The 67,152-nt window shown below is 46.3% G+C and overlaps 2 protein-coding genes across 4 annotated transcripts; one reads left to right on the top strand and one right to left on the bottom strand.

Annotated features, from left to right (window-relative positions):
* Positions 1 to 6,750: 6,750 nt before the first annotated feature.
* Positions 6,751 to 19,553, top strand: GGCX (gamma-glutamyl carboxylase). Of its 2 annotated transcripts, XM_025405648.1 has the most exons (15): positions 6,751 to 6,899; positions 7,301 to 7,471; positions 9,238 to 9,396; positions 9,716 to 9,881; positions 12,377 to 12,455; positions 13,037 to 13,143; positions 14,287 to 14,450; positions 15,110 to 15,375; positions 15,526 to 15,657; positions 16,030 to 16,181; positions 16,616 to 16,785; positions 16,987 to 17,117; positions 17,518 to 17,665; positions 17,844 to 18,039; positions 18,469 to 19,537. In XM_025405648.1, the coding sequence occupies exons 1-15, from the start codon at positions 6,857 to 6,859 to the stop codon at positions 18,659 to 18,661; spliced, it is 2,277 nt and encodes a 758-aa protein (XP_025261433.1). In that variant the 5' UTR covers positions 6,751 to 6,856; the 3' UTR covers positions 18,662 to 19,537. The 2 variants fall into 2 exon arrangements, with proteins under 2 accessions (XP_025261433.1, XP_025261434.1); XM_025405649.1 differs by lacking the exon at positions 7,301 to 7,471 and having other exon boundaries at positions 6,753 to 6,899; positions 18,469 to 19,553.
* A 3,759-nt stretch (positions 19,554 to 23,312) lies between these two features.
* On the bottom strand, positions 23,313 to 31,464 carry MAT2A (methionine adenosyltransferase 2A). 2 transcript variants are annotated; one of them, XM_025405650.1, is made up of 10 exons: positions 29,550 to 31,464; positions 27,732 to 27,809; positions 27,515 to 27,637; positions 27,155 to 27,267; positions 26,928 to 27,071; positions 26,534 to 26,752; positions 26,160 to 26,342; positions 25,558 to 25,691; positions 24,865 to 24,920; positions 23,313 to 23,838 (listed from the first exon to the last, which is right to left on the bottom strand). In XM_025405650.1, the coding sequence occupies exons 1-10, from the start codon at positions 29,638 to 29,640 to the stop codon at positions 23,738 to 23,740; spliced, it is 1,242 nt and encodes a 413-aa protein (XP_025261435.1). In that variant the 5' UTR covers positions 29,641 to 31,464; the 3' UTR covers positions 23,313 to 23,737. The 2 variants fall into 2 exon arrangements, with proteins under 2 accessions (XP_025261435.1, XP_025261436.1); XM_025405651.1 differs by having other exon boundaries at positions 23,313 to 24,920; positions 29,550 to 29,948.
* Between the last annotated feature and the right edge of the window lie 35,688 nt (positions 31,465 to 67,152).

Genomic DNA, 67,152 nt, shown 5'->3' with positions numbered 1-67,152 from the left:
ACATAGCAGACCATAAATGCTGAACTTAATGGAAGCATTAATACTGAGTAGTCCTAGAAGAGTTGATACAAATTTCCTAAGCCAAACTGAATTCGTTTGGGCCAGTATTTGATAGTGGATTAAGAAATCCATCTCAGACTGGGAGCAACGGCTCATGCCTATAATCCCAGCACTTTGGGAGGCCAAGGTGGGAGGATCACTTGTGTTCAAGAGTTTGAGACCAGCTTGGGCAACATAGTGAGACATTGTCTCTCCAAAATATAAGAAATTAGCCGGGTATGGGGGTGCACGCCTAGTCCCAGCTCCTCAGGAGGCTGAGGCAAGGCGATCACTTGAACCCAGGATGTCGTGTGCAGTGAGCTGTGATCATGCCACTCAGCCTGGGTGACAGAGTGAGAACCTGTCTCAAAAAAAAAAAAAAAAAAGCCAGGTGTGGTGGCAGGTGCCTGTAGTCTCAGCTACTTGGGAGGTTGGGGCAGGAGGATCACTAGAGCCCAGGAGTTCTGGGCTATAGTGTGCTATGCCCATCGGGTATCTGCACTAAGCTCAACATTATTATGGTGACCTCCCGGGAGCAAGGAACCACCAGGTTGCCTAAGGAGGGGTGAACCGACCCATGTGGGAAACAGAGCAGGTCAAAACTCCCATGATGATCAGTAGTGGGATTGCACCTGTGAATAGCCACTGTACTCCAGCCTGGGCAACATAGTGAGACCCTGTCTCTAGAAAGAAAGATGGGTCCAGGCATGGTGGCTCACGCCTGTAATCCCAACACTTTGGGCAGCCAAGGCGGGTGGATCACTTGAAGTCAGCAGTTTGAGACCAGCCTGGTCAATATGGTGAAACCCCATCTCTACTAAAAATACAAAAATTAGCCAGGCGTGGTGGCAGGCATCTGTAATCCCAGCTACTCAGGAGGCTGAGGCAGGAGAATCGCTTGAACCCGGGAGGCAGAGGTTGCAGTGAGCTCAGATCGTGCCGCTGCACTCCAGCCTGGGCAACAGAGTGAGACTTGGTCTCAAAAAAAAAACAAAAACAAAAACAAAAAACAGTGACTTGAGCTGCCTTGCCTGTTAGGATAACCTAGAAGTGAGCTATATCCTCAACAGCAGGAACACAGTTTGCCTGGTGATTCCTCCTGCTATAAATCCATCTGGTACCAATAGCCCCTTTTATGTGTCTACCTCTACCATTCTTTTCCTTTAGGACAATAGTACTCGGTGTGTGGCCTAGGAACTCCTGGGAGCTTCGAAGACAAAATTACTGAGGTATTTGCCTTTTTAACGGCTGCCATTTGTACTGATGATGCAAAAGCAATGGTGGGTAAAAGTGCTGGCAACTAAGCAGAAATGAAGACGATGGCATCAAATTGTAGTAGTAGCCATTGTATTCCTCAATGCCATGCACTTGCAATTTTTAAAAGTGCCACTTTCTATTAAGAATGTCCTTGATGAAGCCAGGCATAGTGGCTCACACCTGTAATCCCAGCACTTTGGGAGGCTGAGGCAGGTGGATCGCCTGAGATCAGGAGTTCCAGACCAGCCTGGCCAACATGGTAAAACCTTGTCTCTACTAAAAATACAAAGATTAGCTGGGCGTGGTGGGTGCGTGCCTGTAATCCCAGCTACTTGGGAGGCTGAGGCAGGAGAATCGCTTGAACCAGGGTCAGAGGTTGCAGTGAGCCAAGATCATGCCACTGCTCTCCAGCCTGGTGACATAGTAAGAATCAGTCTCAAAAAAAAAAAAAAAAAAAAAAAAAAAAGAAAATCCTTGATGAAGTAGTACAAATTATTAATTGTATTAAATCTTGACCCTACAGTACATGTCTTTTTAATATTTTGTGTGAAGAAATGGGAAATATGCATATAGCACTTCTGCATACAATAGTTGTCTCATGGTTTGTCAAGAAAAAGCATTCGTGCAATTAAACTAACCTTTGGCCTGGTGCAGTGGCTCACGCCCATAATCCAAACACTTTGGGAGGCCAGGGCAGGAGGATTGCTTGAGATCAGGAGTTTGAGACCAGCCTGGGCAACATGGAGAAACCAGATTTGTACAAAAAATTAACTAGGGGTGGACACCACACCCAGCCAGTTTTTTGTACTTTTTTGTAGAGATGGGGTTTCACCATGTCATCCAGGCTGGTCTCAAACTCCTGACCTCAAGCGATCCTCCCACCTTGGCCTCCCAAAGTTTTGGGATTATGGGTGTGAGCCACTGTGCCCAGCCCCTCTGCCTATTTTTATTTGGGTTGTCTTTTTCATTGTTGAGTTGCAGGAGTTCTTTACATATTCTGGATACTAGACCCTCATTAGACATGATTTAAAAATATTTCTCTCATTGTTTTCACTTTCAAGTATCCCTTTGATGCACACACCCAAAAAAGCAGACAGTGTCCAATTGCATTCTTTGATGAAGAAGAATACAAGCAGTAAGTCAATTACAGCCTATTTTTTTCTTTTCCTTCTTTCTCTTTCCCTCTCTCTCTCTTTCTTTCTTTGAGACAGGGTCTTGCTCCATTGTCCAGGCTGGAGTGCAGTGGCACAGTGGCAGCTCACTGTGGCCTCAACCTCCCGAGCTCAAGCAGTTCTCCCACCTCAGCCTCCCAAGTAGCTGGGACTCCAGGCATGCACCACTGCACCTGGCTACTTTTTGTATTTTTTGTAATTTTTTGTAGAGATGGGGTGTCACCATGTTGCACAGGCTGGTCTCGAACTCCTGAGCTCAAGTAATCCTCCCTCCTCAGCCTCCCAAAGTGCTGGGATTACAGGTGTGAGCCACTGTGCCTAGCCTATGGTTGTTTTTAAATTAACAGACTAGGCCGGGTGAGGTGGCTCACACCTGTAATCCTAGCACTTTGGGAGGCTGAGGTGGGCGGATCAGGGCGAGGTGGCTCACACCTGTAATTCCAGCACTTTGGGAGGCTGAGGTGGGTGGATCACGAGGTCAAGAGCTCAAGACCGTCCTGGCCAACATGGTGAAACCCTGTCTTTACTAAAAATACAAAAATTAGATGGGCGTGGTGTTGTGCACCTGTAGTCCCAGCTACTCAGGAAGCTGGAGAATCACTTGAATGTGGGAAGCGGAGGTTGCAGTGAGCCAAGATTGTGCCACTGCACTCCAGCCTGGTGACAGAGCGAGACTCCATCTCAAAATAAATAAATTAATTAATTAATTAAGTAATCAACTGACAGACTATTTTGGAGGGACAATTTTAGGCTTACAGAAAAATTGAGCAGAAAGTACAGAGAATTCCAGGCTGGGAGCAATGGCTCACGCCTTTAATCCCAGCACTTTCGGAGGCCAAAGAGGAAGGATCACTTGAGTTCAGGAGTTTGAGACCAGGCTGGGCAACATGGTGAAACCCCATCTCTACAAAAAATAAAAAAAATTAACCAGGCACAGTGATGCACGCCTGTAATCCATCTACTTGGGAGGCTGAGGTGGGAGGATCACTTGAGCCCAGAAGGTCAAGGCTGCAGTGAGTCAAGATTGCGACACTGCCCTTCCAGCCTAGGCAACAGAGGGAGACTGTCTCAAAACAAAACAAAACAAAACAAAAAAGAAGAAGAAAGTACAGAGAGTTCCCATATCTCCCTTCAGGCTCCCATTTCTCCTATTATTAACCTTTTGCATTAGTGTGGTATATTTGTTACAACTGATGAGCCAGTATTGGTATACTATTAACATAGTCCAGCCAGGCGCAGTGACTCATGCCTGTAATCCCAGCACTTTGGGAGGCCGAGGCGGGTGGATCACCTGAAGTCAGGAGTTCAAGACCAGCCTGGCCAACATAGTGAAAACCCGTCTTCACTAAAAATACAAAAAATTAGCTGGGCGTGAAGGTGGGTGCCTGTAATCCCAGCTACTCAGGAGGCTGAGGCAGGAGAATCGCTTTAAACTGGGAGGCAGAGGTTGCAGTGAGCCGAGACATTGCACTCCAGCCTGGGCAACAAGAGGGAAACTCTGTCTCAAAAAAGAAAAAAAAATAGTCCATATTGATACATTATAATTAACAAAGTCCGTAAGTTACATTAGGCTTTACTCTTTGCATTGTACATTCTATGGGTTTCCACACATGTGACATGTATCCACCATGACACCATTACAACATCATACAAAATAGTTTCACTTCTGTAAAACTCCCCTGTGCTCCACCTACCATTCCTTCCTCCCCCCAACTCCACCTCCCTGGCAGTCACTGATCTTTTTATTGTCTCCATAGTTTAGCCTTTTCAGAATATCATACAGTTGGGGCCAAACGCAGTGCCTCATGCCTGTAATCCCAGCACTTTGACAGGCTGAAGCACGAGGATTGCTTGAGACCAGGAGTTTAAGACCATCTTGGGCAACATAGCAAGCCTTGACTCAAAAAAATACATATATATGTTATATATATGTATATGACATATACATGTATATATGTATATATCATATACATACCTATATACATATACATACATATACATATATATATCATATACATATGTATGTATGTCATATAGATGGAATCATAGTTTGTAGTCTTTCCACATTGATTTTTTTTTTTTTTTTTTTGAGACGGAGTCTCGCTGTTTCGCCCAGGCCGGACCGCAGTGGCACAATCTCAGCTCACTGCAAGCTCCGCCTCCCGGGTTCACGCCATTCTCCTGCCTCAGGCTCCTGAGTAGCTGGGACTACAGGCGCCTGCCACCGCGCCCTGCTAATTTTTTTATATTTTCAGTAGAGACGGGGTTTCACCGTATTAGCCAGGATGGTCTCGATCTCCTGACCTCGTGATCCGTCCGCCTCAGCCCCCCAAAGTGCTGGGATTACAGGCGTGAGCCACCGCGCCCGGCCCCACATTGATTTCTTTCACTTAGCAATATGAATTTAAGGTTCCTCCATGTTTTTTAATGGCTTGATAGCTTTTTTTTTTTTTCCTTGAGATGGATCCCGTTATGTTGCCCTGGCTGGTCTCAAACTCCTGAACTGAGTGGTTGTCTTGCCTCAGCCTCCAGGAAAGCTGGGAATAGCTGAGACTACAGAAACATGGCATTTTTTTTCCTTTGTAGTACAAGCTAGAAAGCTTTTTTTTTTTTTTTTATTTGAGACAGAGTATTGCCCTTTCACCCTGGCTGGAGTATAGTGGCGCAATCTGGGCTCACTGCAACCTCTGTCTCCCGGGTTCACGCATTCTCCTGCCTCAGCCTCTAGAGTAGCTGGGACTACAGGCACCTGCCACCACGTCCGGCTAATTTTTTGTATTTTTAGTAGAGACGGGGTTTCACCGTGTTACCCAGGATGGTCTCGATCTCCCGACCTCGTGATCCACCCGCCTCGTCCTCCCAAAGTGCTGGGATTACAGGCGTGAGCCACCGCGCCCAGCCAAAAAAATTTCTAATATGGCAAATATTAAAAGATATAATCCACGTAAACAAAGCTTTTAGGATCTTCTATAATTTGTAACACTGTAAATGGTTCCCAAGACCCAACAGTTTGAGAACTACTTCTCTGGGATGCCTTCTTCTTTTCCTGATGGCTAATCCCAGTGGAGAGATTTAGGTATTACAATTCTGTTCCAGACTCGCCTGAGAACCTTCTCTGATGGGCCACACTCTACTTACTGCCCTTGCTCTGTATCCCCTCTTCGGTTATGTTGTTCCTGTTTCCCCGGCTGCTTTTTATTTTCCTTCTTTCTTTTCTTCCCGCCTTTTCTTTCCTTTCTCTTTCTTTTTCGCTTTTTGTTTGTTTTTTGAGACGGAGTCTCACTCTGTCGCCCAGGCTGGAATGCAGTGGTGCAATCTTGGCTCACTGCAACCTCCGCCTCCTGGGTTCAAGTGATTCTCCTGCTTCAGCCTCCCGAGTAGCTGGGATTACAGGCGCGCGCCACCATGCCCGGATAACTTTCATATTTTTAGTAGAGATGGGGTTTCACCATGTTGGCCAGGCTGGTCTCGAACTCCTGACCTCATGATCTGCCCGCTTCGGCCTCTCAAACTGCTGGGATTACAGGCGTGAGCTGCTGCACCTGTGTTTTTTTTTTTTGTTTTTTTTGTTTTTTTTTTTAGACAGGGTCTCACTCTGTCGCCCAGGCTGGAGTGCAGTGGTGCGATCACAGCTCGCTGCAGCTTCGAACTCCTGGGCTCAAGCGAACCTCCCACCTCAGCCTCCCGAGTAGCTGAAACCACAGGAGCGCGCGACACACACAAACTTTTTTTTCAGTGGTTTTTCTGTTTATGTTGTTGCCTTTTTGTTGTTGTTGTTGTTCTTTATCGATCCTCCCGCCTTGGCCTTCCAAACTGCTGGGATTACAAGCGTGGGCAGTGCCCGGCCCCTACTGCTTTGAAACCTCGGTTCTTTGCAGGTCCTGGAAAATAAAGTGAAGGGGTCTTGCAATAGCTCAAAACCCGGGCAGCCCTTCCAGGTGCATCCTCAATTGGGCGTCAATCTCTGACAAAAAGTTTGCCCTTTGCGCCCGATCCCTCACAACAGAGAGCACTGCACGGACGGAGCGACGGAGAGGACTAATGGTGTCGGGGAGGACCCAAGGAAGTTGGGGAACTCAGACTCTTTTCAGTGTTTAAAAAGAAGATGCCCCTCGGAAGGCATAAGATGCCAGTCTAGCAGTGCGCCTGGAGCCCAACGGCACTGGGGGTATCTTTGCCCCGCCCCAAGGCTCCTCGTTCCACCCCCTGCCGCCAAGCAAGGAATCCGGCGCCGCCGGTCGGGGGTAGTATTTACGACAGTGCTGGCGCTTTGCGGCCGGCCGCACAGCTGCTGACGCGTCGGGAGGCGGAGCCTAGGGCAGCAAATTTTCCTGGCGGCTTCTGTTCAGAAGCGGCTGCTGTGACCCACCTTCCTCCTCCGCGGAGCAATGGCGGTGTCTGCCCGGTCCGCGCGGACTTCGCCCAGCTTAGGTAGGCTTAGGACCCCGGCCTCCGGCGGAGAGTTCCGAGGAGCACTGGTCTTATAGCGGCGGGGGAGGGAGGACGCCCAGTGTCTCCTGGTGAGGCGGGGGCCTGCGTGGGGAAGGGGGCGTGGCGTGCTGTGAGACATTTGCAGCCTGCGGCTTCTGGACGATGATGATATTCGGGAACACTTTGCTGTTAGGGGGCTGTAGTCTGAGGGGTTTTGGGACACTGGGGTATCTTGGAGAAGGGGCTGCACTGCAGGGATGTTTCCTATAGTCAGATCATTGAGGCAACCTTATTGAGCCAACCCGGGTGGGCGGAAGCTCTGGGCCGTTGGTGCTGTGATTTCTGTGATTTGAGGTGGAGCCCACCACCGCACACACGTTTTCTCCAATTATTGGTTGCAGATAAAGTACAGAAAGACAAGGCTGAACTGATCTCAGGGCCCAGGCAGGGCAGCCGAATGGGGAAACTCTTGGGTTTTCAGTGGACAGATTTGTCCAGCTGGCGGAGGCTGGTGACCTTGCTGAATCGACCAACGGACCCTGCAAGCCTGGCTGTCTTTCGTTTTCTTTTTGGTGAGTCTAGTTTATGGGTGGGAACAGTTTGGTTGGGAGTGGGAGAATGACAATCGTCAATTTTTTGGTTGCAAGTAGACTTAGCTCCCTTTTCCTCAGAGCTGAAGATATTGGTATAAAAGAAGAGGTCTTCTCGAAGTTTAGGATTAAACCTACTTTGCCTCCTCCAGTTAGGATTTACTTGGTGGTCAGAAATGCTTTTTTTCCTTATTTCTTTTTCTTAGACGGACTTTCGTTCTTGTTGCCCATTCTGGAGTGCAATGGTGCGATCTTGGCTCACTGTAACCTCCGCCACCCGGGTTCAAGCGATTCTCCTGCCTCAGCCTCCCAAGTAGCTGGGATTACAGGCGCCCACCACACCCGGCTAATTTTTTATTTTATTTTATTTTTGTATTTTTAGTAGAGACGGGGTTTCACCATGTTGGCCAGGCTGGTCTCAAACTCCTGACCTCAGGTGATCCACCCGCATCAGCCTCCCAAAGTGCTGGGATTAAAGGCATGAGCCACCGAGCCCAGCTAGAAATGCTTTGATCTGAGGCTATATGATATTTAGAGGCCAGGCAGCAGTGACCCATTTTGCTTGTGGCATGAGGTTGCCCAGAGGACTCAGAGAAACAGAGCAGGGGGTCACCGGGGCCATACATTTTGGCTGTGACTCTCTAATCGAGAGCTTCTTAACTGAGGCGGCAGCGTGGTGTGCTTGGAATGGTTTACAGATGTGCGGAGATATTAGTCCCCTTAGCCCAGTAGTTCTCAACTGGAGGCAGTTTTGCTCTTTGGGAGACGTTTGGCAATGTTTAGAGACATTTTTAGTTGTCACAACTTGGGGGAGGAAGAATAGGTGACTGCTGGCATCTGTATAGAGGTTAGGGATGCTCCTAAATGTCCTGTAGTGCTTTGGATAATCCTTCTCAATAAATAATTAACCAGCACAAAATGTGACTAGTCCTGAGGTTGAGAAACCCTGCCTTATCTCAAGCTGGCTTCCTGATCTGAGTAGCCCCTTCTGTTTATTCCCAGGGTGTTGACGAAATGCAACAGTTTTCGGGGTGTGCCAGGAAGCAGAAAAGGTTGAGAAGAACTCCCAGAGCTCTTTTCTTTTCTTTTCTTTTCTTTCTTTTTTTTTGAGATGGAGTTTCGATCTTGTTGCCCAGGCTGGAGTGCAATGGTGTGATCTTGGCTCACTGTAACCTCCGCCACCCAGGTTCAAGTGATTCTCCTGCTTCAGCCTCCTGAGTAGCTGGGATTACAGGCATGTGGCACCACGCCTGGCTGATTTTTTTGTATTTTTAGTAGAGACGGGGTTTCTCCATGTTGGTCAGGCTGGTCTCAAATTCCCAACCTCAAGTGATGTGCCCACCTCGGCCTCCTAAAGTGCTGGGATTACAGGCGTGAGCCACCATGCCCCGCCTCCCAGAGCACTTTCTGAAGCTCAGTAGGTTGGATCTTCATAGCTGTCAAGACCCTAACAGTTTTTATAGCATTTTGTGCATTTCCCTAATTTAATCCTCTCTGTAGTCCTGTGACATATTCCCCTTCTCACAAATGGGGAATTGGTTAACTGAGCTGCAGGGGCTGTTCTAGATGGCACAACTGATACAGTATTGTGCAGAGTAGGCACTCAATAATTAATACTGAATAAATGGCAGAGCCAAGGTTAGAAAAGAAGTCTGACCCTGGAGCTGCACACTCTCAACTGTGTTCCACTGTATTCTACTGCTTCCTTAGCTGAGGCCCAATGACCAACTCTCCTATTGCCTTCTTAGGGTTCTTGATGGTGCTAGACATTCCCCAGGAGCGGGGGCTCAGCTCCCTGGACCGAAAATACCTTGATGGGCTGGATGTGTGCCGCTTCCCCTTGCTGGATGCCCTACGCCCACTCCCACTTGACTGGATGTATCTTGTCTACACCATCATGTTTCTGGGTGAGGGGAACTGTGGGAGAGATGGAAATATTGACTGGCCTGCCAGAAACACAGAAATAGAAGCATGCTGGTGAATGGTCAAAGTCTTTGGCACCTTATTTCACTTCTGCTGTGATCAATTTCATGCTGTTGACCTGTGTGTCACCTGAGCTGTTGTCCCATAATTCTTTTTAAAATATTAAAATAGCATCTAATTTTCGTTTAGTTTTACCTGATTATACAATGCTTGATTTTTCTTAATTCCAACCATATCCTGGCCCAGGGAAACTGGGCCTGTGGTGATCTCTTGACCTCTTAATCCTCTCCCTACAAATCCCAGGGGCACTGGGCATGATGCTGGGCCTGTGCTACCGGATAAGCTGTGTGTTATTCCTGCTGCCATACTGGTATGTGTTTCTCCTGGACAAGACATCATGGAACAACCACTCCTATCTGTATGGGTTGTTGGCCTTTCAGCTGACGTTCATGGATGCAAACCACTACTGGTATGAGTCTGGGGAGACAAAGGGGAGGGGTTGGCTGGGTCAGGATGGTTATCAGAGATAGGGGCCCAGTGAGGTTCTAGAATTTGCCCCTGTCAGGATATTTTCAGTCATGCTTTGCAAAATATGGTTCCAAGGTCACTTTGATCTGGGTGGATTTGGGAGGGGAAAGGGCCAACTAGTTGGAGCACTTGGGATGACAAAAAGCAAAATGTCTCCATCCCACCCCTTCATTCTTTCCATATCTCCCCAGGTGCCTTGATTTATTCACCTCTTGTAACCCTCTTAGAGAGAAAAAGAGAATACTAAAGCCAGACATAGCTGTTTTCAGATACTTTAAAGGTGGTTATGTAGAAGAGGGAGCAGACTTTCTCTGTGTAAGCCCAGAAGGGCAGAGTTAGAGCCAAAAGTAGAAGTTGCTGTGAGGCAGAGTTCACGTCAGGAGAAGAGGGCCCACCAGGGCTGCTCAGCATTGCTGTTCTGGGAGGAGGTAACCCTTCCCCATTTCTGGCTTAGGTGACTGTCTCCCAGGGGAGTTGGAGAAGGGATTTGGAGATGAGGTGGCAGGGCAGATGACCTTAAGGATTCTTTATATGTTGAATGAGAAGCAATAAAATAGGTGTCAATAAAATGAGTTTGGGGAAAAAAATCTCAAACATTGAATTCATTACCAGTCATTAAGTTTTATTTATTTTTCTTTTTATTTATTTATTTTTAAATAGAGATGGGGTCTCGCTTTGTTGCCCAGGCTGGTCTTGAACTTCTGGGCTCAAGCAGTCCTCCCACCTCGACCTCCCAAAGTGCTGGGATTACAGGCATGAGCCACTGCGCCTGGCCTATTTGTTAATACACACATACAAATACCCCTGTGGTAAAATTTGAAACTCATTCAGAATGGCCAGCTCTGATCTTAGAGAATTGAGATAGTTTTGATAGAATATCTCTGAAAAGTTCTGTTGTGGGGGTATTTGTTGAAATGGCGTCTCACTGTGTCACCCAGGCTAGAGTGCAGTGGCGTGCTCATAGCTCACTGCAGCCTCAACCTTCTTGGGTTCAGGTGATCCTTCCATCTCAGCCTCCAGAGTAGCTGGAACAACAGGTGTGTGCCACCACACTCAGCTAATTTTTTTTTTTTTTTTTTGAAACAGAGTCTCACTTTGTCACCCAGGCTGGAGTGCAGTGGCACCATCTTGGCTCACTGCAAGCTCCGCCTCCTGGGTTTACGCCATTCTCCTGCCTCAGCCTCCGAGTAGCTGGGACTACAGGCACGCACCACCACGCCCGGCTAATTTTTTGTATTTTTAGTGGAGTCGGGGTTTCACCATGTTAGCCAGGATGGTCTCGATCTCCTGACCTCGTGATCCGCCCGCCTCGGCCTCCCAAAGTGCTGGGATTACAGGCGTGAGCCACCGCGCCCGGCCACACTCAGCTAATTTTTAAAATTTTTTGTAGAGACAGGATCTCACTATGTTGCTCAGGCTAGTCAGAATTTCCATTTTTATGACTTTATGCATTTTGAAAAAATCACATATCATTTATTCAGGGTTTTCCACATGGCAGGCACTATACTAAATATTTAGAATTTTTCCTCATTGAAACCCTATAAGATCGATGGTGCTATTCACATTTTGTTTTTTGGAGTCAGGGTCTTGCTCTGTCCCTGAGGCCAGAGTGCAGTGGTGCAGTCATAGCTCACTGCAACCTCAAACTCCTGGGCTCTAGCGATTCTCTCACTTTAGCTTCCCAAAATGTTGGTATTATAGGCATGAGCTACTGAGCCTGGCCTGTTCCCATTTTAAAGATAAAGAAGCTGAGTATTGGACAGTGAAGAATTTGCCTAAGGTCAGCTAGTGGTTAAGAAACGGCAGTAAGTCCAGGCGTTCTTGACTGCAGAGTCCAGTGCTCTTGACCACAGTGTAAGCTGCCTCTTTCCCAGCTTCTACTTCTTGAAAACATGCTTTGCTTCTGCTTCCCCAGAGTACATGTGGTGTTAGTAGCCTGGGTTTATCAGTTCTCTTCCAGAATACAAGCTTTTAGCAGGGACCCTCTTATACTGGATCCTGGCATCCAGGTCTATGAAACGTTAATTTATATTGTGTGTTACTCTGCTGTTGAGTGTTTTGATTTTTTTTTAAAGATAATACAATGCATATTTATTTACACACACATAGCTTTTCAAACACTCCGAATTCCTTCCCTTTTTCAGTAATTTTCTAGTATTGTAGTCCTTTTTTCCTGATTTGATCCATTACAACAAACTCAACTGTGAGCCAACAAGAAATACTGAATTTTTGCTGTTATAACTTAGTAGCAATATTTCTTCTATGACTTGTATAATCACATTAGAATTTGCTCATATAATTCTAAAAGGTCTCAGAATAACCAGGGAGGATATGGGAGATGTGCCCAGGATAGATAGGATTATCGTGTATAAAAGGAAAGATGGGATGGTAGCTGGATTAAGCAGCACCCCCCTATGTTTACCTCCCTCGGTATAGGTCCGTGGACGGTCTATTGAATGCCCGTAGGAGGAATGCCCACGTGCCCCTCTGGAACTATGCAGTGCTGCGTGGCCAGGTACAGCATTTTAGGACAGAGGGAGGAGCTCCTTGACAGCCATGTGGTCAGCATGGCCATCCCACTGCCAGACTACAGTCTCCGCTGCCTCCCTGGATCTTCTGTTTTTACCCTTTGCTGGAAAACTAGGCTGGCTTCTCATTTTTTCCAATCCCTTAATCTCTGAATTCTCTCATTTGTCAAGGAAAGACTAGAGCTTTGTCCCTGCTAGATTGGAATCTTCATGACAAAGAGAAAGGATTCAGTCTGTGCTTTATGACTTCTTCCTTGGTGCCTGATACTGTCGCTGGCATTGGTTGGATGTCAATAAATGCTGGTTGGATGAGTGAATTTCTGAGATGAATGAATAGAAGACGGGGTCTATTCTTCCTTGGGCCCTGGACTCAGATCAGTATTTGTTTTATTCATTTAAAAAATATGTAAGTAGATTATTTGGGTCAAGGACTATAATATTTGGGTCAAAGACTGTAACTCAGGAGCATGGATTAAAGTTGTCCTAACTATATGCTCCTTATTTTATTCTTGCCTATCTGTAGAAAAGACTCTTTTGGCTTGAACTTTGTGTTACATTTTATTTTCAGATTTTCATTGTGTACTTCATTGCGGGTGTGAAAAAGCTGGATGCAGACTGGGTTGAAGGCTATTCCATGGAATATTTGTCCCGGCACTGGCTCTTCAGTCCCTTCAAGTGAGTGGCAGTCAGGGTGGAGGCCTCTTGGAGGCATGGGGACAGAGCCGGTGACTCATCTCTCTCAGTAATGGTACCTGTTCCTACTTTGCCTGAATTTGCCACATGCCTTCCTTTGTCCACTCATCTCCCTAGTCAGTGGAAGCAGAGTCAGTGGTATCAAAAGACTAAGCCCTAGCTGCTCTTGGGAGATATATGGTATAGATGAGCAAGAAAGGAAAAGAAATTTAAAAAGGAAAGGAAAGAGCCAGAACTGGCTGACTTGGTGAGTGAGCCAGTGCCCTCAGCAACTGCCTTGGATGGTGTCTGTGTCCTTGCCTCCCATCAGAGCCCTGCAGCTGATGTACTGAGAAGATGGGCACTCACTGTGTAGGCTCTGACAAAACCATTATTACCACTTCCACAAAACAAAGGGTCACCTCTCTAATTTCTATCTTCTTCCCATTTCTTCTTTCCTCTTGTTTTACTTTATTCTCTTTCTTCTTCCCTGTTATTTTCCAGTTCCTGGAGTTTGACTTCATTATTTTGTTAGCCAAGCATTTACCTTTTAACGTTTCCTCTCACTCATGACCTCCGTGGGGAACCTGCCTTCCACAACACACACACATCTCAGTCAAATTTTGTCCTAGGAGATCTGCCCTTGCTTATTACAAAGGATATGTTAGAAAACATTGAACACCTAAAGCTGTGAAAATGTAGAGGGGGCTGGGCATGGTAGCTCATTCCTGTAATCCCGGCACTTTGGGATGCTGGGGTGGAAGGATTGCTTGAGCCCAGGAGTTCAAGACCAGCCTGAGCAACATAAGACCCTGTCTCTACAAAAAAAATTAAAAAAACAGGCATGGTGGCATGTGCCTGTGGTCCCAGCTACTTGGGAGGCTGAGGCAGGATTGCTTGAGCCCAGGAGTTTGAAGCTACAGTGTGCCATGATCATGCCACTGTCTTCCAGCCTAGGTGACAGAGTGAAAATTGGTTTGAACAACAACAACAAACAACCTAGAGGAGTGTCTTCATGGGTGGATTATGTACCTTAGGCATCTACCCAGCCACTGGAGTAGCCAAGGCACATTCGTGCTGTGAATGTGCTTTGACTGATGTGTTCTCCAGTGGGCTGGTGCTTGAACTTTCTCCATGTGTTTGCAGACTGTTGTTGTCCGAGGAGCTGACTAGCCTGCTGGTCGTGCACTGGGGTGGGCTGCTGCTTGACCTCTCAGCTGGTTTCCTGCTCTTTTTTGATGCCTCAAGATCCATTGGCCTCTTCTTTGTGTCCTACTTCCACTGCATGAATTCCCAGCTTTTCAGCATTGGTCAGTACCTGTAGCCTGGTAGGAAACAGGAACCATAGTTCTGCAGGAAGGGATGCTAATAGCCAGAGACATTGTTTGGGAGTGGGAGAGGGTGGTGTGAGCAGTAGCTAAATTAAACCCAGGGCAGTCACTATGAAGTAGGCATAAATGGGGATAAGAGGATTGGGACTTCTGGGCTTAGTATGTTGTACAGTAAGGAATCTCCAGGAAGAACAAATACCTTACAGTTAAGAACTACTTTCCGGCTGGGCGTGGTGGGTCACGTTTGTAATCCTAGCACTTTGGGATGCCGAGGTGGGTGGATCACCTAAGGTCAGGAGTTCGAGACCGGCCTGGCCAACATGGTGAGACCCTGTCTCTACTAAAAGTACAAAACTTAGCTGAGCATGGTGGCGCATGCCTGTAATCCCAGCTGCTTGGGAGGCTGAGGCAAGAGAATCGCTTGAACCCAGGAGGCAGAGGTTGCAGTGAGCTGAGATCATGCCACTGCACTCCAGCCTGGGCAACAGAGCAAGAATCTGTCTCAAAAAAAAAAAAAAAGAAAAAAGAACTGCTTTCCTTTTCAGTGAAACACCTGGGAGAAGTCTCCTAAGGGAACAGGGTTGAAGAGGCCCAACCAAACTCCTCCTGAAATTTATATTTTCTCCCTGCTTTCCTAGGTATGTTCTCCTACGTCATGCTGGCCAGCAGCCCTGTCTTCTGTTCCCCTGATTGGCCTCGGAAGCTGGTGTCCCACTGCCCCCAAAGGTTGCAAGAACTGTTGCCCCTCAAGGCAGCCCCTCAGCCCAGCGTTTCCTGTGTGTATAAGAGGAGCCAGGGCAAAGGTGGCCAGAAACCAGGGCTGCGCCATCAGCTGGGAGCTGCCTTTACTCTGCTCTACCTCCTGGAGCAGCTATTCCTGCCCTATTCTCATTTTCTCACCCAGGTTTGTAGGGGCTGTGGAGTGTACACTGGGCTTAGAAAGGGACGGATGACAACAGTTGGGAAAGAAAGGCTGGTTTTGCAGCCCCTTCTTGGTAGGGGATGGGGTCAGTGAGAAGCATTGAGCTGAGTCCCCTCTGCGCTGCCTTCCCAGGGCTATAACAACTGGACAAATGGGCTGTACGGCTATTCCTGGGACATGATGGTGCATTCCCGCTCCCACCAGCACGTGAAGATCACCTACCGTGATGGCCGCACTGGCGAACTGGGCTATCTTAACCCTGGGGTGAGATGTCTGATGCTGACAATTTACTGTTCTTCAGAGCCCGCTTGTGCTTTGGGGTCTGGTTTTGTCTTACACACACCATAAAGCAAAACAAATTTGAGTCTGCTTTGCTTTTTCTCAAGAGCCAGATTGAACTATCTTTTGTGTGGGTTGAGATAGGGCAATGTCATTCATTTCCTTGAACTGAGATTAGATTTAGGAAAAGTAAGCACCACTAGCCCAGCAATGAAAAATTCATTCCCAAAGGCAAGTTCCGTTTTTTTCTAGCCAGAATGGGCAGCAGGCAGGGATCTCATTGTGCCATTGGCAGTGCATGACCTGTCTTGGAAGTTGATAATGATGAGGTGGGACTAATATGGGGGTTTGGGGCAGGTATTTACACAGAGCCGGCGATGGAAGGATCATGCAGACATGCTGAAGCAATATGCCACTTGCCTGAGCCGCCTGCTTCCCAAGTATAATGTCACTGAGCCCCAGATCTACTTTGATATTTGGGTCTCCATCAATGACCGCTTCCAGCAGAGGTGGGCAAGGGGAGCAGAGAGTGGGAAAAAAATGAAGCACAGTTCTTTTTACCAAGATGAACAGCCCTTGCTTCCTGGTATTTGTCTTGCTTAAAAGGCTGTCCTTCCTCTAGTGCATGTCCCCATTGATCTGGTTGTGGGCATAGCTGGTTGCTTCCAGCAGGGGGCACCATCATCCAGGAGAAAAGTGAGTTGACTTGTTCTTTTAAACACTGTTAACACAATGCCTTCTCAGGTAGCCGCTAACCCCGATTATTCCAGTGCTCCAGATCTCTTCTGCCTTCTCTCTCTGCCCTGGACTGGCAATAACATGCTGACATAGGCCATTTCTTCTACTTCTATTCCCTGTCCTTGGGAATGATGAAAGGGACAGAACTGGAAGTTCTGGTGGGTGGGTGGCTGTGATGTCCTTAGAACATGGTTTTCTTTCTAAGGATTTTTGACCCTCGTGTGGACATCGTGCAGGCCGCTTGGTCCCCCTTTCAGCGCACATCCTGGGTGCAACCACTCTTGATGGACCTGTCTCCCTGGAGGGCCAAGTTACAGGAAATCAAGAGCAGCCTGGACAACCACACTGAGGTGGTCTTCATTGCAGATTTCCCTGGTATGGAGGAAAGTGAGGAGAGGCTTTTCTGTCTATCCTTCTGACTTCCTTGGCTAGGGACATTCCATGTGGTGGGAGGGGAGAGGGAATGTTTTTGAAACCTAAGGAGATGATGGTGGTAAAGGTGTGATGTCTCTGTTCTGGCTGGGAGTGAGTTCACTCTACCATAGGGTGGGATGATGAACTCTGTTGGTCTGGCAGGACTGCACCTGGAAAATTTTGTGAGTGAAGACCTGGGCAACACTAGCATCCAGCTGCTGCAGGGGGAAGTGACTGTGGAGCTTGTGGCAGAACAGAAGAACCAGACTCTTCGAGAGGGAGAAAAAATGCAGGTATTTTGCTGGGATTAACAACAGCAGAAAGAGCTGAGCGCAGTGGCTCACACCAGTAATCCCAGCTTCTTAGGAGGCTGAGGTGGGAAGCCAGGAATTCACAGTCAGCCTGAGCAACATAGTGAGACCCCTAACAATTTAAAAAACAATGGCAGAAAGCTTAGATGAGCAAGGTTCATTTATTATAGACTGAAAATATTTTACCATAGCAGTAATGCAGTGGATCTCAAAAAACAAGGGCCCCTTGGACTGTGAATAGCCTCATCCAGGATTCTAGAAGTCAGTTACTTTCAATTCCAAAACACAATTGAGTAGAAAGAAGCCAAGAGTCAGAGTAGGGAGGCCATAGGCTGGCTAGAGAAAAGCTGATGAAATTTATCCATTTCTTCTACCTTGTCAGTTGCCTGCTGGTGAGTACCATAAGGTGTATACGACATCACCTAGCCCTTCCTGCTACATGTACATCTATGTCAACACTACAGAGCTTGCACTGGAGCAAGACCTGGCATATCTGCAAGAATTAAAGGAAAAGGTGGAGAATGGAAGTGGTGAGTGTATGAACATTTGGACTGAGATAGCCATAGCCCCTGGTTTCAAGAAGTCAGGGTTATGAATGATGTTCTAGCCATTCAAGAGTGAACTTGAAGTCTCTAGCTGGCAGAAGGGGAGTTCTAAGGGGAGAGAGTGATCCATCTCAGTGATTCCTTTTTTCTGTCTTCCGGGCAGAAACAGGGCCTCTACCCCCAGAGCTGCAGCCTCTGTTGGAAGGGGAAGTAAAAGGGGGCCCTGAGCCAACACCTCTGGTTCAGACCTTTCTCAGACGCCAACAAAGGCTCCAGGCGATTGAACGCCGGCGAAATACTCCTTTCCACGAGCGATTCTTCCACTTCTTGTTGCGAAAGCTCTATGTCTTTCGCCGCAGGTAAGTTCACAACAGTATTTGTCATTGCCATCATATGTTGGCAAGCTTGGTAACTTTCCCCTGGGGAGGGTAACACTAGAGACTCATACAGGAAAGGACAGTTTAGCGCTAGATATCTTTTTCTGCCATTCTTCTCCTTGATTTACTGGAAGAATAAGTGGCCTATATCTGATGGCCTCCTTTCTTGTTCTGCCTTAGCTTATCTCTAGCCTCTCTGTGGGCTGTTCCTACCCTATCCTGGAATCCTCTACCAGACTGTATAAAGAGTGGAGTACCCTTCCAGCTGGGAGATAGAGGGTCACTTGGGGCGAGATTCCCATATATGCCTGTGTGGGAAGAGCGAGGACCAGGTGCCTTCTAAGGGCTTTAGCTGAAATTCTTCTGGTGAAACAGGAGTTTGAACTTGGTCTGCTTTTTCCTGTTTTTCAGCTTCCTGATGACTTGTATCTCACTTCGAAATCTGATATTAGGCCGCCCTTCCCTGGAGCAGCTGGCCCAGGAGGTGACTTACGCAAACTTGAGACCCTTTGAGCCAGTTGGAGAACCGAGTCCTTCAAACATGGATTCTTCACATCCTAATCCTCCTGAGTCAAATCCTGATCCTGTCCACTCAGAGTTCTGAAGGGGGCCAGATGTTGGGTGCAGATGTAGAAGCAGCCAGTCACAGACCCATTCTATGCAATGGACATTTATTTGAAAAAAGTTCTCAAAAGTTTTTTGCATTTTTTTTTTTTTTTGGTCTAAAGCTGTTTTTAACTCAAAGATTATAACTTAGAGGAACCAAGGAAATAAAGCAAATAAGATTTAACAATCCAAGATTGAGAGGCCAGGAGGAGGTTAGAAGCAATGTGAAACTGTCTTCCTAGAATAAGATGGTAAGAGTAAGGTTTAAAGTGGCTTTTTGGGGCCTGGGTGCCATGGCTCATGCCCATAATCCCAGCATTTTGGGAGGCTGAGGCGGGCAGATCACTTAAGGCCAGGAGTTCAAGACCAGCCTGGCCAACATGGCAAAACCCCCGTCTCTACTAAAAATACAAAAATTACCCGGATGTGGTGGCAGGTGCCTGTAATCCAACTACCCAGGAGATTGAGGCATGAGAGTCGCTTGGGCCTGGGAGGCGGAGGTTGCAGTGAGCTGAGATCAGGCCACTGCACTCCAGCCTGGGCAACAGAGCAAGACTTCATCTCAAAATAAATAAAGTGGCCCTTGGGGAAAAGCAATTTAATATACCACGATGAGTAGCTAACCATTCCCAAGTGTTTGCTATGTGCTACACACCGTGTGAGCAGTGTTACCTGCCTTACCACATTAGGCTGAGAAGTAAAATAATTTGCCCAAAGACATACAGCTAGTGAGGGATGGACTGATGGTTTGAACTTAACATCTATTTGACTTAAGGTCCCGCACCTTGCCACTTGCAATTTTCAGCATCACTGATAATCTGAAATAATGTAGCTTAAAATGTGTTTTCTTAATTAAAAGTATAATTGGATGGTGGTCAGGTTGTAAATGCACATAAATTTATCTTCCTTGCAATTTTGGTTCCTTCTTTGTTCCTATTATCTATATACACCCAGTAAGTGTTTCACTAGCAAAACTCTGACTTATGAGAGCAGTCAGAATAGCAGCATCAAAGTTAAATAAGGAAATCTAGATGATTGCTAGATTTTCTCTAAAAATAAGCTTAGTATTTGGTATTATTCTAGCCTTTAGTGAGCAGAAGGGGAGGTAAAGTAAGAATTAACCAAATTTAGTAAGGGATTAGGGAATGCTTAGACATTTTGTACATTTGGGTGTACAAAGGTAACTCAGAAAGCTCTTCAGTGAAAATTAAAAGGGTTGGCACTGAGCTAGGAAGCGAGAATGCAGGGTTATAAGAAAGGATGCTTGCTTTGGGAGCTCATGGACTTGTAGAGGGACTGGTAGTAAATTGGCAGTCTCAGTAACTTCTGTAAATAATTGCATCTCTTTTTGCAGGCTTCTCTTCTCATACTCTCCCCTACTCCTCCTTGGACAGTGTTCCCAGGGTTCTTTCCTAAGCCACTGCCTTTTCACTATACATACTTCAGATGATTGTGTCTACTCCAGGATTTCCAGTGATGCTAGGTTTCTTTCCTGTGCCCTAGACATATAGGTCTAAGTTCCACCTGGATATCCCACAGAGCTGTCAAGCTCAGTTCATCCTGAACAGAACTTACATTCACCCCCAACTCAGACGTCCTTATTCTTTATTATTGAATGGCAGCTCTATACGTTAACCAAGCTGTTATCTCTAGGTCATCAGCCTTGACTCTTCCCTTTTCCTTGCATTTCTTATAATTGCCAAGTCCCATCAATTTTACCTCCTGGATACCTCTTGAATCTATTTTTTTTAAAGACAGGGTTTCACTCTATCACTCAGGCTGGAGTTCAGTGGCACGATCTTGGCTCACTGCAGCCTCCACCTTCTGGGTTTAAGCGATTCTCCCACTTCAGCCTCCCACGTAGCTGGGACTACAGGTGCCCACCACCACGCCCAACTAATTTTTGGTATTTTTAGTAGAGACAGAGTTTCCCACATTGGCCAGGCTGGTCTCAAACTCCTGACCTATCCACCTGCCTTGGCCTCCCAAAGTGCTGGGATTACAGGTATGAGCCACCGCACCCAGCCAGATCTGTTTTCATCACTACCTATATCTGTATTTTCAACCTTTGTATTAGCATTAGTTAGGGATAGACCGGACAAGGCCGACATGTTAGTTGTCAAGCAGATTGCCTCCCTCCCCCACCACTGAGGAGGCCAAGTGGGGTTTGGTGGAAAATCCCTAATTCATTCAAGGTATTGTATAGGCAAGCAATGGCTGTGGTGCAGGGTCCCCTGATTACTTTGTAAGAATGTGTGGGAGGGATGCTGATTTTCAATCCTTTTGCAGATCTTTTCTCATAGTAACACGATAGAAGATACCTTGGCACTATGTCGTTTGCCAGCAAGTTTAGCTCTTTCCTTCTGTTTGCCAAACTCAGTGTACCTACTTGACTGGTAACAAAAGTCCCAAGAGTTATTTGGCAGAAGACACTTGGAAAAGTGTTTTCCTGAATATGGGCAAGGATGCTGCCTTCCCCAGACTGTTAGTATACCACCTCTCTGACCGATTTTTCCAAGGAAAATGTTGGGGGTAGGGTGAGGTGGAAAGAAAAAGTGGTCATGTAAATACTGGTAACAAAGTCTGTTCAGTGGGGTAGAGTTGGGTTGCAACTGTAGCCATTCTAAAAATGGGCTATTAATGTCCTTTTAGCCAAAAGACTTTAGTATACATCCTCCTCATTCTACCCTCAGGATTTGGATCTTTGCCCCTGATGGGTATCCATCCCCTTTGAAACTTTTTAGAAAGGCAGGTTATATACAGAATTTTCAACCTAAAGACATTCCCTTAAGTCATACTTCATGCTTTGATTCTTAACTATTTATAATCACCCTTATCATCCCCTGCTGTTATGCTTTCCCTCCTTCACTTCTGTTCTCTGTGGCCTAATGTTCACCCACCACCTTAACTACCTTTAGGATACTTTTCCCCTACGCTGGACAGGACACTATCCCCTTAGTCCACAAGCTCCTTGAAGGTTGGGGAATCTTTTACTTAGCAAATACTGAACATAACCTTAAAGCGGTTACTTTTGAAAACTTATGCTATCTACCAACTTAGAGGCACCTATCCATGCTCATTCCCCAAATGTAGCCAATATGGTTATCTGCAGTATATTTGGTATCTAAAAACTCCTTTAACTGCCAGACTTGTTCTGGAACATTTCAATTACATGCAAAATTCAGGTTCTCAAGTTGGAACAAGTCTAATTGATATACCTGCATAGGTTTTAACCTTGCCCTCCCCCTACTTCCCAACAGATTTCTAAGCTTTTTGAGAAGAAGCCCTGCTCTGGCCCAGGCTGGAGTGCAGTGGTGCCATCTCAGCTCACTGCAACCTCTGCCTCCTGGGTTCAAGCGATTCTCCTGCCTCAGCCTCCTGAGTAGCTGTGATTACACGCACCTGCCACCACACCCAGCTAATTTTTGTATTTTTGGTAGAGACGGGGTTTCCGTTTGCCAGTCTGACCTCAGGTGATGCACCCCCCATCAGCCTCCCAAAGCACGGGGATTACAGGCGTGAGCTACCATGCCCAGATTTCCAAGACTTTTTTTTTAGACAGTCTCACTCTCTTGCCCAGGCCGGAGTATGGTGGTGCGATTTTAGCTCACTGCAAGCCCCACCTCTCAGGTTCACGCCATTCTCGTACCTTAGCCTCCCATGAGTAGCTGGGACTACAGGTAGCCACCACCATGCCCAGCTATTTTTTTGTATTTTTAGTAGAGATGGGGTTTCACTGTTAGCCAGGATGGTCTCATGATTTGCCCACCTTGGCCTCCCAAAGTGCTGGGATTACAGGTGTGAGCCACGGTGCACAGACTCGATTTCAAGTCTCCATGCAAACAGGCATAAGCAAGCATTCCTTGGCTCTACATTTGCAGAGTAAAAAGCTGGACTACCATTCAGATGCTGCTAGAAACGTATTCCAAGCATGTAGCTCCTAGGTTCAAGGCCAGTGTGGTCTATGGATTTTCTATACAACCCACCGTAAGTGAAATTTAAGCCTTTGGAAATTTATAGCATTTTGTTTTAATTTCATCTGCATATGTATCTCTCCAAGATAAACTAGAAATAATGTTTTAGAACTTCTCAAATGGGAACATGAAACTACAACCCTTAAAAAGAAGCTCCTAATTTAAAAATGTATGCAGATTAATAGGCTTAAATTGCCAGGACTTGGACATTACCACTTCCAGGTTAATACTTTTAGTGGGTTTTATGCCTTCAATAGTTTGAAGCTCTGGAACTTAGTTGAAAACTTAAAAATGGCATTGAATGGCTACTGCAATAAGGACACAAGAATTTTGGCCTAAGTAGACTAGGACCAAATCTTGCTTAGGCCTTTAAAATGCCTACAGTGGGTCTAGGGATTGAGGTTATTTTCCTCAATTATGGCTAATTATGGATTGCAGTTGAGGGTTAGAGATACACATACAGTATTCTCAGGTCATATTCGTATGATAGCATTTTTCAAGAGCCAGTCTGTCACCCAGGCTAGAGCGCAGTGGCTTGATAATGGTTCGCTACAGCTTCCAACTTCTATGTTCAAGTGATCCTCCTACCTCAGCCTTTCGAAGTGTTGGGATTACAGGCATGTACTACCATGCCTGGCCCCAAAGCACTGTAACAGAAATGAGTAACAGACACAGTTAAGGTAGAACCTAGCATTTTATTTAGATCTTCATTAAACTGTTGGAATTGAGAACCAGACATACGTAATAAACCTCCAAAAATAGATCCTGAAAGGCACTTTCTGCTTAGGGCAAGCAGTCATGGAATAAGCATGTAAACAAGCTGGCTTCTCTGTACCACACCAGCCAAGTCAGCTTTCTCCATGGCCAGCCGCACCAGCTCTGCCCTCCCTTCTGTTAACACCAGCCAGACCCCCTGTAGGTCTAACCCAAGGTTTTTCTGTAGGACACCTTGGCCTACCTGGGAATGCTGGAAACATGTTAAAGGAATCATGGTGTTGAGAGAAAAAAAAAAAATCTTTTAAAAGCTGCCATCTGAGGTGATGGCTTCTCTGTACTTACGCCATACCCCAGAATACAATAAATAAGCAATTAGAAAACGTTCAAGTATGAAGGGATTTCCTCCTCCCCGCCAAAAGCACTGCTCTCTGAAGGAAGCTGGTTTCTCTGTAGCTACACCAGCTGTTCAAAAAGCTCATTGGACCTGGTTTTGAAAATAAAACAAAGTTAAAACCCTGGGAGGAGTTATTGTGCAGTGTGGAGTACTCAGGCTTTCTTATAAAGAAAAAAAAAAAGTTATCTGGTACCAAAGTGTGCAACCTACAGACCCTCAGGTACTGCCCTGTGACTTCTCTGTATGACATCACAAGGCTGCCAAGTGCCTGTTTTTCTAGAACTAGGAGTTGGTGAGGTTTGGCTAGTGCTGAAACCATGCATAGGATTGGTTTACTAAATTAAAACCTTATTACGTACGTCCTCCAAAAGACAGCTGAAAGTGGAGAGATTTTGATTTGGTGCTGTTAGAGGTGGCAATTAAGAGCATAAGCACCAGGGAGATGGTTTAATGGTAACTGCCTTTTTTTGATGTCAGGCTAGAGCTCCAACTGGGAACTTGCGTTACATGCAAGATTGATTGGATAGGGAACACTCCCTGACAAAAGAGCTACATAATTAGAAGTGGATCAAGTTACAGGGAGGGTAAGGGGAAGGCTTCACATTCATAATAGAGCTCAAGACATTACAAATTCATGCTGACAGGGCTGTGGCATTGCCAGACAGGCTATAAGTGGAACTACAAGTACTTTACGTGCACATTACAAGGACATTTTCAGCATCTGGTGGGAAAGTCAATGCAATTATGACTTTGGAGCGTTGGGTGATAGGGCACAAAGATTCAATTTCAAAGCATTATTTACTACAGTGTTGTTTCTAGGCAGTTACATGGATCACCTATGCTCACTAAATTCATTATAATGGTGAACAAAACACCTAGGGACAGAATAGCAAGCCCAACTTACAGTCCCCCACAAAAGCTAAAATTCATGTCATTGACTAGAGTGACTGCAAGTGATCAGGAGCTGAAAGAGGACAGGAAAATTTAGGAAGGAGGGCCCTTTCCCTCAGAGCTTGAAGGCTTCTCTGTAGCCTACGCCAACAAGTCTGGGGAAAAAAGGCTAACACTTTCAATATTTAAGCTTTTTGGGCACTTCCCATGGGAAGCTGTCCCTACCAAAGTGGCCATAGGCTGCAGTCCTCTGATAAATTGGCTTCTTCAGATCCAGATCCCTGGAATATACAAGTCCGTAACTTAATATGTAGCAATAAATTAAAATAAAGCAAAACAATCAGCAAGACTCATTTTCAAGAGCTCTGGCAAATGAGTTCTCTGGGATATGCTAGGAAAAAAATTTGTGGCAAAAGTGTTACTTCCCTGGTGTCCAAACTCCTTGCACAGTCCTTATTAGTAACTATAGTTGTTTTTCCGTCCCTGGCTCAACAAATACGAAAACTTGTCATTATTCTGAGAAATTTCAATTGTCAAAAAGCTCATCTGAGATCAAAGAATACTTACCAAGGTCCCGCTGCCCACACCCTACCATGGTTTTTACAGTGTAACAAGCCTTGAGCATCCCACTTTATCTCTATTTTCTTAACACCCTTAGGTAAGAAGAGCACAAAGCTCCCAAATACCAAATCTGGAAGATTCTCTAGAGTGGTTAGCCTAAGCCATGGAGCACCATAATTTTAAATTTCTCTAATAACTAAGTCTTCACTAAGGCAGCAGTTCAAAACTGTTCTAGGAATTAAAATATATTTCCATTTGAGGAGTCTTCCTTCACACCTTCACCTCCTCAGCTTTAAGTATACATACACATACCCACACCCTCAATACTTGACTAGCAATAGGCTTTACCATCTTTACCTGACAATGACCCCAGGGCGGAGATCGAAATTCTTCTTCACAATCTCTAATAGCTCTCTCTCACTCTTCTGAGAGGTACCATAATGGAAAATGGAGATAGATAATGGATGAGAAACTCCAATAGCATAAGAGACCTAAAAGGATTCAAATGTCATAAGAATCAGTGATTGAGAAGACTCACATACTTGTGTAATACATTGGTATAAAACAAGCAGTTAAGTAGATTACTACCAAATACCCTCCCACTTACATGACCTTTTTTTTTTTTTTTGAGACGGAGTCTTGCTCTGTCACCCAGGCTGGAGTGCGGTGGCCGGATCTCTGCTCACTGCAAGCTCCGCCTCCTGGGTTTACGCCATTCTCCTGCCTCAGCCTCCCGAGTAGCTGGGACTACAGGCGCCTGCCACCTCGCCCGGCTAGTTTTTTGTATTTTTTTAGTAGAGACGGGTTTCACCATGTTAGCCAGGATGGTCTCGATCTCCTGACCTCGTTCGTGATCAGCCCGTCTCGGCCTCCCAAAGTGCTGGGATTACAGGCTTGAGCCACCGTGCCCGGCCACTTACATGACTTTTAATCGTTGCAGTCATATAAAGAGTATATACCTGAACAAGAACCCTCCGGCACAGACCTCCTTTAACAAGGGATTTTGCCACCCAACGAGCAGCATAAGCAGCTGAACGGTCGACCTTGGTATAATCCTTTCCTGAAAAGGCACCTCCTCCATGAGCACCCCAACCGCCATAAGTGTCCACAATGATTTTCCGTCCAGTCAAACCAGCATCACCCTGAAATTACAGGATTTAAGTTACTTTATGCCTAGTGCTTTCCAAGTGGATACGGTTGCCTATTCTGAATTCACTCAGCAAATATCCTCCGATGATTCACATGTAGGTTTCAGAAAGCCTGAAAAAAATGTAGTGGCCAAAATTTTAAGTAACCATCAAAAATCTAGAAAAATGCAATGAAATGACATTACCTGAGGCCCACCAATAACAAATCTGCCACTTGGTTGTAGGTGGTAGATTGTATCCTCATCAAGGTATTTTGCAGGCACAACTGCTTTGATGACTTTCTCCTTTAGGGCATCCCTCATCTCATCAAGACAAACCTCTTCATCATGCTGAACAGATATAACAATTGTGTGGACTCTGATGGGAAGCACAGCACCTCGATCCTGCATATACTGCACAGTAACCTTGAAGGCAACACAGGTCATCAGAACAGTATACCAAACAATAACTTTGCATTTGTTTCTCTACCTGAAGTTACAATACAGCAAAACAAATGCTTTTTCAGTTAGCTATTATCAAAATTATGGATCTTCTATGCTGATGTAATGAAGACAACCAAGCTTTATGATCATCACTTACTTGAGTTTTAGAATCAGGGCGTAACCAAGGCAAAGTGCCATTACGGCGCAGTTCTGCCAGTTTGGCATTTAGCTTGTGTGCCAAGACAATGGTTAAAGGCATACACTCCTCAGTTTCATCAGTGGCATAGCCAAACATTAAACCCTAAAGAAGGAAAAGTCACCAATGTGATCGAGCTCCAGAATTTAATGTTAGAAGAGATTAAAACAGCCTCTACACCAAGATACCTGGTCTCCAGCACCAATATCTTCTTCATTTCTGTCAAGATGAACACCTTGAGCAATATCTGGTGACTGTTGCTCCAAGGCTACCAGCACATTACAAGTCTTGTAGTCGAACCCTATAAGCAAAAAACACATCTTGTTTAGGTCCTAGAAATACCTCCCGTTTACAGCAATTATCTGGAATTCTAAACACTGCTGAAGAAATCAGATAGCTAAACCATTAGACCTTTTAGAGAATGAACAGAATAGGGCTTAGTGTATAGTAAAATACAACTTGAAGTTTAGGATTAGCAAGAACTGGAGTTTCTTCAAACCTCACTAGCTATTACCTAGAAAAAAATGAGCAAAATTATTAAAACACACCTTTGGAAGAATCATCGTATCCAATGTGTTTAACAGCTTCACGAACCACTTTCTGGTAGTCAACAGCAGCTCTGGATGTAATTTCCCCAGCAAGAAGGATCATTCCAGTTTTAGCAACAGTTTCTAATAAAAAGAGACATTCAACTCAAGCATCACTTCTATAAGAATAATTTTTATGCTATCTTTCCACCAGTTGATAAACCCATTCTGAACCTACCACAAGCTACTTTGGCATCAGGATCCTGTTGAAGGTGGGCATCAAGGACAGCATCACTGATCTGGTCACAAATCTTATCTGGAAAAGAGAAATTCCTGGCTCAATTTCTTTAACTTTAAACAAAGTTATCTATATATGCAAGCTCCCTCCCTGTAACTATCTGTAAAATCTTTGGAGGTTTTAAAGAAACATGCTTAATACATCTTAATTCATTGTATATGCACTTTACCCCTAAAATTCAAAGTTTGCATTATAAATCTAACCAACCACCATAAAGGTGAACTGTTAGTAGTCCTATCTCCTTTAAAGAACAGAATTTGCCCTATATCATATTCACTTCCAAAACTGTACCAAACCCCTGTGCACCTGGGGTTCTGGTAGAACTGAGGCCACAGGCCAGTTTCCCTAATCTTAAGGAGCACCAATTATAATGAGCAACAAGAGAATTCAATTAAACAATTAAAGGAAAGGCATTTTGTGACTAAAATGGCAATTATCTGATTTTGTTATTAGGAGGCAGGAAACAAAAGCTCAACAGTGTAGAAAATCCTCAAACGTATTTTCTACAATTCTAGAAAATGCTCAAACGTATCCATGTCCAACTTCTCCCTGCTTTATCATCTACTGTTTAGGAGGAAGAAAAAAAAAAATCCCCCAACTCAAGTTCGTTTTTCTCAATTTTCTATAACCACCCAAAACAGAATCCAAACATAATGTGGAAGCCAGACTGCAGGCTTAAGACTTCAGTCTACTACTAACTGGTGTAACAGCTAACCTTCAGCACTCATCTAGATCCTGGGTTTGTCCTCTCATATCACTAAGTTACTTAACGGGATTTCATCATGGGCACAGTAAACTGACCAGACCCTAAAGCCACCAGATAGCTACTGCGGTCATTCTAAGGGCAGAAACAGCCTAATTTAGGAGCCAAATAAACATCTTTACTAGCCGATATGCTCAGGCTTAGATTTTCAGTTCCTGGAAATAGCGTTACTCCTCCTTCACGTGCCAATTGATCCCCATAATGGCGGTTAAGCGGACAAAGTCTGAAGTAAAACCCTGCCTAACGGCAGCACCGAAGAATTTAAAAGGGAACCCAAAGCAATGGCAGCTCCTAATTCATACTTCCCATCCTTTTCACAAGGGGTCCAAATAAGGACTGCCTTCTTCCACATGCGCTATATTTAGTCAGAGGCCATCACCTTGAAGGCAAGGCCATATCCGCCGAAGGGCATGTGCGTATTCTCCAGTGTGTGGTCAAGACCTAACCACTGAGGCAGTGGAGCCAGACGACGTCGCGAGGCATGGGCCCCCCACCCCTCAAACCGAGGGCCAGGAGAGCCGGGGAGGCCCACGGCTCCCCCTCGCCCAGATACCACATGCGGCAAACACGTGGTCGCCGCTGCAATGCGGGGCGCGCGCTCCCGAGGGCCGGACGCGAGCACGCGGGGCGGCTCGGGTCGCCCACTCCAGGTTTGTCAGACGGCAGGACCTGGAGGGGTTAACAGTGCCCTCCCTTCCCGGCTAGAACACGTTAGCGACCACAGCCCCCGCCCTTCTCGTTTTCTGGAACCTTCCGCATGCCGAGGCGCGCGACCGAATGGAAGGGGAGGAGTGGGAAGGGGAAAAGAGGAAAGGGAGGGGGTAGAGGAGCGGCGGCCACGCGCCAGGCCCTAGCGGCGCCACGAGAAAAGCGCGCGGTCGCCGCTCTTCCCACCACCGGGCGGACGACGACAACCCGCGCGGGACCCGCCGCCGGCCGGACCTCGGCGCTGCCTTCCGCCCCGCCCCATGCTTCCCTTCAGGTCGTCCCCTCACCTGGGTGGCCTTCCCCCACCGACTCTGAGGTGAAGAGGAACGTGCCCTCCTCGATGAACGCCTCATGGAAGCCGTTGAGCTGTCCGTTCATGTTGGTGTCGGTGAGTGGAAGTGGCGTTGCGAAGGAGCAGCGGCGAGGCGGCAGCGGCTGCGAAATGCGCAAGCTGCGAACAGCGTCCTACTCGGAGCAGGCGGGCGGCGCGGAGCGAACGAAGCGGCGGGCGGCGCGGCCCGGTATTTATAGAGCACCGCCCGCGCGCGCCCGGCTCGGGCCCCGCCTCTCGGCGCCGCGCGCCAATGCACCACTTGCGCGGGGGTCGGGGGAGGAAGGGCAGCGCGCCCCGCGGAGCCCGGGCTGAACCACACTGCGCGGCCGCGGGAGGGGCCGAAGCAACCCGGTCTTCCAGAGACCGTTTAGTTATATTGAGCCGCTAGAGCTAGGGGAAAAATGCAGACGCGAGGAGACGGGGGGTTTTGCTCTTCCTTGTTTGATGTGGGAGAAAAAGCGACTGGGGCTTGCCGGACCCGCTCCCCTGTGCTGTGACATGGCATCTCCCTTCCGACCGTTGGCCGGGATAGCTTTCCCGGAGGTCGCGTCCCCCAGCGGAGGCGGCGGGAATCGCGGAGGTTTTGTGCTTCGGCTGGGGTCTTCCTGGCCGCCCCGCCTCTAGATGCCGGGTGGCAGGGAGCCGGTGGCGGTCGGCCATGTGAAGGTGGCCATCTTGGCTGGCCAGCGAGTGCTCCTCACGGTCTTCCTTCGGCGTCCCCGCCCGGCTTGCTGCCGGCCCCGGGAAATCTGAGGAGCGCCGGCCCACCTTCTAGTCATTTCCTGGTGAATGGCTCTGCTGAAGATGGCCAGAAAGCAGATTAATGAGGGTGCTGCCATCGATTTAAACAATCGCCCTCCTCCTCGCTCCCCTGCGCTCAGCTTTCTGAGGGACCCTCGCCCTTCGCCCTTCGTGGACTTAAAGTGGAGGCAGCGCTCCAGCCTTTCTCCCCAGAGAGAAAGGAGGCCGCTCCCAAGGCCGTCCTTGCCCCGTGGCCTAACTCTGCCTTTGAAGGAGGGAAAAAAATCGATGTTTCAATCCTCTGTTCAGGAGAATATGGAACGAACATTTCTTTTTTGGTGGGTGGGGGCTATTAGTTCCCTTGAATGTGCTTAAGTACAACTCTCGACGGCGTGGAATGGGCTGTTTCATTAAGCTTTCACTTTAAAATGTCCACCTGCGTTTGTCCCAGTTTTGCCCAATAAAGGAATTATAGACAGGGAAAAAGAGCGAAACAAAAATTGAGCCAGCAAGGAGTAGGGAGTCCCGTTTGGAGGGAGCCCGCCTTGGGGGCGGGGGTCTCCGCAGCTTGTTCTGGGGCTGGGCCTCAGTGCAAGTCTGGTCAGGGGCTGGTGGCCCGGTGGCCCTGAGCGGAGCGCGTGACAAGAACGCCGGGTTTAATGAGGTTCTCAGAGAACGGCCTACGCCTAGCATGGGATGCACTTTACGCTGGGGAGGTGAAGGAGACCCCTAGTAACAGTCTCCAGCTGCCTACTGCTGGAGGCAGTAGAACGAGGTGCATTCCCTAGAACAATCTCCGCCGGTGAGGGAGGAAAGGTGGGATTTGCTAAAGGCTCAGCGGGAAACAAAGGAAGCAGTTGAGCTGTGCTGAGAACACCGACAAAGAAGGTAAAGAAAGGGCTTATCACCATACTCAGTGACCACATCCACGGTCGCTCAAAGCAGCCAGCAAGAAAAGGTTCGACCACAAAAGAGACAATAGATCATGATATTTTTATTCGTTGCTTTTTACTTTTCAAGCTAACCCTTCATGGGAAAGCAACTGTATAAGACTATTAAATTTTTTTGTTATCTTTTTTTAAGCAGAATGCCAATTAACTTACAATGAGCAATAAAATTGTCAACTGGAACAAAATGCGTGTGTAGGCTGGTCAGTGCATTATTTCCCAGCAGAAAAATCTATATGGGAAGCAAGAATATAATTAGAAGGTTATTTTATTAGGGAGTCAGAACAAGGGGTGTAAAGTCAATAAATCCTGATACCCCTGTGCTACCAACTCCACAGTGGGGCTAGGCCTGCCAAGGAGATGAGAACCAGCTGTACATAGTTGCTTACCTACTTCTCTCACTTGTGAATAGTGTGTAGGTGTAATACAGTAAGAGTAGGGGTTTGGAGTCACGACCTCTCTATGCCTCAGTATCCTCATTCTGTAAAATTGGAATATTAATAGTACATCATAGGATTGTTTCAAGGATTGAAATAGTGCAAGTAGAGTCTAGCACAGTATCTAGTACATAATTTGTTTTAATGTAAGCGGTAAAAAAATTAGCTCTATTTCCTGTGATTTACTTTTCAGTGGCTTTCAATTGTTGTTGGGATACAGACTGAAGTCTCTACCGACTCAAGGCCCCGGTGTGATTTGGCTGCTACTTCTGCAACCTGGTCTTGTGCCACACTCCCCTTTCTGTCTTCTACTTTAGATTTTTTTTTTTTTTTAGTTAGTAGCAGTTAATTTTATTAATTGCATACTATCAAAACAAAGCAGGACACATTTTCATTCATTTTATATTATTCATATTGTCCCTTCCTCCCTTCCACAAATATTTACGAGCACATCTGTGAGTCAGACCCAGGAGCAAATGCTATGACAATCCTGGTCTCTGCCCACTCGGCGCTCTAAATGTGGGGAGATGCCTGGCTAACTCCCCATCCTTCTCACTCGAGCTCAGCTACCACTTCCTGGATGAAGCCTTTGTCTACACAGATTTGTCACAAAGTGTTTTCTTTCATGGCACTAAGTACAGTTTAAAATGATAGATTTGGTGATTATTTGATGAATGTCTCCAATTCCCAGTTAGGCTTGTAAGTTCCATGATAATGAGAAGGTAGGCTGTTTTGCTCAAGCTTTGTTACTGAATGCCTGGCACACACAAGGTGCTTAGAAATGTTCAAGAGGGAGAAACAAGAAAGGAAGGGAAGGAAATGAAAGGTGAATGAATATAAAGATGGCAGAAGGGGGCCGGGCGCGGTGGCTCATGCCTGTAATCGCAGCACTTTGGGAGGCCGAGGTGGGCAGATCACGAGGTCAGGAGATTGAGACCATCCTGGCTAACACAGTGAAACCCCGTCTCTACTGAAAATACAAAAAATTAGCCGGGCATGGTGGTGGGCACCTGTAGTCCCAGCTAATCAGGAGGCTGAGGCAGGAGAATGACGTGAACCCGGGAGGCGGAGCTTGCAGTGAGCCAAGATCGCCCCACTGCACTCCAGCCTGGGTGACAGAGCGAGACTCGTCTAAAAAAAAACCAAACAAACAAAACAAACAAAAAAAAGATGGCAGAAGGAAGCAGAGAAATAAGAGACTCTGGCGATCATGTGAAATCGATGGAAAGAGGTCCTGCTTTGTTTTAGTTGTAAGCATTGTAATTAATAAAATTAAGACTTCTTTGTTAAGAGGAAAGCACATGGCCATCCTGTTCTGACAGGAATAAGATTTCTGATTTCATAGATGAGTGTCCTAAGGGTGAACTAAACCAGGAGAAATTATTGGTTTATTTCCTGTTTATCATTAATGAATTTGTTGAATGTGAAGTGTTGTAAAGCACATAGGAAAAATCTAATCACTTCCTAAAGGCTTCAGATTTCTCAAGCCAGAGAACATTAATGTAACAGTAGCCCTACAAAAAAGGCAAAGTTGAGACTGGATAAAAATGGTATTTGCAACTCAAACAGCAAATAAAATAACTCCTTATCAGCCTGTCAGTCAGGGAGAGAGTTCCAGAAAACATTTGCAGTGCAAGAAGCTGTTCATGGGGCAGAAGAAAAGAGGAAGGTGACAGTAGGGATAGCAAAGAGCAAGGGAAGCTGTGGAGATGTTGAGAAGGAGGCTCCTAGGCTATGTGTCTTAAGAGCACCTTCTGTGTGAAGACAGGCCAAGAAGAAAGAAATGTAGGTCACATGTCTTCAAATTTGTGCCAGTCCTTTAGAGGCAAAGCTTAGATGGCCTCAGAGGCAAGCTAGTTCTAGTGGGATCAGAAACAAGTCCTATGTGAACCCCCTCATTATTAGGCTTTTTGTATTTTGTTTTTATTTCTATGTTTTTCTCTTTTGATACTTAAATATTTTTACAGTCCCAATAAAGAAGTCCTAAATGGAAGAATAGATACGGTACAGTGAAGAAGACACTGAAGGAAATTATAATATGATGACAATAGCTACACTTTATTGTGACAGGCACTGTTGTAATATCTACTCCTCACAACAGCTCTATTTCTCTTCCTGTTTTACAGATGAAGAAAGTGGCAGGTTATTCGTCCATGTCACACATCAAATCAGTAATGGAGCTAGGGACTTGAGCCTGGTCTGACCTCTAAATTCATGCCCCTTCTTATAGCCAAACAATAAATACTGCATACTCCCTGAGGTCATTAGTATTAACAATTTGGTTTATATCCTCCCATTCCTTTTTCTGTGAACACACACACGCACGCATCTTACTATTCAGAGAAACATGGATTTTTTTTTTCTTAACAATTTTCATGACCATCTCTCTAGGATACTATGTAGAGCTGTAAATCATTTCCTTCTCTTTTACTGTGGGAAAATATACACAACATAAAGTAAGTAGGTAGCTCACCAAGGAGAAAATGCAAATTGCAATAAACATATGAAAAAAATGCTCAACCTCGTTGATAGATGTGATGTTAATATATGTGTGAATCTATATATGTTTTTATCCATGGTTCCTGGCTCCTAACTCCCATAGCTCTTGTTATACAGTCTTTTGTTACAATGTTGGGAGTGTTAGGACTCAGGAACAGGCCTCAGGAAACAGAATCTCTCTGACTCTTTCCTGCCTCTCTTTCACCGGCCCCAAGGCAGGACTTTAATCTTGCCCTGCCTTTCCGATGGTGGGCCATAACACCCTCATTCCAGAGATGGTCCTACCCCATACCCTGGGACAAGGAATGCTAAGATCGTGAAGCTTCCATAAAAACCCAGGAGAACTGGGTTCAGAGAGCTTCTGGAGAGCTGAACAGCTGGAGGCTGACAGGAAAGTGATGTGAACCACAGTAATGTGAGCCACTCTAGCAAAAAAAAAAAATTTTTTTTTTGAGACAGAGTTTCGCTCTTCCACCCAGGCTGGAGTGAAGTGGTGCAATCTCAGCTCACTGCAGCCTCCACTCCCAAGTTCAAGTGATTCTGCTGCCTCAGCCTGTGAGTAGCTGGGATTATAGGCGCCTGCCACCATGCCCAGCTAATTTTTGTATTTTTAGTAGAGACCGGGTTTTGCCACGTTGGCCAGGCTGGTCTCAAATTCCTGACCTCAGGTGATCTGCCCACCTCTGCCTCCCAAAGTGCTGGGATTACAGGCATGAGCCACCGTGCCTGGCCCACTGTAGCAAATTAATCAGACCTAAAGAGGAGGTGGTGCCATGACTGTGTGTCTGTATGGATCTTCACCTTTACTCTAGGGGCAGAAGATACTTGGGAATGCTGTCATCTGCTCTCCTTTTTGGATTTTTAGTAGAGACGGGGTTTCACTGTGTTAGCCAGGCTGGTCTCGAACTTCTGATCTCAAGTGATCTGCCCGCCTCAGCCTCACAAAGTGCTGGGATTACAGGCATGAGCCACCATGCCTGGCCACAAGTGTATATTTTTTTGGTTCATAGAATAAATTCTGGGAATCTGCATGCCACAGAGTATCTCTGTGGGTGGGATTTATACTTTTCCTATACTAACTCATGTTATTTGAAATTGTAAAAATTTGTAAGAATAATTTCTGCAAGTTAACCAAAAAAGATTAGCAGCAAATGTGAGTTATCTCTAGGGTGTGGAGTGTGGTGAATAAAGAGGCTACAGCAGCCAGGCGGCAGTGGTTCAGCCTAGTGAGCTCCCCCAGTGCAAGGAAAGAAGGCTTTTTTTTTTTTTTAGACATGGTCTCTCTCTCTCTATGTAGTGTTGTAATCTTGGCTCACTGCAACCTCCTGGGCTCAAGCAATCCTCCTACCTCAGCTTCCCGGGTAGCTAGAACTACAGGCACATGCCACCATACCTAGCTAATTTTTATATCTTTTTTTGTAGATAGAGGGTTTCACCATATTGCTCAGGTTGGTCTCGAACGACGGAGCTCAGGCGATCTGCCTACGTCAGCCTCCCAAAGTGCTGGGACTACAGGCATGAGCCATCATGCCTGGCCAAAGCAAGCATTTTCCATGGCACACCTTCTATGGGGAAGCTCCCAAATACCAGATAACCTGCCTCAGAGGTGCCATCACCACTGCAGAGCCCTCTGTGAAAAGAAGGACAGCCAACCCATGCTTCATTGTGTTGATTCTTCTGAAGTCATTTGTCACCTGATGGACCACTGAACTTTTTGTTTTTTAAATAAGCAAAATATACACAATAGACACCCCCACCCCCACACATATCATGGATACTGTCACAGTCCCAGCCTAAGCTTCGGTGTCCTGAGATACTCTATATCCAGGGGCAGTACTGTCCTAGGCATTCCTTTAGTTTGAGAATCTTACTTGGAGATTGGACTACACTCATGGTGTCTGCAGTCTGGCTGGGCCTTGAGAACTACCTGTCATAAGTTACCTGATGGGTAGCCCTTGTGGGCATGGCCTGGCGTGTACAGACTCTGCACTCTCCCTGGAATCCTGCCCATGCCAGGCCTATTGCTGCCACCAACACTGGCACTGCCAGGCTCTAACCCTCTCCCCTTGGCCTCCTGCCGTGATTTCTTTCTATTTATTTATTTTTTTTTTTTGAGACAGAGTCTCGCACTCTTACCCAGGCTAGAATGCAGTGGCGCCATCTTGGCTCACTGCAAGTTCTGCCTCCCGGGTTCGCGCCATTCTCCTGCCTCAGCCTCCCGAGCAGCTGGGACTACAGGCGCCCACCACCACACCCGGCTAATTTTTTGTATTTTTAGTAGAGACGGGTTTTCACTGTGTTAGCCAGGATGGTCTCGATCTCCTGACCTTGTGATCCGCCTGCCTCAGCCTCCCAAAGTGCTGGAATTACAGGCATGAGCCACCACGCCCAGCGCCATGATTTTTTTTTTTGAGATGGAGTCTCACTCTGTCACCTAGGCCAGAGTGCAGTGGTGCAATCTTGGCTCACTACAACCTCTGCCTCCTGGGTTCAAGTGATTCTCCTGCCTCAGCCTCCCGAGTAGCTGGGATTACAGGCACCTACCACTATGCCAGGCTAATTTAGATGGGATTTTGCCGTGTTGGCCAGACAGGTCTTGAACTCCTAACTTCAGGTGATTGGCCCGCCTTGGCCTCCCAAAGTGCTAAGATTACAGGCGTGAGCTACTGCACGCAGCCCACGATCTTGGTTTCTTAGAAATGACACCAAAAACATAAGCAGCCAAAGAAAGATGAGCTAAATTGGACCTCATCAAAATTAAAAATTTCTTTGGTGTTAATGGACACTATCAAGAAAGCGAAAAGACAGCCCACAGAATGAGAGAAAATGTTGACAAATCCTGAATCTAACAAGTGTTAACAAGGATGTGGAGAAATTGGAACACATGTACACTGGTGGTGGGAATGTAAACTGGTGCAGCCACATTGGAAAACAGTTCTGTAGTTTCTCAAAAAGTTAAACATAGTTACTATATGACCCAGCAAGCCCACTCCTAGGTATATACTCAAGAGAGCTGCAACACATGTTTACACAAAAACTTGTACACAAATGTTCATAGCAACTTTTCATCGTAGTCAAAAGGTAGAAGCAACCAAATGTACATCAGCTGATGAGTGGATAAATATAATGTGGTATATCCATATAATGGAATATTATTTGGCCATAAAAAGTAATAAAGTACTGATACATGCCACAACATGGATGAATCTTTTTTCTTTTTCTTTTTCTTTTTTTTCTGAGACAGAGTCTCCCTCTGTCACCCAGGCTGGAGTGCAGTGGCATGAACTTGGCTCACTGCAAAACTCCGCCTCCCGGGTTCAAGCAATTCTCCTGCCTCAGCCTCCCAAGTAGCTGGGATTACAGGTGCCTGCCATCATGCCTGGCTAGTTTTTTATATTTTTAGTAGATATGGAGTTTCACCATGTTGGCCAGACCGGTCTCGAACTCCTGACCGCCTTGCCTCCCAAAGTGCTGGGATTATAGGCATGAGCCACCATGCCCGGCCAACATAGATGGATCTTGAAGACATTATGCTAAGTGAAAAAAATCAGTGACAAAAACCTTACAATGTGTAGTTCCATGTATATGAAATGTCTGGGTGCAGTAGCTCATCTTGTCATCCCAGAACTTTGGGAGGCCAAGATAGAAGGATCACTTGAGCTCAGGAGTTTGAGTCCAGCCTGGGCAACATGGTGAAACCCCATCTCTACAAAAAATACACAAATTAGCCAGACGTGGTTGGCACACGCCTGTAGTCCCAGCTACTAGGGAGGCTGAGGTGGGAGGATCACCTGAGCCTGGGAGGTTGAGGCTGCAGTGAGCTGTGATTGTGCCACAGCACTCCAGCCTGGTCGACAGAGTGAGACCCTGTTTCAAAAAAAAAAAAAAAAAAAGCCAGTATAGGAAAATCAAATCCATAGAAACAAAAAGTAGATTTGTGGTGGCCAGGGGCTGGTGGAAGAAGGGAATGGAGAGTAACTGCTAATGAGTATGGAGTTTCTTTTTGGGGAGATAAAGATGTTCTGGAATTACATAGTGGTAATGGTTACAAAACACTATGAATATAATAAACATCACTGACATACATCAAAAAGGTGAGTTTTATGGTATGTGAATTATATCTCAATTACAAAAATTGTCTTTTTATGTTTGGAAAAATAAGAGAAAAAGACCTATACTGCCAGTTCTTTAGCAAAACTGCTGTTAACATCCCTTTTGGGTTTTTAAAATGTATAATTTAAATATATTTGTATGTAAATAGTGTAAATGTATTAGTTTCATCAAATGTTAAATCATTGTATTATTAGCATTTTTCTGTCATCACCCTGTCTTTATATTCGTAATCATTAACCACTCCATGATAATAAATTCAAAGGATTTTCTGAGCAATTCCTGAGTGTTGTACATGCAGGCTGTTTGAAGTTAGTTTTCCATTACTTAACACTGTAAATGAACTTCTTGTGCATAGAAGTTTTTTTTATATTTGGAATTCTTTCTTTAGGAAAGATTTCCCAAAGTAGAATAATAGGTCAGAGTAGAAGTACTGGGTCAAAGCTTATTGATTTGTGCCGCTGCAGTTATTTCCCAAAGAGACAAATGGCTCTGGGCCTGGTCAGTTCCCTTGCCACCTGTTCCTGATGTTATGCACCAAATGGGAGAAGGGAGAAGATGGTGACTGCTCTAAGTTTTTTTTTTTTTTGAGACAGAGTCTCGCTCTGTCGCCCAGGCTGGAGTGCAGTGGTGCGATCTCGGCTCACTGCAAGCTCCGCCTTCAAGGTTCACGCCATTCTCCTGCCTCAGCCTCCTGAGTAGCTGGGACTACAGGCACGTGCCATCACGCCTGGCCAATTTTTTGTATATTTAGTAGAGACGGGGTTTCACCGTGTTAGCCAGGATGATCTCGATCTCCTGACCTCGTGGTCTGCCTGCTTCAGCCTCCCAAAGTGCTGGTTTTACAGATGTGAGCCATCGCGCCCGGCCGACTGCTCCAACTTGAAAGCTCTGGATGATCAAGGAGTTTCTAGCAGTCAGGTGGTCAGCTAAGCACCAATGGACAGAAAGCACCAGGAGCGAGCAGTCCCTTACTTGAACATTTTAGGGCTGTTCAATCTTCTTTGATTGACTGAGGCTCCTACTTGGGAAAAGGTGAAATTCATGGAGTTCTATCACTCTATTAACTTCCCTAGGTCAATAGACAATGGTTCAGACACCTGGACTCATAAAGTAACCACCGTACAGGCAGAGGATGTGAACAGATTACAAGAAATACAAATAGTCAATAAGTATGTGAAAAGATACTCAACCTCGCTCATAGTCAAAGAAATGTAAAGCAGAATGAGTTTCCATTTTTCATCATATTAGAAAACAATAAAAATTGTGTAATGCCCAGTATTTACAAGATTATGGAGAATAGACACCCTCATACATTGTTGCTGGGAGTGTACAAATAGATTCAGGTCTTCTGGAGGGTAATTTAGCAATGTCTGTCAACATTTTGAGTGCAGGTACTGGTTGACTCAGCAATTCTACCACTAGGAATTTGCCTAGTGGTAATTGTGCTGGCAAAATTATGCCAAAATCATGTGCAAGGATGTTCACTGAAACATTGTAATAACAAAAAACTGGAAAGCACTTAGACATCCATCAGCAGGAGACTGGTTAAATATATCCATGTAATGGAAAAGTATGCAATCACTGAAATAGGAGGTAGGAGTATATATGCTGATAGGGAAAGTTCTTCTAAATATGTTATGCCAGAAAACAATATGCAAGGTAATATGATCTCATTTGTGTTAGATTAAAAAAGAGATATACAGGTATATGTAGACTTTTCAGGAAGGATTCAAAACAAGTGGTGGTAGCATTTGGAGAGTGGCACTGGGGACTGGAGGGAGAGGGTAAATTTTGCTTTTTATTTGGCACTTTTCTATATTATTTGAATTTTCTATACTAGGTGAATGTAAGTCTAATTTTAAAAAGCGTATTTTTGGCTGGGCGCGGTGGCTCACACCTGTAATCCCAGCACTTTGGAAGGCCGAGGTGGGCGGATCACGAGGTCAGGAGATCGAGATCAACCTGGCTAACACGGTGAAACTCCGTCTCTACTAAAAATACAAAAAAATTAGCCGAGCATGGTGGCGGGCGCCTGTAGTCCCAGCTACTCAGGAGGCTGAGGCAGGAGAATGGCATGAACCCAGGAGCGGAGCTTGCAGTGAGCCCAGATGGCGCCACTGCACTTCAGCCTGGGCGACAGAGCGAGACTCTGTCTCAAAAAAAAAAAAAAAATAATAATAATAATAATAATAAATAAATAAATAAAAAGAAAAAAAGAAAATGATGAGTTGAGGAACATGCTGCATGTGAACACATTGAGCAGATCTATGGATCTAGTGCTCCAAGAATTCTGGGTTGAAGATGGACGACGTAGATGAGACGTGGAGCAGTTTGCTTTTGAAGACACAGCAAAATCAGAGAAAGTGGCAGTTGAAACTCAATATAAGGAAATTGTGTAGACCAAATGAGTGGGACCCTAGAGGTCACCTTACCCTTAAGGGTTGGGTGGAAGAAGAGGAACCCAGCAGTAAGGCTGAGAAGGAGTGATCAGACCCGGGAGAGGAAAACCAGGAGGGAGTGGGGTCACAGATGACTGTTCTGTGCTCCTGGCTGGACACCATGGCTGGTTTTTTAGGCCACTTCTCACCAGTGCCAATTCTCCTGCTCTTGCCACATCTGCCCACTAAAACCCCACCTCTGGATTTTCTGTTTCTGTTCCTGAAAAAGGCCACTCAGCCAATAAGAATAACTCCACTCCAAATTCCTCCAAATTCACGATTTACACCTCCATGCCAACCGTCAGTTTTTTTCCTTAAACTTCTCCTTGGTGGGCTCTGGCTCTCATTCATCAATTATTCTAAGTGATTAGAATATCATTTAGATGCTTCACTTCTCCTCTCTCACTTCCACTCTGATCTTTGTGGCCAATCTCCTCTTCCTACTTCAAGGACCAAACAAGGCCCTCAGGGGTGAGTGCCTCTAACATCTTATCTTTCCCTCCATCAACGTGCCTGAAACCATACTCATCTTCTTTTTCAAGCAGTGTATTCAGCCTCTGAGGATGAGGTTCAGCTCCTGTTTTGCTCTAGTGTCTCTTCAGGAGGCCCCCATGACCCTATCGCATCTCTGAGCCTGAGATACATGTTCCTCCTTTTCTGTATTGCTAGTAACACACATCATGTATTTCCCTGTTACAGCATTTGCCATGCTGAACTAAAATTATCTCACTGTCTCCTTCAATAAGCTTGATACCATGCATGATGGCTTTTTCATCCTTAATTTTTTCTTATTGATACACAGCATCCATGCAGGAAAAGGTACTTATTGGGAAGTGTATAGATCACAGAATTTCCACAAACTAGCACACCTCATACAACTAGCATCCAGATGGAGAAGAAACCAAGCATGGCGGCACCCCAGAACTCTCTTTGAACTCTTTTACCACCCCCCTTCTTTTTTTTTTTTTTTTTTTTTTTGAGACGGAGTCTCGCGCTGTCGCCCAGGCTGGAGTGCAGTGGCGCGATCTCGGCTCACTGCAAGCTCCGCCTCCTGGGTTCACGCCATTCTCCTGCCTCAGCCTCCCGAGTAGCTGGGACTACAGGCGCCCACCACCACGCCCGGCTAATTTTTTGTATTTTTAGTAGAGACGGGGTTTCACTGTGGTCTCGATCTCCTGACCTTGTGATCCGCCCGCCTCGGCCTCCCAAAGTGCTGGGATTACAGGCGTGAGCCACCGCGCCCGGCTTTTTTTTTTTTGAGACGGAGTCTCACTCTGTCAACCAGGCTGGAGTGCAGTGGTGTGACCTTGGCTCACCACAACCTCCACCTCCTGGGTTCAAATAATTTTCCTGCTTCAGCCTCCCACATAGCTGGGATCACGGGCACCCACCACCATGCCTGGCTAATTTTTGTATTTTTAGTAGAGACGAGGTTTTACCACGTTGGCCAGGCTAGTTTTGGCCGCAGGTGATCCACCCACCTCAGCCTCCCAAAGTGCTAGGATTACAGGCGTGAGCCACTGTGCCCAGCCTACACTTTTCATCTGCTTCTCCAGGAAGATCAGATTAGTTAAACTAATCTAATTAATAGATTAGTTTTTGCTGTTTTTATCATTTTAAAAAATGGACCAAAAATAGTATATTTTTTTGTGTCTGGCTTTTTTATCAACATCGTATCTGCTAGATTTATCCATATTGTTGCATGCAGTTATAAGCAGTTTATGACCACTGCCATATATTTTTTAATTTTTATTTATTTATTTAGAGACAGAGTTTCACTCTATCACCCAGGCTGGAGTGCAGTGGCATAATCACAGCCTTGACCTGGGCTCAAGCGATCCTCCCACTTCAGTCTTCCAAGTAGCTGAGACTACAGGTGTGTGCCACCACGCCCAGCTAATTTTTGTATTTTTCTGTAGAGACGGGGGTCTTGCCATGTTGCCTTGGCTGGTCTTGAACGCCTGGGCTCAAGCAATTCGCCTGCCTGAGCCTTCCAAACTGTCGGGATTACAGGCATGAGCCACCGCGCTCAGCCAAGAATGACTTTTTAAATGGTTAGACTTGAACATGAACTTTCTGGTGAAACTATGATCACATACATCATGACTGCAGACAGAAGGGGCAGGTAGGGCTCCCTGGCCTACTCCCCTCCCAGTGGAACTGCCTTTTTTACTGAAAGCAGCCTCCTGTAACCTCTGTGGACCCCTTCATGGTAGGCAAATTACAAAGTGTTTCTGTCAGGAGCTTCCTTCTAGTTCTCTCTTCACTCTGGGACCCTCCCCTCTCCACCCCAGGATGTCTGTCCAGCATTGCTCTCTCCTTCCAATGTCTCAATACCTTGCCTGCTTGGAACATGACTGGTGGGGGCAGAGTGTGGGAAAGGGTAGCCACAGCAGATCTGACCCCCCAGGTAGCCAAGGGTCCTTTTAGATTATCCTAAAGTTTGTGTTTTGTTTGTGTTTAGACAGAAACTGTGAGGTAGGAGCAATGATATTTGCAAAGTGCATTGTAGGGGAGAAAATGTAGGAGAAATCCTTCTCTAGATCTATCTGTCCAAGTTGTAACTTTAGATCTCAGAAAGATGAAAAGCCCAGACAAATGAATCTGGGTTGCTGAATGCAGAAAAAGGTGTTTGTTGGGAGAAGCAAAGAGCTGCCGACCTTGCAGGGTACACTGTGCTGCTGGCCTGGCACAAGATGCTTTATCGCTCCATCGGCGCCTGAGGCCTAAGCTTGGCAGCTGCAGAATCACAAAAAAGGCCATGGCTGAGCTTAGCCTAGCAGGCTGTGGAGTGCTGGGCCTGATGCCTCCCCATCCCTCTGCCCTGCCTCTCACTGTCTCTGCTCCATTTCCTGCCTCAGAACTCTGCTCTCTCCCTCTTGTCTCTTTTGGTTCCTCTATTTATGTATTTATTTTTTTGGAAGAGAGCTAGGGGGAATCTAAGGTTTAAGGAGCTGCACAACTTATGGGCAGATCCAGGAAGCCTGGCTTTCCTCCACTCCAGCAGCCAAAATTCATGTCTTTTCTTTCTTTTCCTGTGCTGGACAGAGTCAAACGCACACTAACAGTGTTAACATGATAAATATCAGCAGTCCTGACCTTTCTCTCTGGATCCTGGAGGCTCGCTGACTCCCAAGCTCTGACTTGCTTGTGCTTAAAGTGGATTAGCACTTACCGTTTGCTGCAGGGCCCCACACTGGGGTTTGATGGGAATCAAAATAGAGATTACCTTATTTGACTTAAAAAAAAAATTTTCCACTTGAAAGATAGAATTCCCCAGAGAAATCCACTGGAGCTTATACATATACAACTTTAAATTGGATTTTAAAAATAGTTTGCCAGCTGTTTGCTAGGTCGTGCTTTAGGTTCTTCTGCCTGATTGATGTTGGGTCCTTTGGGAAACAAGGCCAAGAGGGGATTGAGGGGCTGCCAAGGCTGCAGGGTCCTGGATGCCTGTGGACTTTCCCAGGAGCCCTGGTAGCTGTTGCCAGGGCCTTTAGAAGCCCTCACATCCTGGCACCAAGGTCTGCCTCTTACCCAGAGAAAATGACCACAGAGCTCAAACCACCTCCCCCAGACCTCGCCTCATCCCTGCACTGCCCTTTTCAGCCAAGGTCCAAAAGAAAAGAAACGAAGGAGGACTATTCTCAGCTGGACGGATCTTTCACACTCTGTGTGACTAAATATTTATTTTAACTCCTTGTATGACCTTCAGGTGACTTTTCATCCATCACCCTCTGCCTGGCCTTTCATCCATCTCCCTCCTCTACTGTTGCCTGACTGCTGTTCATCACTCAGGTCTCAGCCAGAGTGTCACCTTCTCAGGGAAGCATGAGGGGCAGCAGAGTGTGGTGGTCAGGAACACCAGTGTGTCAGACTTTGAATCCTGGTTCAGCACTTATAAGCTGTGTGACCTTATGGATGGTCACTCGACCCCTCTGTGCCTATCAATTTCCTCTTCTGTGAGATGGGGATCATGATAACACCTACCTCATTAGGATTGTTGCAAGGTGAGGACCCAGTGAATTCCTATGTGTTGTATGGAATATGTAAAATGCTTAGAACATGGCCTGCCATGCAACAGACATCTGCTCTTATTACTCTCTAAAGCAAGGGGTCCCCAATCCCCCACCCCAATACCAGTCTGTGCCCTGTTAGGAACCAGGCTACACAGCAGGAGGCGAGCACAGGCCAGTAAGCAAAGCTTTCTCTGTATTTACAGCCGCTCCCCATGGTTTGCGTTACCACCTGAACTCTGCTTTTTGTCAGCTCAGCAGCAGCACTGGATGCTCATAGGAGCTGGAACCCTACTGTGAACTGAGCACATGAGGGATCCAGGCTATGTGCTCCTTATGAGAATCTAATGCCTGATGATCTATCACTGTCTCCCATCCTCCCCAGATGGGACCATCCAGTTGCAAGAAAATAAGCTCAGGGCTCCCACTGATTCTACATTATGGTGAGTTGTATATTATTTCATTACATGGTACAATGTAATAATAGAAATAAAGTGCATAGGCCGGGCGTGGTGGCTCATGCCTCACGCCTGTAATCCCAGCACTTTGGGAGGCCAAGGCAGGCGGATCACAAGGTCAAGAGATCGAGACCAGCCTGGCCAACATGGTAAAACCCCATCTCTACTAAAAATATAAAAATTAGCTGGGCGTGGTGGCTTGCGCCTGTAGTCCTAGCTACTCAGGAGACTGAGGCAGGAGAATCACTTGTACCCAGGAGGTGGAGATTACAGTGAGCCAAGATCACGGCGATCACTGCACTGTACTCCAGCCTGGCGACAGCAAGAGTTCCTCTCAAAAAAGAAAGAAAGAAAGTGTACAATAAGTGTAATGTGCTTGAATCATCCACAAATCATCCCCCTTACCAACCTGTCTATGGAGAAATTATCTTCCACAAAACTGGTTCCTGGTGTCAAAAAGTTTAGGGGACCACTGCTTGCTCTAAAGTACGGATTCCAGTGGGGGTGGTGGCTCAGGTCTGTAATCCAAACACTTTGGGAGGCCGAGGTGGGATCACTTGAGTCCAGGAGTCTGAGACCAGCCTGGGCAATACAGCAAGACCCCATCTCTACAAAAAATGAAGTAAATAAATGAAGTACATGTCCTAAGGCCCAGTTGCCTGTGGCTGCCCTGTGTTCCTCCAGCTTCCAGTGCTTTTGCTGTGCAGCATCTGTCCTTGTTTATCTTTATTGCTTGGTTTATGAGATGCTGAAGAAGTATTTGTGACTACAATAATGAATGAATTTTTTTTTTTTTTTTTTGAGACAGAGTTTGGCTGGAGTGCCAGTGGCATGATCTCACTGCAACCTCGGTCTCCTGGGTTCACGGGATTCTCCTGTCTCCGCCTCCCAAGTAGCTGGGATTACAGACGCCTGCCACCATGCCCAGCTAATTTTTGCATTTTTTGTAGAGATGGGGTTTCACCATTTTGGCCATGCTGGTCTTGTGCTCCTGACCTCAGGCGATCTGCCTGCCTTAGCCTCCCAAAGTGGTGGGATTGCAGGGGTGAGCCACCGTGCCTGGCCTAAATATTTTTAAAAATTGCTAGGCCGGGCATGGTGGCTCACGCCTGTAATCCTAGCACTTTGGGATACCAAAGTGGGTGGATCACCTGAGGGCAGGAGTTCGAGACCAGCCTGGCCAACATGGTGAAAATCCATCTCTACTGAAAATGCAAAAGTTAGCTGGGCGTAGTGGTGCGTGCCTGTAGTCCCAGCTACTTGGGAGACTGAGGCAGGAGAATTGCTTGAACCTGGAAGGCGGAGGTTGCAGTGAGCTGAGATCGCGCCACTGCACTCCAGCCTAGGCGACAGAGTGAGACTCCGTCTCAAAAAAAAAAAAAAAAAATTGCTAAAAGACAAACGTGATCCAGAAGACAGAGAAATTCAGGCACTTGGGTCATTTTTCTCCATCTATATTTGCTCTATATGTTAACTTGGTCTTTTTTTTGTTTGTTTGACTGTTAAACAAAGAGAGAGTTGATGAGTTTTGAGTTCTGGGATTAGGAGGATAACGTTTTGTAATTATATTTTTTCAGGAGACCTCTGCTACATCTAGTTTTTCAAAATTTAATTAAATGTTAAATGCTTGCAAAAGAATAGATCACATGAGCAGAGTATAAAAAATGGACACCCTACTACCCATACCCAGTTTAAGGTACAGATTACAATCAACACCATTAAAGCCCTTTTGCCTGCCCTTCTCCATCCCATCCCCTTCCTAAATTTTGTTTATAATTATCTTGCTTTTCTTCATAATTTTACCTCCAAAATATGCATCTGTAAACAATATGCTGCTTTTGCATGCTTTTGAACATTGTATAAAATAAATCATACTGCAGATATTCTTCAGTTTGCTATTCTCACCTCTTCACATGATGTATGTGATATCTCTGCTGCAGCTGTAGCTGTCTCATATTCCGCCGTGTGACCCTTCTGCTGTTTTCTTCTCCATTCTCCTATCAATGGACATTTGGGTTGTTTGCCTTTTTTTTTTTTTTTTTTTTTTTTTTGAGACAGGGTCTCGCTCTCATTCAGGCTGGAGTGCAGTGGCAGGATCATGACTCACTGCAACCTCTGCCTCCCAGGCTCAAGTGATCCTCCCACCTCAGCCTCCCAAGTAGCTGGGACCACAGGCGTGTGCCACCATGCCTGGCTAATTTTTTTTTTTTTCTAGACACAGGTTTCGCCATGTTGCCCAGGCTGGTCTCAAACTCCTGGACTCAAGTGATCCACCTACCTTGGCCTCCCAAAGTGCTGGGATTAGAGGTGTGAGCCACTATACTTGGCCTTGAGATTTTTTGCTAGTACTGGCAAGTGCTGCTATGTTTTTTTGTTGTTGTTATTTATTTGTTTGTTTGAGATGGAGTCTTGCTCTGTCGCCCAGGCTGGAGTGCAGTGGCATGATGTTGGCTCACTGTAACCTCCACCCCCCGGGTTCAAGTGATTCTCCTGCCTCAGCCTCCTGAGTAGCTGGGATTATAGGCACCCACCACCATGCCCGGCTAATTTTTGTATTTTTTAATAGAGACGGCGTTTCACCATGTTGGCCAGGCTGGGCTCAAACTCCTGACCTCGTGATCCACCCGCCTCGGCCTCCCAGAGTGCTAGGATTACAGGCGTGAGCCACCGCGCCTGGCCACGCAGATGCTGCTATGAACGTTTTTGTGTGTGACTGCTGGGGTCCATGGTCAAGAGTTTCTCTGGGGATATTTCTGGGTCCTAAAGTTTGCACATTGTCAACTTACCTTTATGATGTTTGATTGTTTTTCCGGGGGAGTTCTCCATCTTCCCATGTAGTCCCAAGCCTCACGCCCTGCTGCATTCATCTTTGGGATCTATCAGACCTGTTGGAAAGGGACTTTGAGGCAGGGCCAGGGAGAAGCTTGTCAGCTTGTACCACAGTGGGAGCAAAAGGTGACAACTTGGCCTAGATGATTCGGCGGATCTCATCTTACTGTTCTCTCCATCTTACAGGCACCACTCAGAGCCATACAGACAAGAGCAAACTCTGTTGACCCAAAGCCAAAACATCCCAGTGAAAACCAAACAGGTATCTGGAAACAAGCAGTGTTTTTGACTAATCCACTTACTTTCTTTTCAAACTAATAAAAATTTTAATATTTCCTCAACTAAGTGAAATTGGAATTTAAATTAATTTCCTTATTATAGCTTGCCTTTAAAAATCATTGTTTTGGATGGGCACAGTGGCTCATGCCTGTAATCTCAGCACTTTGGAAGGCCAAGGGAGGATCGCTTGAACCCAGGAGCTTGAGACCGGCCTGGGCAACATAGTGAGACCCTCATCTTAATTTTTTAAAAAAGTCATTGTTAAGCTGGGCATGGTGGCTTGTGCCTGTAATCCTAGCTACCTGGGAGGCTGAGGCAGAAATTGCTGGGACCTGGGAGGTGGAGGTTGCAGTGAGCCAAGATTGCACCACTGCACTGCAGACTGGGAGACAGAGCAAGACTCCGTCTCAAAAAAAACAAAACAAAACAAAACAAAAGAAACCTCATTGTTTTAAAATTCAAAATTGTCTTGATTGTAGTAGACTTTCAATAAATATTAAACTTTTTTGAGCATTTTGTTACTTCAGTCTGTAAGATCGTTCAGGGATCTATTTGCCAAAGCCAAAAGTAGAAATCCTTTCTCCTATTTTTTCTACTCTACGCATTATCTTTATAATAATAATTTAAAAGAAGGATATGATAGTGAAAACCAATGAATGAATCCCTAAGGCCTTTCATGACTTTCTCCTGTAAACTGACCTATTTTGACACTGTCAGCTTGATAGGGTGTCCTGGCATAACTTTCCTGTCTAGGAAGGAGTTCAAAATTTATTGACCTCTCATACATCCTTTTGAGAAGGCACATTGATCCCTCAAGAAAATGATCCTCCAGAATTGTGATTGGTACAATTTGTAAGCAAAACCTCTTGTTAAAATCAGTAAGTTAGGCTGAGAGCGGTGGCTCATGCCTGTAATCCCAGTACTTTGGGAGGCCGAAGCAGATGGATCACTTGAGGCCAAGAGTTCAAGACCAGCCTGGCAACATGAAAAAACCCCATCTCTACTAGTACAAAAATTAACTGGGCGTGGTGGCCCATGTCTGTAATTCCAGCTACTCAGGAGGCTGAGGCACAAGAACTGCTTGAATCCAGGATATGGAGGTTGCAGTGAGCCAAGATCACACCACCGTACTCCAGCCTGGGTGACAGAGCAAGACTCTGTCTCAAAACAAAAACAAAAACAAAAAACCCAAAAAACAGTAACTTATAGAAATAAGCTAGTATTATGCAGAAACCTAGTTACACCTTGCCTAGGCTAAAATCTTAGTCACCTGTGGGTCAGTGGGACATTCTTTTTCTCCTATCACATGCAGTCATAAAATCTTGCCAATTCATCTTTTCTGATGTTTCTCCTGCCCATTCCTTCATTGTTTTGGGGCCTTTTTTCACGTCATGCCTATACCAAAAGGGACTGAAACTTAAAGTTTCCCCATCTGTGTTCCTCTCCATTCTAACTCACCATTCCTGGATTAATCTTTAAAAAAAAACTAGGCCGGGCGGGGTGGCTCACGCCTGTAATCCTAGCACTTTGGGAGGCTGAGGCAGGTGGATCACCTGAGGTCAGGAGTTCGAGACCAGCCTGGCCAACATGCCGAAACCCCGTCTCTACTAAAAATACAAAAATTAGCCAGGCGTGATGGCGTGCACCTGTAGTCCCTCCCAGCTACTCCGGAGGCTGAGGCAGAAGAATTGCTTAAACCTGGGAGCAGAGGTTGGCATGAGCTGAGATTGCACCACTCCACTCCAGCCTGGCTGACAGAGCAAGACTCCGTCTCAGAAAAAAATTAATAAATAAAAAATAAAAATTAAAACAATAGCAACAACAAAACCCACATCTAAAAACTGTTTTTCCTGTGATACTTCGCTTCTTCTCCACTCCCAAACTCATTGGTTTCCATAGAAACCAGAACCTTTAGCCAATGCACGTAAATCTCTCCCCAAACTCCTTTGACTCCTATGGCCATCTCTGCAGAAGCTTGCACAAACACACCCCATTTGAAGTACAGTTTCAGGGCTCAGGACCCCTGAAGCTGGCCAGAGACCCTGGGTTCCAGGTGCCTGCTCTGTGACAAGGCTCTGCTTTCCCAGGTTATCACCCCGTCTCTGCATTCCCAGCCCCCCAACATGCCACCTTCTTTAGATACATCCAGCCCATCTTGGCCTCTGCAGCTTCATTTCCTTTTGTTTCTTTTTTTTTTTTTTTTGAGACCGAGTCTCGCTCTGTCACCCAGGCTGAAGTGCAGTGACCGGATCTCAGCTCACTGCAAGCTCCGCTTCCGAGGTTCACGCCATTCTCCTGCCTCAGCCTCCCGAGTAGCTGGGACTACAGGTGCCCGCCACCACGCCCAGCTAATTTTTTTTGTATTTTTAGAAGAGATGGGGTTTCACTGTGTTAGCCAGGATGGTCTTGATCTCCTGACCTCGTGATCTGCCTGCCTCGGCCTCCCAAAGTGCTGTGTTTTTTGTTTTTTTTTCCTTTTCCCCTCCCTTTTTTTTTTTTTTTTTTTTTTTTTTTTTTTTGAGATGGAATCTCTCACTCTATTGCCCAGGCTGGAGTGCAGTCGCGGGATCTCGGGTCACTGCAACCTCCGCCTCCCAAATTCAAGCAATTCTTCTGCCGCAGCCTTCTGAGTAGCTGGGATTACAGGGACGCGCATGCCCTGTTAATTTTTCTATTTTTAGAAAATATTTTTACAGTTTTACCATGTTGGCCAGGCTGGTCTTGAACTCCTGACCTCAGGTTATCTGCCCACTTCAGCCTCTCAAAGTGCTGGGATTACAGGCGTGAGCCATCGTGCCCGGCCCCAGCTTCACTTTGGATGTCTCTCTGCCCAGAACCCACCACTCTGCTGTTTCCAGGTCCCACACACCTTTCAGGGCCTCTTCTCATCTAAACCTTCTCTGACTACCTTGGCCTTTGTGCATCTCCCCTTCCTCTTGACTTCTATTCTGGCCCAGAAAATCCAGGTCATTCTATGCATGCTGCCCAGCTGGATTGCCAACCCCCAGAGTGCAGGGGTGATGGCAGTCAGGTGGGGTAGGCCCTTCCGCATCTTCTTTGCCCATAGGTGTTGCCTTTCAGGACATGATGGTGAACATGATCATGCAGGGAAAAAAAATAAATGAAAAACAAACATTAATACAAGAATCATTCTGTCTTTTTCTATTGCAGATCAGGCCCTCCTTCTGTCTCCCCCCACTGTCATCCCCCACCCCCAATCTGCTACAAAATATCCAGTATAGCTCCTTTATCCTGTTGTGTGTAAAATAAGGAAGCTAAATTCTAGAGAATAGAGAAGTTGAAGAAGTAAACTAATACATTTCTTTTAATGACTCAGCCTAGGAAAGGTAAACAAACAACTTGAACTTGAGACGGAAGGTCATTAGCTGCTGACGGAGGTGATCCAGGCACTTCCGAGGCTGTGCAGGAAGGGCCAAAGCCTATGCCTGGGAGAGCCAGATAGGCTTCTGCTGCTAAACCAAGTCTGGAGGGTGAGTTGATAAAGGAACGCTGATTGCCAAAGAAACTAAGGGTGCCAGATCAGACCTCTGTCACCATCTCTGAAATACCAATGGGTTAATATTGCATAAGCACGAATGTTTTTTTAAAAATGCCCATACATACACATATAAATGTCTATACAATATATTTTTTTGTAGCTGGAGTGTGAGGAGTGGAAATCTGTGATTGTGAATCCACAGGGTGCTGAGCAGAGTCCCCATATGATTTGGGACCTGTAGCGCCATGACAGTCACCTCACAATAGCACAAGCTTCTTGTTCTGAAGGGTAGATAAACAATGTCTAAAGGGAGAGCATTGCTTGATTTCACACCTTGGTTTTTAAAAAATATGATAAAGGGAGAACATACATTATTCTGGGAAGGACTTTTCTGTGAGAGGAGTAAAACCACCCATCCTAATTCATGGGTTACACTGCAAGTATCTAGTTGTCTTTAAAGGAGTGAAAAAAAGGCCGGGCACAGTGGCTCACGCCTGTAATCCCAGCACTTTGGGAGGCTGAGGCAGGCGGATCACGAGGTCAGGAGTCGAGACCCTCCTGGCTAACACAGTGAAACCCCATCTCTACTAAAAATACAAAAGATTAGCCGGGCGTGGTGGCGGGCCCCTGTAGTCCCAGCTACTCGGGAGGCTGAGGCAGGAGAGTGGCGTGAACCCATGAGGCGGAGCTTGCAGTGAGCCGAGATTGCGCCACTGCACCCCAGCCTGGGTGACAGAGTGAGACTCCATCTCAAAAATAAATAAATAAAATAAGAAATAAAAGTAGTGAAAAAAAATCTGCTTGGTGTTATTTTTTTTCCCCTGCGTTCTTGCCACTTCATCCTGCCTATCGCTGCAAAACCCATTCCCCGCCTCCACCCCCACCCCCTTTTTTTGTTTTTTGGTTTTTTTTTGGGACAGAGACTGGCTCTGTCGACCAGGCTGGAGTGCAGTGTCACTATTTCGGGCCACTGCAACCTCTGCTTCCTGGATTCGAATGATTCTCCTGCCTCAGCCTCCTGAGTAGCTGATACTACAGGTGCACACCACCACACCCAGATAATTTTTGTATTTTCAGTGGAGATGGGGTTTCACCATGTTGGCCAGGCAGATCTCAAACTCCTGACCTCAGATGATCCACTGAGTCGGCTTCCCAAAGTGCTAGGATTATTGGCATGAGCCACCATGCCGGCCCAAAACCTATTTTCTTAAAAATTCACTTTCACCTTGGGATTTTTTTTTTTTTTTTTTTTTTTTTTTGAAATGGAGTCTTGCTCTGTCACCCAGGCTGGACTGCAATGGTGTGATCTCAGCTCACTGCAACCTCCACCTCCCGGGTTCAAGCAATTGTCCTGCTTCAGCCTCCCGAGTAGCTGGGAATACAGGCACCCGCCACCAGGCCCAGCTATTTTGTATTTTTAGTAGAGATGGGGTTGCACCATGTTGGCAAGTCTGGTCTCGAACTCCTGACCTCAGGTGATCCACCCCCCTCAGTCTCTCAAAGTGCTGGGATTACAGGCTGAGCAACCTTGCCTGGCCTTACCTTGGTATTGTTTTGCTAAAAAATGCACAGTAGTCTTCTATTTCTTAATGCATTGAATGCAAACTTTGTCAAGCTTGACTTTGAAGACCTGGGCAGCCCCACTCAGTCCTACCTTCCTAGAGTCATTTGCCCCTCCCCACAGCCAGCCTCCTCCCTGCACAGGTGCCATGTCCCGTCTCGGACCCAGGCTCCACTTGAGGCTCAGCCTCTCCCTTGCGTCCTGAAAAGCTCTTTGTGTGAACCACACTAAATTTCCTCATGTTACATGGAGCTCCCTAGCTTTAGAGTAAAGTCCTTGAAGGCAAGGCCTTTGTCTTATTCACCCCTGAGCTCACTTCTGTGTCTGAACCGTAGCCAACATAGCATGGCTAAAACCTCTTAAATGCTAGGTCAGGCTGGGTGTGGTGGCTCATGCCTATAATCCCAGCACTTTGGGAGGCTGAGGCGGCCAGATCACCTGAGGTCAGGAGTTCAAGACCAGCCTGGCCAACATGGTGAAACCTCATCTCTACTAAAAATACAAAAATTAACCTGGTGTGGTAGCACACACCCGTAGTCTCAGCTACTCAGGAGGATGAGGCAGGAGAATTGCTTGAACCCAGGAGGTGGAGGTTGCAGTGAGCCAAGATCTCGCCACTGCACTCCAGTCTGGATGACAGAGTGAGACTCGGTTTAAAAAAAAACAAACAAAAAAACTACTAGGTCAATTCAATTGGGACTTCTGGCTCTCCTTCTGCCTGGTCCCCTCACTGTCTTCCTCAAAGACTTAGGGCCATTACCCTGTGAATCTCAAATCAGGGCAGCCCTCAGTGCCTCCTCTGCATATCCTAATCAGATAAGAATAATCAGAGATGACAGTATTTAAAGAAGCCTTGGGGGATCAATTACAAATAGCCCAATTTCAGTTACAAAGGACTTTCACTTTGATCTAATATTTAAGTGAGAGACTCTCACCTGAATACAGACCTGATTAAAAAAAAAAAACATTAGGCCGGGCGCGGTGGCTCACGCCTGTAATCCCAGCACTTTGGGAGGCTGAGGCGGGCGGATCACAAGGTCAGGAGATCGAGACCACGGTGAAACCCCGTCTCTACTAAAAATACAAAAAATTAGCCGGGCGCGGTTGTGGGCGCCTGTAGTCCCAGCTACTCGGGAGGCTGAGGCAGGAGAATGGCGGGAACCAGGGAGGCGGAGCTTGCAGTGAGCTGAGATCGCGCCACTGCACTCCAGCCTGGGCGACAGAGCGAGACTCCGTCTCAAAAAAAACAAAAAAAAACAAAAAAAACAAAAACATTAGAGGGATTAAATGCGTTGCTTAAGATCACACAGAATGCATCAAAACTTGCACTTAGGGCCGGGTGCGGTGGCTCAAGCCTGTAATCCCAGCACTTTGGGAGGCCGAGACGGGCGGATCACGAGGTCAGGAGATCGAGACCATCCTGGCTAACATGGTGAAACCCGTCTCTACTAAAATACAAAAAAAATTAGCCGGGCGAGGTGGCGGGCGCCTGTAGTCCCAGCTACTCAGGAGGCTGAGGCAGGAGAATGGCGTGAACCCGGGAGGCGGGGCTTGCAGTGAGCTGAGATCCGGCCACTGCACTCCAGCCTGGGCAACAGAGCCAGACTCCGTCTCAAAAAAAAAACAAAAAAAAAACCTTGCACTTAAAGTGGGGACCTATCTTTCAAATCTAGCAATATATTTTTTCCAGCACCATATCTTGGTAGCCAATGGTGATAACAAATCTGTTTTTATTTTTCTAAAATGAAAAATATGCAAATGTCTTTATTTAGAGTTTTTCTAATAAAATACAAATCATTACTACCCTGTTGGGTACAAAATATTAAAAATGTTTTTATCTTAGCTCTCTTATCTGCCTGAGTTGGGATAGATTTTAGGACTTAATATTATTGGGTCACGTAATATGATTATGTTTATCAGAGTGAAATCTAGTTTAGCCTTTTGGGTACTCTGTAAAAACCATTGTGAATTTTAGAGAAACTGCTCAAAGTTCATATTTGAGCCATTGAATATTGGCAGCAGTATCTTGATATAAAAGACAACTTGTTGTTTTTAGGCATTCTGGAATTGTGAAACTTAGAAAGCACATTATCTTTTTTTTTTTTTTTTTTAAAAAAGATTATATTTGTTTCGTGCTTTATATCTATTATAATCCTTGTGAAAGAGCCGTGAAGCAAGTGTGTAAGAACTGGCATTTTAGGCTAGGCGCGGTGGCTCACGCCTGTAATCCCAGCATTTTGGGAGGCCAAGGTGGGCACATCACTTGAGGTCAGGAGTTCGAGAGCAGCCTGGCCTACATGGTGAAACCCCGTCTCTACTAAAAATACAAAAATTGCCGGGCGCGGTGGCTCAAGCCTGTAATCCCAGCACTTTGGGAGGCCGAGGCGGGTGGATCACGAGGTCAGGAGATCGAGACCATCCTGGCTAACATGGTGAAACCCCGTCTCTACTAAAAATACAAAAAACTAGCCGGGCGTGGTGGCGGGCGCCTGTAGTCCCAGCTACTCGGAGGCTGAGGCAGGAGAATGGCGTGAACCTGAGAGGCGGAGCTTGCAGTGAGCCGAGATCGCGCCACTGCACTCCAGCCTGGGTGACACAGCGCGAGACTCTGTCTCAAAAAAAAAAAAAAAAAAAAAATACAAAAATTAGCCAGGCGTGGTGGCAGATACCTGTAATCCCAGCTACTCTGGAGGCTGAGGCCAGAGAATCACTTGAACCCGGAGGGTGGAGGTTGCAGTGAGCTGAAATCTTGCCACTGCACTCCAGCCTAGGTCACAGAGCGAGACTCCATCTCAAAAAAACCCAAAAATAATAAGAATAAAAATAAATTTTTTAAAAATAAAAAAATTAAAAAAAATAAATAAAGATGAAGAGACCAAAGCCACGGGGCCTAAGTGGTGTGACCAGGGTCACTGGACTCATTGGTGGCTGCATTGGTCAGGGTCTTGGCAAGAAACAGAGGGCACACTCCAGTTGGGTAATTTCAGCAGAACCTAATAAAGGAATTCTTTACAAAAGTAGGGGCAGGGTGCAGGGAAGCCACAGGGACAGTGTGTTGTTGTGGGGAGCTACATAGGCCTGCCACGCAGGGAGGAAGGAGGGCTAGGTCACCGGAACTGGAGAGGCCTCCAGTGTCAGTGCACAGAGACCTCCTAGGTCTAAGAACTCAGGATAATTAACACCCAACCCCTCTGATTCCCTAACGGAGACTCTCGTTGGCCTTACTGGAAGCCAGAGTTCAAGGGAGCCTGTTGAGGTTTCTACACATGTCAGCCTCCTGGGCACTGAAGAGAGAGAGTAGGGAGTGGCTCCCAGGTGGAGTAGGCAACAGAAGATATCCAGCACAGAGGTGAATCCATGAGTAAACCTCAGACTTCCTTTTAAAAAATAATAGTAGGGCTGGGCGTGGTGGCTCACACCTGTAATCCCAGCACTTTGGGAGGCCAAGGCAGGTGGATCACCTGAGGTCAGGAGTTTGAGACCAGCCTGGCCAACATATAGTGAAACCCTGTCTGTACTAAAAAATACAAAAATTAGCTGGGCATGGTGGTGCACGCCTGTAGTCCCAGCTACTTGGGAAACCGAGGCTGGAGAATCACTTGAACCCGGGAGGCAGAGGTTACAGTGAGCCAAGATCCTGCCACTGTACCCCATCCTGGGTGACAGAGTGAGACTCTAACAAAACAAAACAAAGCAAAAGAAAAAATAATAGGTCAGGCATGGTGGTTCATGCCTGTAATCTCAACAATTTGAGAGGCCAAGGCTTGTAGATCACTTGGGCCAGGTGTTTAAGACCAGCCTGGCCAACATAGCGAAACCTTGACTCTACTAAAAATACAAAAATTAGCCGGGCATGGTGGCATATAATCCCAGCTACTTGGGAGGCTGAGGCACAAGAATCACTTGAACCCGGGGGTAGAGGCTGCAGTGAGCCAAGATCGTGCTACTGCACTCCAGCATGGGTGACAGAGGGAGACTCGGTCTCAAAATAGTAATAATAATAATGAATAGATAATTATGTGAGGTGATGAACATGTTAATAGTCTTGATTGTGGTGATTGTTTCATAATGTATACCTATATCAAAACATTAAGTTGGACCAGCTTGATGGCTGATGCCTGTAATCCCAGTACTTTTCAGGGCTGAGGTGGGAGGATCATTTGAGCCTAAGAGTTCGAGACCAGCCTGGGCAACATACAGAGACCTCATCTCTACAAAAAATAAAAAAGTAGCCAGGTGTGGGGCATGCACTTATAGTCCCAGATACTTGGGAGGCTGAGGCAGGAGGATCACTTGAGCCTGGGAGGTGGAGGTTGCAGTGTAGCCGAGATTGTACCACTGTAGTCAGCCTGGGCAGCAGACAGAGGCCCTGTCTCTAAAAAAAAAAACAAAAAAACGGGCTGGGCATGGTGGCTCATGCCTATAATCCTAGCACTTTGGGAGGCCGAGGAGGGTGGATCACCTGAGTTCAGGAGTTCGAGACCAGCCTGGCCAATGTGTGAAACCCCATCTGTACTAAAAATACAAAAATTAGCCGGGCATGATGGTAGGTGGCAGTAATCCCAGCTATTCGGGAGGCTGAGGCACGAGAATTGCTGGAATCCGGGAGGTGGAGGTTGCAGTGAGCCAAGATCACGCCATTGCACTCCAGCCTGGGCGACAAGAGCAAAACTCCGTCTCAAAACAAAACAAAAGAAAAAAACAAACACCCTCACCCCCTCCAAAAAAAAATTAAGTTGTACACCTTAAATATGTACAGTTGTTAGTTGCCAGTTATACTGAAATAAAGTTGAAGAAAAACTGATCTTGGACTTCTTGTCCCTCAATCCTATGCTCTTTCCACAACACTGTGGCTGAGACACACTGAGTCCTGGCTCCTAGCACAGAATTTCAGAGAAGGTCCCTCCAGGACCACCCTTAGGCCCACAACATCCCTCAACGTTAAACTTTAAGCTCGTTTTCTAAAAGCGTTCTGTGAGTATTAGCCTCTATGGAAGGATCCCACAGGATCCTTTTTTGACAGCAATCCCATGGGAGCTATAAATCAGACTGGGTCAGGCAGTGGCCTGTGGGCTAGGCCAAGATGGCAGGGCTGGCAGGTTGAGAAAGGTCCCCTGAAATCATCGCTGGTTCTTGGCCATCAACACAACTTGGCGGAGATCCTCAGAGCCTTTAATGCAGCTGTAGTGGGCATTAGCCTCGAGGCTGGCAAAGTTTCAAGAATAAAAGAATCCATTTTACTATCTTTTGCATCTGGCAAGTAAAGGATCTTGAACAAAAGACTTCATCTCACATCACTGTTGATAACTCTACAGTTTGCACTTGGCTACCCTGGCTTTATTTTTATGTAATGCCTCTGGCGTGAGACTCCAGGTTTTATGGAAAGTAAACATCTCGGGGGTGTTGGAGCTTTCTACCTTGGATATGTTCTTTATTCACCTTTGTCCTTGGTTCTCTGAGGGCTAAAGTCATAAAAAGTTTGATGACAGTGACCTCTTCTAAACCCAAGAGCTATGAGAGCAGTGTAATGAGAAATGCAAAGCCCAATGTTCTCATGGAACACAAACTCACCCAGAGGTCACGGAGAAAAAATTCTCAGTTCCTGTTCTGGCAGAATCATTTCCAGAGAAACGAAACTGTGGTCACATCCACTCTTATTGTCTGAGTGGTCATATTCCTGAAAGAAGCATAACTACTAGGATCTAAGGTAACTTCACTACAAGATTAATAAATTCATTCCCCCAACTCCCCACCCAAAACAGGCCCTATGCACTGTGCATTTTCCCCCACTGCTGGGGGAGATTTTTCTAAATTCCACTCATAAGCAGTTTCCCTGGTACCACTGGAACTGATCGAAGAGGCACAGAGTTGGCCGGGCATGGTAGCTCACGCCTGTAATCCCAGCACTTTGGGAGGCCGAGGTGGGTGGATCATCTGAGGTCAGGAGTTCGAAACCAGCCTGACCAACATAGAGAAACCCCATCTCTACTAAAAATACAAAATTAGAGGGGCGTGGTGGTACATGCTTTTAATCCCAGCTGGTCGGGAGGCTGAGGCAGGAGAATCTCTTGAACCCAGGAAGCAGAGGTTGCAATGAACCAAGATCACGCCACTGCACTCTAGCCTGGCAATAGAGCAAGACTCCATCTAAAAAATAAAATAAAGTAAAATAAAATAAAATAAAATAAAATAAAATAAAATAAAATAAAGAAAATGGCTCTAGCACAGTGGCCCCATTGCCATTCCTGCTTCAGGAACTTTGCACTTGCTGATTCCTCTGTTTGGACCACTCTTCCCCCAGATTGCCGTATGGCTCACTCCCTCACCTCCTTCAGGTCTTTACTCATATGCTGCTTTCTCAGTGAGACTTTCCCTGGCCACCCTGGCTGCCCTGTTGAAAATTGATGCTTCACTCCAGTACCCCATCCCTCTTCCCTAATTTATTCATTTTTTTCCCATGACACTTAAACCATCTAACCTACTCCCTTCCCAATTATTTTATTTACTTATTTCACTGTGGTAAAAATACACCACACAAAAATTACCATTTTAATAGTTTGTAAATGTTCAGTTCAGTGGCATTAATTAGATTCACGTTGCTGTGCAGCCATCACCATTATCCATCTCCAGACCTTTGGCATCTTCCTCAACTGTTGAAGCTCTGTACTCTTTGAACACTACCCGCCCCGTTCCCTACTCCCCCCAGCCCTTGGTAACCACCATTCTACTTCCTGTCTCTATGAATTTGACTACACTAGGTGCCTCATGTAACTGTAATCCTACAATCCTCTCTCTCTTTTTTTTTTTTTTTTTTTTTGAGATGGAGTCTTGCTCTATCGCCCAGGTTGGAGTGAAGTGGCGTGATCTCAGCTTACTGCAACCTCCACCTCTTGGGTTCAAGCGATTCTCCTGCCTCAGCCTCCCAAGTAGCTGGGATTACAGGCACCCTCCACCATGCCTTGCTAATTTTTGTATTGACGAGGTTTCACCACGTTGGCCAGGCTGGTCTTAAACTCCTGACCTCTGGCGATCCACCCGCCTCGGCCTCCCAAAGTGCTGGGATTATAGGCATGAGCCACCGCACCCGGCCAGCTACCGAGCCTGGCCAATCTTTGTCCTTTTATGTCTGGTTTATTTCACTTAGCACAATGTCTTTGAGGATTGTAGTAGCTTGTGTCAGAATTTTGTTCCTCTTTTTTTTTTTGAGATGGAGTCTCGCTCTGTCACCCAGGCTGGAATGCAGTGGCGCGATCTCCGCTCACTGCAAGCTCCGCCTCCTGGGTTCACGCCATCCTCCTGCCTCAGCCTCCCGAGTAGCTGGGACTACAGGCACCCACCACCACGCCCGGCTAATTTTTTTGTCTTTTCTAGTAGAGACAGAGTTTCACTGTGTTAGCCAGGATGGTCTCGATCTCCTGACCTTGTGATCCGCCCACCTCGGCCTCCCAAAGTGCTGGGATTACAGGTGTGAGCCACCGTGCCGAGCCTCCTTTTTTTTTTTTTTTTTTTTTTTTAACGCAGAGTCTCACTCTGTCGCCCATTCTGGAATGCAGTAGTGCAATCTCGGCTCACTGCAACCTCCGCCTCCCAGGTTCAAGCAGTTGTCCTGTCTCAGCCTCCTGAGTAGCTGGGACTACAGGTGCATGCCACCACACCTGGCTAATTTTTATATTTTTAGTAGAGACAGAATTTCACCATGTTGATCAGGCTGGTCTTGAACTCCTGACCTCAGGTGATCCACCTGCCTCAGCCTCCCAAAGTGTGGGGATTACAGGCATGAGCCACCGTGTGCAGCCAGAATTCTGTTCCTTTTTAAGACTGACTAGCCAGGCACGGTGGCTCACGCCTGTAATCCCAGCACTTTGGGAGGCCGAGGCGGGTGGATCACCTGAGGCCAGGAGTTTGAGACCACCCTGACTAACATGGTGAAACCCCACCTCTACTAAAAATACAAAATTAGCTGGGTGTGGTGGTGCACGCCTGTAATCCCAGCTACTTTGGATGCTGAGGCAGGAGAATCACTTGAACCTGGGAGCCGGAGTTTGCGCTGTTGCACTCCAGCCTGGGCAACAAGAGCAAAACCCCATCTCAAAAAAAAAAAAAAAAAAAGACTGAAAAATATTGCATGGTCTGTATATGCCATAGTTTGTTTATCCATTCATCTGTCAAAGGACATTTGAGTTGCTTCTACTTTTTGGCTATTGTGAATAATGCTGCTATGAACATGAGTGTACAAATATCTCTTCGAGTCCCTGCTTTCAATTTTTTTTTTTTTGAGATGGAATCTCGCTCTGTTGCCCAGGCTGGAATGCAGTGGTGAGATCTTGGCTCACTGCAACCTCCACCTCCCGGGTTCAAATGATTCTCCTGACTCAGCCTCTCGAGGAGTTGGGACTACAGGCATTCACCACCACGCCTGGCTAATTTTTGTATTTTTAGTAGAGATGGGGTTTCACCATGTTGGTCAGGCTAGTCTTGAACTCCTGACCTCGTGATCCGCCCACCTCGGCCTCCCAAAGTGCTGGGATTACAGGTATGAGCCACTGCGCCCGGCCAATTCTTTTGTGTGTATGCCCAGAAGTGGAATTGGTGCATCAAATGGTAATTTTATGTTTAATTTTTTGAGGAACCGCCATACAGTTTTCCACAATGGCTGCATCATTTTACATTCCCACCAGCCCGTCTAACCTACTTTTACTTATATATTTTGTTTAGCGTCTGTCCCCCACCCTTGTTTGAATGTAAGCTCCATGAGGCTAGTAGAGATGTGTTTCCGGAGTACCTAGGTCCTTGTTTGGCACATGATTGTCAGTAAGTATTTATTAAATAAATGAACTGATTCAGTGCCTCTGACCTCATTTGCATCATTTTGATCCCCATTCAAGGGCTGGCTTAATGCCATTGGAGCCTTTTTCGGTGCATCTCCCCAGTGGGCTCTTTCCCGACTAGGTATGTGCCTCTTGCAACTCATCCTTGCTTTCTGCTTTGTATTCTGGTTGTCTGTGGACGTGCCCTATCTTTCCCTCTCAATTATAATATCCTTAATGTTAGGGAGCTTGGTCTTTTGACCTTTTCTCATCTTTGTTTTGCCATCTTTCTAGCCCAGGGGTGACGACTGAATACACTCATATCAGAAGGACACTCTGAATGTCCAGGCTGAGCAGTGCCACTGTCAAGGACAGGCTTGAGCAGTCCAGAGCTCTCTGAGATCAGGCCCCCAAAGAAACCTGGCTGTGTCGCTGTGGCACATGCCTCTGAGTCTGGTCCTCTCTTGTCTGATGAGGGGATTAGACCAGTGACCTCTCAGGTTCCTCTTAGATATTACATATGCTGTGGGACCGAGCATTTTGCAGGAAGAGTATGGTCTTCATCTGTGAGAGCCTGCAGTCTGATAGAGATAAAATAAACATGTAAAGAGCAGTTAGGGAATCAAGAGGAAACCTGTGCCAGGGCAGTCCCTGCCTGGAGGGATGGGCGTACCACCCACTATCTCCCTCTTTCAGCCCCACTCCCCACTGCTGGAGCTTCAGAGCACAAAAAAAACGGGAAGCTCCAAGAGACTTCATGGACATCCCATCCTTGTTGAGAGAGAGAAAAAAGCTCACATGATTTCATTTGGTTATTTTAAACTGTTTATCTTTCTGGCCTTTCCCCACGGAATTAACGTTTGCAGGCAAAAAAATCAACTTTGAATATTTTTCCTCCTTTGCTCAGCTATTTTTGTATAAATATTCCGTGAGTAAAGTCTCTAAAAGACTGCCAAGCCCCCCACCCACCCTGTTACCATTCCCTAGTAGTCGCTAAGAAAGACTTAATGAGCTTACATCCAAGAGTAGAATGTTTCAATGACTCTTAAAGCCCTCTATGGATTTTTAAAAATCATTTTATCCCTGGTGGTCTACTGGTTAGGATAAAGAAAAAAAAAAAAGACTTTTGAAATGCATAAACAATTCAGTAACAATATTCACAGATTATTTAAACAAATCACTCGTAATCTAACAGCCCTCACACTACTATTTTTATTTTTACCAATTGCCTTCCAGTTTTACCCATATGAACACATAATTGACACTGTGATTATCAGGCTGTACATACAACCTTGTATTTTACATTTTCCTTTTAACATCTGTAAACAAATATACATTTTCCCAAATGTATTTTTTGTAAATATCACAAATTAGTAAATCCAGGTAAACTCATCACTGATCGCCCAGTGAATAGGCACCAGGCTAAATCTGTGTAGGATATGGAAAGGTAAGTGTCGTCTCTGCCCTCAGTAAGTTTACAGTCTTATGGAGAGATCAGACATACATACATGAAACAATCCGGGACAACAAATAATTAGGTGGAAAACTGTGATGCCCTCAAGTCAGGTAGGCTTGCGAGGTGGTGGTGCGTTCCCTTATCAAGGGTTTGGGGACTGAGAAAAGGCTACCTCCCTGTGAAGATGGAAGAATTGATTCAGCTCAGATGGGCAAAACCGGATGAAGGTGTGAAGGTACTGAATAAGGGGAACACACAATTGGCTTGGTGGTCACTGAGGCAGCAGGCCCAGCGGGTATAGAAGGCTCATGTGCCCTCCTCATTAGCCAGATGAACTGAATCAGGCCTAGAAGGTAGCGGGACTGGCCCCAACCACATGGCTGCCTGGTGTCAGCCTGTATTCCTGCTCCAGGCCTCCGTGTCACCACTGTAAGATGAAGATGAAGTTATTAGTTATTTTTTATTTTTCTTTTGCTTTTTTATTTGTTTGTTTGTTTGTTTGTTTGTTTGTTGAGTCAGAATCTTGCTCTGTTGCCCAGGCTGGAATGCAGTGGAGTGATCAGGGCTCACTGCAGCCTCAACCTCCTGGGCACAAGTGATCTTCCCGCCTCAGCCTCCCAAGTAACTGGAAATACAGACGTGTGCCATCATGCCTGACTGAGTTATTTTTCAAGTGTCACTGAGGGACAGGTCAGGCAAGGAGACTGTGTGAGTCTCAGGAGCTAATAGTCCTGAGCTTTGCTGAGGCCTGTAAGGATTGGCACGTGGGGCCAATGACATGAGATCCCAGTTAGTCATCCTGGCAGCTGCTTCCTGCCTCTCTTCCCCTGTTGCCTGCTGCTTGGACCTCTCTGGCATGGTAAGTGGATACTGCCTGGACTCATCAATTATTACTGCTGGAGGGCAGCTTACATAGCAGCTCATGTGCCCTCCTCATTACCCAGATGAATTGAGTCAGACCCAGAAGGGAGTGGAACTGGGCCAAACCACATGGCTGCCTGGAGTCAGCCATAGCAAGAACCTCATCAGCTCACAGTCCAGCCCCCCTCATTCATGCATCTAACAAATATCACTGACACCATTGCAGTGCTGGTGATGCAGCAGCAGGCAAACAGATGAAAACACTGAGGTGGGGAGAGCAACCATCAATGAGATAAGATAGATAGTGACAGGCACCAAGGAAAAAGCAGATGGTGGGGGGTGGGGAGGGGTGGGGGCTTGAAATTGTAGAGACATCAGCTAAGGAAGGCCTCAATGAGTAAATAACATTAGGGTTGGGCACCATGGCATATGCCTGTAATCCCAGCTCTTGGTAGGCCAAGGCGAGAGGATCACTTGAGGTCAGGTATTCAAAGCTACAGTGAGCATTGATCACACCACTGCAGCCTAGCCTGGGTGACAAAGCAAGACCATGATTCAAAAAAATAAAAATAAAAATAAAAAGGAAAAAGACATTAGAACAAAAGCTAAGCAGGAATCCGGAAGGGAGCACCAGGTTCTCTGGATGACATGTGATGTAAAGGCCCTGGGGCAGGAGTGGGCCTCGCGTGTTCCAGGAAAAATAAGGAGTGACGTGAGGAAAGAACAGGAGGAAATGAGCCAGAGGGACCTTGGGGCAGCTGGTGCAGGGTCCTGGATTTCACAGCAAGGCCTTTGGCATGTATCCTTTCCAGTTGCTAATTCATGACCCTGCTTTCTCCTGCTTACTCGCAAGGGCACTGTGACCTCTGTGGACAGAGAGGAGAATGGAACAGCCAACAGGACTCCCAAGAGCACACAGCAGCACACAGCTCCCTGGACACCTGTGCTGGGCCTGCCCTGTGCCCCTGCCCTAGAAGTCCTGCAGACCCAGAGGACACAGTGGCCTCCCATCTAAGGATTATGAGAAAGAGCACGGATGCAAAGCCATACCAAACCAGTTGCGTGCTTAGCATCTGCAGAATATCAGAAGGGAGCAGGTTTAACAGCTGAGGCCAGTGAAGAGAGCTGAGTCAGAGGCCAGTAGCGCCCATGCCTTGGCTGAGTGAAGGGTAGAACCAGATATATTTATGTAGAAGTGGCTGGCAAAAAGTGAAGCCCTGATGGTGATCTGTGTTACTAGCTTGGGCTTCTCATTTCTAATGTCCCGTACTTCCTGCCAGTGCTCCATGCCCATGTGTGTGAAAACCTCTGTGCAGAACAGCTTGCCAGGGACCAGTGTGGGTGCCAGACCCTGGGTAGCCAGCTGAGGCAATTGATTGACCAGCACAGTAGTTTTGGAGCATGCCAGAGTTCTCACGTGCCCCTCTAGAAGAAGGTGTTCCACATCCTACGGGAGAACCTGCAGCGTGAAAAGGCGCCCGTGGTTCAGACACTGCTCTCGGCAGCATAGAACAGGGCAGGGCACGCGATTCACCACTACTAGGGCGGGGTCGGTTAAGACTCACCTTCAGAGAAGCCTCAGCTCACATGGTCAGATCCATTTCCCCGGGCATCTCAGCCCCTCCTTGTGACCAGGTCCCTCTGCTCTGTGGGTGCTACGAGGGGCATGGATGGAGCCAGAAGTGAGGGCCAAAGTCTTGTCTGAGTTCTGTCAAGATGGATTTGGACTCTGGCTCTGGCTCTGGCTGTGGTCCTCATCTGTGTTCTCCTTGTTAGTCCCTCAAGGGGGTCCAGTGTAGCAGTCAAGGTCAACTCAATTCCACAATCACTTATTATATTTCAGCCGCCAGGTACTTTATCTGTAGCAGGAAATGGATAAGGCATGAACCCTTCCTTCAGAGATATTGAATCTATTATGTGTGTGTTTAGGGGTGGGTGTATTAGTGTGAGTGTGTGTGTGCATTAACTCACACATGCTTGTGGAGGCAGCCTGGGATATTAGCAGGAAGAGTCCTGAGCTAGAGTGAGAAGGCCTCGTCCCAAGTCCTGACTACTTAGTCTACTCCCTATGGGCCTTTGTTCAGACACCTGTCCTCTCAAAGTCTTGGCTTCTGCTACTATTCAATGGGGATAGTGAAGCTTCCCTGGCTGCATCAGGGGACTTGTTGGGAGGATCAGTTGGGGCAATAGGTGGTAAAGTATTTAATGCACACAGGAAGTTGTATGCTCATGAACGTTGGCAGCATGTATGTGAGTGCAAAAACAGACAATTATCAGCATGAGCCAAAAAAAAAAAAAAAAAATTCAGGCTAAAATCAAAGAAGGGGCACCAATGGGATCAAGAAGAGAAGCTCCAGAAAAGAATGCAGATGTGACTCCAAATGCATCCCTGTGTGTGTTCATATACGCCGATATAGGGGTGTGCACTGCCTGGACTACTGAAGTCCCAGCCCTCCAGAGTCCTCCTAGATCTCTGGCGGTGCAAGAAGAATCTGCCTTCCTAGGTCAAGGCCATTGTTATTATCAGCTACAGACATTAGTGAGCACACACTAAGGCACTGGGCTACAAGGGGGACTAACATTTATGAAGTACCTAGTATGATGTGCACAGCATG

The sequence above is a fragment of the Theropithecus gelada genome, chromosome 13 (assembly GCF_003255815.1).
Source record: "Theropithecus gelada isolate Dixy chromosome 13, Tgel_1.0, whole genome shotgun sequence".
NCBI classification, from domain to species: domain Eukaryota; kingdom Metazoa; phylum Chordata; class Mammalia; order Primates; family Cercopithecidae; genus Theropithecus; species Theropithecus gelada.
Note: the sequence above shows the minus strand (reverse complement) of the source record. Positions and strands in the feature narration are given on the sequence as shown.

Bases quoted from the DNA above. Each gene is read 5' to 3' on its own strand.
- GGCX (XM_025405648.1), top strand. From the start codon at position 6,857: ATGGCGGTGTCTGCCCGGTCCGCGCGGACTTCGCCCAGCTTAG. The intron at 6,900-7,300 runs GTAGGCTTAGGA...TATTGGTTGCAG, and splicing joins GCGGACTTCGCCCAGCTTAG to ATAAAGTACAGAAAGACAAG. The intron at 17,666-17,843 runs GTGAGTGTATGA...TCTTCCGGGCAG, and splicing joins AAAGGTGGAGAATGGAAGTG to AAACAGGGCCTCTACCCCCA.
- MAT2A (XM_025405650.1), bottom strand. From the start codon at position 29,640: ATGAACGGACAGCTCAACGGCTTCCATGAGGCGTTCATCGAGGAGGGC. The intron at 27,072-27,154 runs GTATCTTGGTGT...TTCCTTCTTTAG, and splicing joins ATATTGGTGCTGGAGACCAG to GGTTTAATGTTTGGCTATGC. The intron at 26,343-26,533 runs GTAATGTCATTT...CTGTAATTTCAG, and splicing joins TTGTTATTGGTGGGCCTCAG to GGTGATGCTGGTTTGACTGG.